The 71,863-nt window shown below is 47.5% G+C and overlaps 4 protein-coding genes and 1 pseudogene across 4 annotated transcripts in view; 1 reads left to right on the top strand and 4 right to left on the bottom strand.

The window, feature by feature from the left end:
- Positions 1-4,256, bottom strand: part of LOC143935114 (tripartite motif-containing protein 75-like) — a 6,394-nt gene extending 2,138 nt beyond the window's left edge. The window contains exons 1-2 of the mRNA XM_077458747.1: positions 3,915-4,256; positions 1-3,689 (exon numbers count right to left, since the gene is read on the bottom strand). The exon at positions 1-3,689 is cut by the window's left edge and continues 2,138 nt beyond it. Of these exons, the coding sequence (XP_077314873.1) occupies positions 2,142-3,683 (1,542 nt within the window). The 5' untranslated portion in view covers positions 3,684-3,689; positions 3,915-4,256 and the 3' untranslated portion in view covers positions 1-2,141. The remainder of the gene's footprint in view (positions 3,690-3,914) is intronic.
- The window catches only part of LOC143935116 (manganese-dependent ADP-ribose/CDP-alcohol diphosphatase-like), a 68,461-nt gene extending 40,565 nt beyond the window's left edge, over positions 1-27,896 (top strand). Inside the window, exons 5-6 of the mRNA XM_077458754.1 lie at positions 23,406-23,467; positions 26,729-27,896. Of these exons, the coding sequence (XP_077314880.1) occupies positions 23,406-23,467; positions 26,729-26,770 (104 nt within the window). The 3' untranslated portion in view covers positions 26,771-27,896. The remainder of the gene's footprint in view (positions 1-23,405; positions 23,468-26,728) is intronic.
- LOC143934948 (nuclear factor 7, ovary-like) lies at positions 15,416-16,883 on the bottom strand (annotated as a pseudogene).
- A 22,342-nt stretch (positions 27,897-50,238) lies between the features above and the next one.
- Positions 50,239-55,306, bottom strand: LOC143935112 (E3 ubiquitin-protein ligase TRIM39-like). Its single transcript, XM_077458746.1, has 2 exons — positions 54,991-55,306; positions 50,239-54,883 (listed from the first exon to the last, which is right to left on the bottom strand). Exon 2 carries the CDS (start codon positions 54,875-54,877, stop codon positions 53,330-53,332), a length of 1,548 nt encoding a protein of 515 aa, XP_077314872.1. The 5' UTR covers positions 54,878-54,883; positions 54,991-55,306; the 3' UTR covers positions 50,239-53,329.
- Positions 55,307-63,612: 8,306 nt separating this feature from the next.
- Positions 63,613-70,708, bottom strand: LOC143935111 (E3 ubiquitin-protein ligase TRIM39-like). Its single transcript, XM_077458745.1, has one exon. The coding sequence runs from the start codon at positions 70,290-70,292 to the stop codon at positions 68,742-68,744; it is 1,551 nt and encodes a 516-aa protein (XP_077314871.1). The 5' UTR covers positions 70,293-70,708; the 3' UTR covers positions 63,613-68,741.
- Positions 70,709-71,863: the final 1,155 nt, after the last annotated feature.

The following is a 71,863-nucleotide window of genomic DNA, read 5'->3' as shown; positions in this document are numbered from 1 at the left end:
AGGACAACGACCCCAAACATGCAGCCATTGTCATTAAGAATTATCTTCAACATAAAGAAGAACAAGGGGTCCTGAGGTCATGGTTTGGCCCCCCGCAGGGCCCTGATATCACCATCATGGGGTCTGTCTGGGATGACATGAAGAGACAGAAGGATCTGAGGTAGCCGGCATCCACAGAAGATCTGTGCTTACTTCTCCAAGACGTTTGGAACAACCTACCTCCCAAGATCCTTCAAAAACTGTGTTTAAAGCCCCATACACACTATCAGATTTTCTGCTGATTTTTGTCTTCAGATTTACCAAAACCATATAATATGAGGTCAAACCTTAGGAGTTTCAATGTGTATGCAATCAGGCAGGCCCTTGCACTACATGGTTTTGGTAAATCTGAAGACAAATATCAGCATAAAATCTGATAGTGTGTATGGGGCTTAAGTGTACCTAGAAGAATTGATGGTGTTTTGAAGGTAAAGGGCGGTCACACCAAATATTACATTTGATTTGGATTTCTTTTCTGTTCATTTACTTTTCAATTTTGTTAATTGATAAAAAAATATATATATATATTTACACTTCTATTTCTCAAAGCATTCCTTATTTAAAGCGTTTTTCACACCTGGATAAAACTTTTTACTGTATCTCTCAAGGACTCCAGTCAGGGCAGCCATCAGAAATTTTGGTGTCCCTTTACACAGCTTTAGGCCTACGCCCCCTCCCGGGTCAGACCACCAACATTCCCAGGGCCCGCTCACTGACTACCCCACCGAATCCACCCACTGACCCCTTGACACCTACCGACCACTATATACAGTACGATCCCACCCCCAATACCCACTGACCTCTATATAAGACCCCCCAACACAAGACCCCTGGACACCTATCAACTTCTATATAAGACCCCCTGACCCCTATCGACTTTTACATAAGACCCCCCCTGACACCCACCTACCTCTATATAAGACTCTAGACACATACTTATCTCTATATAAAATCTCTAAATACCTGCCAAACTTTTAGACCCCCTGACATCTACCTACCTCTATATAAGACCCCTAGCTACCTCTATATAACATCCCTTGACACCTACCTTTCTCTATATAAGACCCCTGACCCCTACCTATCTCCATATAAGACCACTGACACCTACCCCCCTCTATATAAGACTCCAGACACCTACCTACCTCTATATCAGGCCCCCTGACACCCGAATGGTCAGTCCAACCCTGTATAACACTGATAGCTGTACACCGAGTGCTATTCCCTATAGCAGTGGTCATCAACCCTGTCCTCAGGGCCCACCAACAGGCCAGGTTTTATGTATTACCTTGGGGAGATGCAGACTAGAATACTGCAATCACTGAGCAGCAAATGATATCACCTGTGATGCATTTCAGTTATCTTGCAAACCTGCCGTTAGTGGGCCCTGAGGACAGGATTGATGACCACTGCCCTATAGCACCCGGGCCCCCTACATGTGTATGGTCTGCCCCCCCCCGATGGCAGCCCTGACTTCAGTGTTATGTTTTTTCCACCATTTTGGTTCTGTCCCATTTAGACCAGCCATGGGTTGTAGGAAAGAAATTCTTAAATCCCCCATCAACACAGACAGTGTTGATGTGGAAATCCCTCCTGCCAAGCCATTGTCTTCTCCCGGCAGGGGAGGCCGTCCCCGCTGGGAGAAGACAGTGTACTTATTGCTAGTGGCTATTGCTGCCGCTAGCGATAATCGCAGGTAAAACCCGGCAAACTGGTTGTACCCAATTTGATCGCTCAATCAGCTTGGTACATTCAACCTGCCCATACACAGTTTGAATCTCGGGCTGGTTCCTGCTGAACCAGCCGAGATTCAAACCGCGTTTGGCCTGCCTAACTTTAGAGTCTCACTCCTTCTGCAACAAAATGCTTGTCCGGGTCCCACCATAGCATTCCCTGCAATATAGAATACATTAGGAATTTAACAGAAGCAGGGGAGCCCCTTGTAAAAAAAAAAAAGTCACAACTGACATCCCTGAGAAGGATAAGATACCAACATCAACTTAAAAAAACTTTAAAACTATCCACCATTTGCCAAAATATTCGACTTGGGTGGACCGATAAAACTCACTAACTTCAGAGAACGAAACATGTAGGACAATATATTCCTAGTTGGTGATTTTCATTGATCCATTCCAAATACAGATCACAAGATGAAGGGGCTTGATGAAGGTGGTGGTGAAGGTGTGGAGGTGTCTGATGGGGTCGTTCAGCTCATAAAAGGAGATCTGTCCGGCCTCAAAATCCAGACAGATCCTGAATTTATAGCTGGTAGGCTTGGGAATAAATGGTATACATTTGCTTACATGCATAATATTATACTTATATTCCTTTTGCAAACACCAGGAAAACTTGTTATCCCCAATGTACGATTTCTTGTCCATAGTGGCATAACACAACCCGACTCTCCAGCTAGTTGAATTGCTGGTGTCCACCTCCCAGGAATGCCGCCCCGAAGAAAAAACTCTCTTGCTTAGCACCTGATAGTTCTTAAATCTTCTGGGACTTTCTGGACGAAATAACTTTACTGATGACAAAGATGCAGTTTTCAAATCCTTTGATATCTGTATGTAATTGGAAGCGGTTTCCTCATCAAGTAAAACACCCGATTGCTGAGTACCGATGTGAAAATCTTTTATAAAATCCGATAGTTCATGCAATTTGTCTGTGATAGAATTCTCATGGAAATCATCTTCACTTCGAATATTTGTGTCTATATTATCCTCCTTTTCGCTTTGGTAGATGTCCTCCTCTTCCGAGTTCTGACCCTTCAGGACGGTCATTGGGTCGGTGGAGTTACACAATTCCTCAATGTGACTTATCTTCCAGGACAGCTCGTCCTTCTGTATCTCCAGCTTTTGAATCAGCTTGGACAACGATTGTGCGGTTTTCTCCTTTTGCTTGGAAATCTCACTCAGGACTCTCTTCTCAAGTGCTTCCAGCTCTCTCCCGATGTCTCTGAACATGGCAGCGACTTCCTCTGTTACACTGGCTGCTCGATCTTCTAAGCCTGTCCTGCGTTCCTCCAGAATCCGGACTTGCTTCTCAGCCCATGCTTTCTTTGAGGTCAACATCTCAAGATCTTTCCTCAACTTCTCCTTCTTCTTCTCAAGGGCCTCATCCAGCTTCTCCACCCGGTGTCCTTTGTGCATTCCGATAGCCATACAGTAAACACAGATACAAACTTTTTCCTTGGGGCAGTAATACTCCACAATCTTTTTATGGAAGCAGCATTTTCTGTTCCCCGGGTAGTTGGTGGGATCAGATAAGACGTGTTCTGGTGACTCGGCGTGGGCTCTCACATGTTTGCCACATAGAGAACTTTCACAGAGCAGGCAGGACTTTATAGCCGGTAAAGGAGAGTCCACACAGTCAGTACAATAAATTCCCGTATCTTTCTTACTGGGCTGAGGAAATAGGAACTTCTCCGCTATGTTCCGAAGAGCTCTAGCGTTAAACAGTACGGGTCGCTCCTGGAACTCCTCTCTGCACTCCGGACAGATATAAAGTCTGGACTCCTTCTGGGTATCCAGCACTTGGTCAATACATTCCCGGCAGTAGTTGTGTCCACATCTCAGCGTTACCGGATCCGTATAGATGCTCAGGCAGATGGAGCAGCTCAGCTCGTCTATCAGATCAGCGGATGCCATTGCAGCCTGCGGGAGGAGAAATTTGTTAAACAAGACGGAAGGAATAATATATAGCAGTGATGGCGAACCTTGGCACCCCAGATGTTTTGGAACTACATTTCCCATGATGTTCATGCACTCTGCAATGAAGTTTAGCATCATGGGAAATGTAGTTCCAAAACATCTGGGGTGCCAAGGTTCGTCATCACTGATATATAGAAAGGTCAGAAGAGCTTCGCTTGTCCAGCTCACCTTTCAAAGAACCAGTCCAGGTCCACACTCCAAGATCTCCAACGTCTGAAGGTTCTGAAGACGGTTTGCAGATCCGATCTGACTTTTCAGCACACTTCAAAGTCGAGAACGCGCCTGCAGGACCCCCACCGAATGATAATTTTCTTTGTATCAGTTCAAATAACGATCTCACCGCTCTTTGGGGGTCATTCGTGGCCTTCTTCAGATCTCTTTCTTTGTTCAGAGGCAGCACAGAGCTGAAACCATCAGCTGCAGTTGATTTAAACAAAGATCCCGCAGTTAGAAACCGTTGGACTTCCTGGCCATGTGGCTGTTGTCCCCACCCACACAAGGACTTAAAGGTACAGCACAGTCTAGGAATTAAAGGGACAGTGACATTCTATTGAAATCTGGGCTTTTTTTTTCTGAGAATAGATTTGAGTACTAATATCCCCCACCCCCTCCCAGGGAGGAAAGCAAAGAGTGGGCGTGGCCAGGGCGGGGAACTGCAATTCAAACAATGCATGTCAGCACTCTGCCAGCCTGTTGATACTTTCTCCAGCTCTCTAACTGAAAACCCGTACAGAGGTATATGCAGGAGTTTGACATTGCACCCGCCACCCCCTGATCAGGGGTGCAATGCTTTGAAGGCTCTTGTGCAAAAAATAAATAAATGCACATTTTTTTTCCCCTACAAAAATATATGTGTATTTATTTTAAAGCCTAAGTGCAGCTGTAGGTAGGTGCAGTCTACACTCACCGGCCACTTTATTAGGTACACCTGTTCACTTGCTTGGCAACACAAATTGCTAATCAGCCAATCACATGGCAGCATTCAATGCATTGTGCCCTGGTTCACATTGGAGCGATTTGTCATGGCATTTGTTGTATGTAATATGCAAAAACTCAACAAACAGAACTTAAAAAAAAAAAAAAAATGGCATGCCAAATTGGCTGCCAATGCCGGGAATGGCACTGTCCGAATCGGTGTGATTCCACATTTGCGGTGCCGCACCGATTCCCAAAAGTAGTTTCTGTATTACTTTTGCGACTTCCGCACAGCAACCTGAACCCGCGCAGATGTCTCTGAAATCGCCCCCCCCTGAAGTCGGGACTGACATGCAGGAATGAAGTTCAACTGAACTCGCACGATTTCATTCCCGCTGTCAGTGTGAACCTGGACTAAGGCTCGGTTTCTACTATTGCAACCTGAAAGTCGCAGGATTTTGCCACGATTTTTTCTCACGATTTTTGCCACGATTTTGATGCAACTTTAAACAATGCTTGTGTATTCTTGAAGTCTATGAACCTCAAGGTCGCATTAAAGTGGGACCTAAGTAGAGCAGGGACTACTTTGAAGTCGCACAGATGTGAACGGTACTCATTGGAAATCATAGGGTGCCACTCGTCATTGGACTTTGCAGTCCCAAGTCGCATGACAAGTCACACTAGTGGAAACCGAGCCTAAGCCCAGGTTCACACTGACAGCGGGAATGAAATCGGGTGAGTTCAGCTGAATTTCATTCCTGCATGTCAGCCCCGACTTCGGGGGGCGATTTCAGAGACATCTGTGTGGGTTGCTGCACAGGTGTCAATGAAAATCGCATCTGAAATCGCCAAATGTAGTACAGAAACTACTTTTTGGAATTGGTGTGGCGCTGCAAAGCCAGTGTTGCACCAATTCGGACGGTGCCATTGCCATGGCAAATCGCATGCCAAATCGCATCAATGTGAACTTTTCCACCAGTGCAACTTGTCATGCGACTTGGGACTGCAATGTCACATGACAAGTCGTACTCCATGATTTCCAATGAGTACCACTCATAGCTGTGCGACTTCAAGTCACACCGACTTCAACGTAGTCCCTGCACTACTTTGGTCCCACTTTTGATGCGACTTAAGGTCTCTAGACCTCAAGAATACACAGGCACCATATCAAGTCACATCAAAATTGCAGCAAAATCGTGGCAAAAATTGTGGCAAAATCATGCGACTTTCAGGTCACAATAGAAACCTAGGCTTAGGCATCTAGACGTAGTGAAGACAACTTGCTGAAGTTCAAACCAAGCATCACACTGCACGACTTGAAAGACGCCTGATTTTGCTGTGGCCACGATTTTGATGCGATTCCACTCCTGCGACTGTTCCAAGTCGCAGGACAAGTTGCACAAGTGTGAAAGGGGCCTTAGGTGACTTTGAACGTGGCATGGTTGTTGGTGCCAGGCAGCTTGGTCTGAGTATTTCTGGGATTTTCACACACAACCATCTCTCGGGTTTCCAGAGAATGGTCCAAAAAATAGAAAATATCCAGTGAGCGGCAGTTGTGTGGAGAAAAATGCCTTGTTGTTGTCAGAGGAGAATGGGCAGACTGGTTGGAGATGATAGAAAGGCAACAGTAACTCAAATAACCCCCTTGTTACACCCAAAGTGTGCAGCATACCATCTCTGAATGCACAACACGTCCAACCTTGAAGTAGATGGGTTACAGCAGCCGAAGACCACAACGGATGCCACTCCTGTCAGCTAAGAAAAAAACTCCATCTCTGAATGCACAACACATCTAACCTTAAAGCAGATGGGCTACAGCAGCAGAAGACCACACCGGTCAGCAAAAAAAAAAAAACTCAGATGATCCTAAGGCTGGCCATAGACAGTTCAAATCTTGGCCAGTTAAGCAGGAATCAGGCAAGATTCAAACGGTTAATGGGCAGGCTGAATGTACCAAGTTGATCAATTGACCAACTTGGGTACAACCACCCTGCTGGATTCGCTTGCGTTTATCACAAGTGACTTCTATAGCCACTAGCGATAATCATCGTCTTCTCCAGGCGGGGGTGGCTACCCCACCCGCAACCCACTGGGAGAAGACAATGGCTCAGCAGGAGGGACTCCCCTGTCAACATGGTCTGTGTTAGAGCTGGGCGATTTTCTAAAAAAAAATAAAAAAATCTGCAATTTTTAATAAAAAAACTCGATTCACGATTCGAATCAAGTTTTTATTTTTTGATGGACACCGCGCTGGTCCTGAGGATCTGCGGGCAGGAGTTTTTAGGCCGCGGCTTCGGCCTAGTCTGCGGTGTGCCCGGCCTCAAAGGTCTAGGCCGAAGCCGCGGCCTCACCTAAAAACTCCTGCCCGCAGCTCCTCAGGACCGGTGTGGTGTCAGTGCCAGTACTGAGGAGCTGCAGGCAGCAGTTTTTAGGCAAGGCCTCAGCTTCAGTCTAGTCCGTGGCATCCAGCCTCGCGGACTAGGCCGAAGCTGCGGCCTCTCCTAAAAACTCCTGCCCACAGGTCCTCAGGAGCCGGTCCTGGTGAAATAAAAAATTTCCTGAACATTTGAATCGATTTGACCTCTCAACTCGATTCAAGATTCAAATCAATTTTTTCCTCAGCTCAAGTCTGTGTTGATGGTGGAATCGTGCAAATATCTTTATTGTGGTAAGACAGACAAACACCCAAATTTCTGTACTACTACTACGCCCCCCACCCCAATTGTTACCAACAGTTACGGCCCATACACACAAAATCTGAAGTAAAATTTCATCCGATGCACGATCTGCCCATTTCCGGATCGTTATTACGGTATTTTCACCACCAATTCCAAATTTTCGGGCAACAAAAACTGGATGTGCGGGCTATAAAATTGTTGTCGTACACATCGTCCGATTTTCATTCAATTAGTACAGTTTATCGTCCAAAAAAAAAACCCCCGTAAGAGCAAATCTATACATGCCAAGAAACGGAAGAACACATACAAAACTATTCAACACATTACGTCACTTCTGAAGTTGAATTCGGTTGTACGAGAAATTTCGTATGTTGAGTAACCTCTTCACAAGGATAAATAGACAACACCCTTTTTTGGAGTGAAAATTGTCCGTAGCAGCCATTTATTAATGTGGTTGTAAACGCTTTACACCCTCTTTAACCTACAGGTAAGCCTAGATTAGATTAGGCCTCAAAAGCCGTGTAATCCATATGTGTTCAGGTTTAAGGCCCGGTTCACGTTATTGTGATGGCAGACATTGCATGTAATTTACAGCGCACTGGTGTTCACATTACTTGCGATGTCTGTGCGGTGCAATGTCAGTCATACAGATAGTATGCATACATATCGCAGAAACTCTTAAAGTGTGACCTCATGTTATATGGGTTTTGGTAAATCTGAAGACAAAAATCTGCAGAAAATCTAATAGTGTGTATGGGGTCTTAAGCTCGATTCACATCTATGCATGTTGCTTTAGAGTGTTTCTACAGTGCTTTTTGCTGTGCTTTCCCGTCGTTTTTTTACTGCGATTTTGCAGCATTTTGCAGTTTTTTTTTATTTATTTTTTTGGGGGGGGGGGGGGGGATTTGTTGCTGGGTACATTTAAAAACACAAATTGTGGCAAAATTCCGGTAAAAAACGCACTACTTGTTTTTCTGCAGCTTCTTCATTGAAGTCTATTGAACCACAAAAAGCACTATTTTGCATTTTAAAAAAAGTCCCTGACCCTTTCCAACACACAGAAGCACAAAAATACATTGATGTGAACGTGTTCCATAGGAACCCATGTTAACAAAATGTCCAGCGTTTCTGCAAAACGCAAAAAGTTTGAAAAAAAAACGCATTGGTGTGAATAAAGCCTAAATAGGAATGCATAAATAAAATAGAAAAAAAAAACAGTCAGCAGTTACTGGGCACTTCAGTATATTCTGGCCAATAATACACAGTCAGGCCCCTTTCACACCCGTGTGACCTGGAAGTCGCATAATGTTTACCAAAACTTTGCTGCGACTTGAAGCAATGCCTGTGTAATCTTGAGGTCTATGGACTTCAAGTCGCATCAAAGTCAGACCAAAGTAATTCAGGGACTACTTTAAAGTCGCTGCGACTTGACGTCGCACAGATATGAACGGTAATCGTTGGAAATCATGGGGTACGACTTGTCATGCGACTTTGCAGTCGCAGGACAAGTCACACAAGTGTGAAAGGGGCCTCATTGACATCTTTTTTTTATATTAAATTTGACTTTTAGCTTCTTAGCCCAAGTTCACACTGCCTGCGACTTTGGCACAACTTGCATGCAACTTTTTTTTTTTTATCAAATAATTTTTTATTGTTCTTCCATTATACAAACAAAATCAAAAAACATGCAAAGCATTACCATCACATATCCCCGCCCAATAACAACACATACAAGGAAATAAAAACAGAAGTCAATGCAAGTCGTACCAAAGTCAGACCAAAAGTAGTGCAGGAACCTTTTTCTAAATCGGAGCGACTCAAGTCGCACCGATTAGAGCGGTTCCATTGCACTGAATGCAGTTCGACTTCTGATCCAAAGTTGGAGTGATTGTTGCATCAGTGTGAACCGGGCCTTACTGACACAATTTTAAGCCCCCTGTACGACTCCAAATTTCGCCTTTGGAGTGCAAATTTGGATGGGTGCAACTTGGATACGACTTTGACCAGTGATAATGGACAACTGTTGCATTGTATAACATTCCCGTATGACTTTCATGCAACTTTGATGTCCAAAGTGGCATGACAAGTCGGACAAGTGTGAATGGAGCCTAAGAATTAGAGATCACACTTTGAATAACATTTGCAACACTGTACCCAAATGAATTTTTTTTCATCCTTGTCTTTACACAAATAGAGCTTTCTCTTGGTGGTATTTAATCACTGCTGAGATTTACATTTTTTTACTTAAAAAAAAAAAAAAAAAAAAACCAAAAGTTTTTCTTATTTTCTGTCAGCAATTTTTCTCCTTCACTGATTTGCACTGATAGGCGGCACTGATGGGCACTTATGAGGATTCGCTGATGAGGAGGCACTAATATGCTGCACTGATGGGCACTGTTAGGTGGCACTGATATGCGGCACTGGTGAACAGTGGCGTAACTAGAACCTTCAGGGCCCCGATGCAAGAAATCATGAAGGGCCCCCCTGAATCCCAGGCAGGGCCCTTCCCTCCGAGTCCGGCGGTGGAACTCCAGGGTGTGGTCACAGGTATGACCTTTGTGAGCCCTGTAGTTCCACCACTGGTATCAGTCGTTTTTTTTTTATTATTTATTTTTAGGTGCCCCTTTTGGATGACTGTCCCTAGGCAGGATGGGGCCCCCATCCCCAGAAGAGATGAGGTCCTTTTCTCCAGGGCAGATGAAGCTACTGCCCCCAGGTGAGAAGGGGTCCCTGTCCCCACATTAGAAGGGGTCCCTGTCCCCAGGGGGAGATGGAGGGGGTATGTAATGGTGTGTGGGGGATGGGGTCCTCTCACTCACCATCACCAAGCTGTAAGCCGCGCACTCATCCATGTTGGCCTGGGCTCCATCCAGTGTGCTGGACGGGCAATCAGCATATGTATGACATGGGAGGAGGGGGGCTGGCAGACAAGCCTACAGTGTCCTCCGGGGAGCCGGCTCTCATAGGGCTGCACTGCAGCTATGTGCTTAAAGTTTGTTTACCCGGGAGAAGTATGCAGTGCACTGTGGGCCGGACTCAGGGGGGGTCGGACTGAGCGGCAATGCATGGAGCAGGAGAGGGGTACTCTGAGGAGCCGGCTGAGGACACAGGTCATGAGGGGAATGCACAACTAAAGAGCAGCCAGTGCGATAGTCGAGCATGGAGCTCTGCTAGTCACCCTCCACCTCCAGCCACCCGTGTGCATGGTGCACTGGTAGCCCTAGCTGCCTATGCTGCTGCAGGCTATATGTAGAGGGAGCTGCATGGGCCCCCTGCATCACAGGGCCCGGTTGCGGTCGCGACTGCTGCACCCCCTATAGTTACGCCCCTGCTGGTGAACACTGATAGGCGGCACTGATGGACAGCACCGATGAGCAGGCACTGATGGGAGGCACTGACTGGCATCACTCATGGGCACTGATTAGGTGGCACATATATGGACTCCAGCTCCATATTCTTTGTAGGAATGGGCTCGGGTGTGTTCGGTATCCTTGTTCCAACCCACCTGCCCCAATTCCGCCAGGAAGCCGACACTGCACGCCGCTAATCACAAACAGTGAGACATTTCCCGATCTGTGCAGGATTGGGAAATGTCTCCCTGCCTGTGATTAGTGGTGTGCAGTGTCAGCTTTCTGGCGGGATCGGGCAGGTGGGTTGGGACTAGGATCCCGAACACGCCCGAGCCTATTCCTACTAAGAATATGAAGTTCATGTTAATTAGCATACATCCTCTTAACCGCTATCAGTGTTCACCAGTGCCGAATATCAGTGCCCATCAGTGCGGCATATTAGTGCCTCCTCATCAGTGCCATCTCTTAAGTGCCCATCAGTGCAGCCTATCAGTGCCCACCAGCACCACCTATCAGTGTTCCCCAGTGCGGCATATCAGTGCCACCTATCAGAGTCCATCAGTGCGGCATATTAGTGCTTCCTCATCAGTGCCCCCTAATCAGTGCCCATAAGTGATGCCAGTCAGTGCCTGCTCATCGGTGCTGCCTATCAGTGCCCACCAGTGCCACCTATCAGTGTTCACCAGTGCCTCATATCAGTGCCACCTATCAGTGCCCATCAGTGCGGCATATTAGTGCCTCCTCATCAGTGCCATCTCATAAGTGCCCATCAGTGCGGCATATCAGTGCCACCTATCAGTGTTCACCAGTGCGGCATATCAGTGCCACCTATCAGAGTCCATCAGTGCAGCATATTAGTGCTTCCTCATCAGTGCCACCTAATCAGTGCCCATAAGTGATGCCAGTCAGTGCCTCTCATCAGTGCCTGCTCATTGGTGCTGCCCATCAGTGCCGCCTATCAGTGTCCATCGGTGCAGCCTATAAGTGCCCACCAGCGCCACCTATCAGTGTTCACCAGTGCGGCATATCAGTGCCACCTATCAGAGTCCATCAGTGTGGCATAATAGTGCTTCCTCATCAGTGCAACTAATCAGTGCCCATAAGTGATGCCAGTCAGTGCCTGCCATCAGTGTCTGCCCATCAGTGCCGCCTATCAGTGCCCACCAGTGCCACCTATCAGTGTTCACCAGTGCTGCATATCAGTGCCCATCAGTGCGGCATATTAGTGCTTCCTCATCAGTGCCACCTAATCAGTGCTCATAAGTGATGCCAGTCAGTGCCTCCCATCAGTGCCTGCTCATCGGTGCTTCCCATCAGTGGTGCCCACCAGTGGCACCTATCAGTGTTCACCAGTGCTGCATATCAGTACCACTTATCAGTGCCCATCAGTGCGGCATATTAGTGCCTCCTCATCAGTGCCACCTTATAAGTGCCCATCAGTGCAGCCTCATCAGCGCACATCAGTGAAGGAGAAAAATTACTGACAGAAAATAAGAAAAACTTTTGGAATTTTTTATTTTTTTTTGTAAAAAAATTAAATCTCAGCAGTGATTAAATATCACCAAAAGAAAGCTCTATTTGTGTAAAGAAAAGGATGAAAAACATTTATTTGGGTACAGTTTGCATGACCACGCAATTGTCATTCAAAGTGTGACAGCACTGAAAGCTAAAAAATGGCCTGGGCAGGAGGGGGGTAAAAGTGCCCGGTAGTGAGGTGGTTAAATAGCTGGGAAGGTGTACTGATTGCATCGATTGTCTTGCTATGTCCTGCTGACTGCTTTGGCCACGCTGGATCACCCGTCTATATTGCCGCGTACACACGGCGGGACTTTGCATCGGGCAAATTTAGAACATGCTCTCAATCTAAAGTCCGTTGGAAATGCCAACAGAAAAAGTCCGATGGGGCATATACACGGTCGGAAAATCCGATGAAATGCTCCCTTCAGACTTTTTCCATCGGAGATTCCGGCCATGTGTACGTGGCATAAGTCTGACCTCACTGCGTGTACGTGACAGGTACTCATTACATACAAAAAGATGAAAAAAAATGAGTAAACACAGAGAATTGAAATTTTATTTTTATTTTTTACCCATCACCTTTGATAAAACACAACAGAAACACACTTATAACCATTTCCTTAGGATTAATACAATCGTCTAATAAATGGAAACTTGAGTTAATAAAAAAGTAAGCTCTCACCATATTAAGACACATGACCAACATGCAAACATGCAAAATCTGGTGCAGCTGTGCATGGCAGCCAATCAGCTTCTAACTTCAGCTTGTTCAGTTAAGCTTTGACAATAAAACCTGGAAGTTGATTGGTTTCTATGCAGAGCTGCACCAGATTTTGCTCTCTCCAGTTTTAGTAAATCAACGCCAACTGTGTGTACATAACAGGTACTCATTGCATACAAGAACATTAGCAAATCACAGAGAATTCCATTGTATTTTTTACCCATCACCCTTGTTAAAACACACCATAAACACATTAGTTGTATTAATGGAAACTTTGGTTATTGGCGCCTGACGGCCTTTTAAGGGGTTTAGTGAGGCGGAGCTTGCGGTCATGTGACCACCGTGATCAGTGGCGGGGGACAGATGCAGTATCTACCTAGTTAAGCATGATTCTTAACCAATTCGTATTCCTGCGACATACCCTTGTGCCGCTGGACTTTTTTAGAGCCGGCGGTCAGCTGGTGGTTAGCTCTCTTGTAATAGCAATCGGAGCTGCTAACCATCTGCTCGATTGCTATTATAAACAGTGGAAAGGGATGTCCGTCCCCCCCCATCGCCTTACGCAGTTCTCTCTGGCTCTCCCACCCCACCGGGAGACCCAAGCAACTGGCCGGCGCGTCTGCTGGCTAGCTGGGCAGCCAAGCATAGCCAGGATCGACTTTGGTCGGCAGTTCGTGATAGTAACCTGGAAGCGATGACATGACATCCCTTCCGGTTTACTCAGAAACAATCGTTGCCATTTAAAAAAATCAAAAGCATTGAGAAACACCAATCTTGGTGTTTTGAATGCTTTTAAGTGCAAAGGAGGGATTTTGTGTCTTGTAGCCCCCGATCTCTCCATAAAGAGGACCTGTCACAAGGATGTCCACGTTCCTCGTGACAGCAATAAAAGAGAAAAAAATAATTTAAGCAACAGTTAAAACATTTTTTTTTATTAATAATTAAAAAATAAAGTGCCCCCTTCCTCCTGTGCTCACGCCCATAGGCAAATGCATGCTTTGGTCCTGCACACACGCAAACAGCGATTGCCCCACGCATGTGAGATATCACCGCTAACGCCAGATCACGGGCAGTAATTCTAGCTACAGACCTCCTGTGTAAATTTAAAGTGGTAACCTGTAAAGGCGTTTTAAAGTGTTGCCTATGGATAGTGAAATTTACAACATTTGTTGCTGCTGCACGGGCGTGTGCGTGTCGTGTTTGGTATGTTTTTACTCAGTATAACTTCCTCCTTTATATTTTACAAAAAAATTGGGTTATGTACTGTGTTTTTGTCTTTATTATTTATTTATTTATTATGTATTTTGTGCATTAAAATAATTAAAAAAAAAAGTGTATGTGTTCCCCAAAAAAACTGCACTTGAAAAAATGCTGCGCAAATACCGTGCGACATAACAAACTGCAAAACCCTCCAATGTATTCTCTAGGGCCTCTGCTTTAAAAAAAAAAAAAAAAAAAAATATATATATATATATATATATATATATAATGTTTGGTGGTTCTAAGTCATTTTGCAGCAAAAAATACTGATTGTTTACATGTGAACAAAAAGTGCCAGAAAATGCCCAGACTGTGAGTAGTTAAAACAAAAATTTAATTTATGAATGCAGAAAAATTCTGCATTATGGCCACTAGATGGTGCTGACTATCGTAGAAAGTAAACTTGCTCCTTACCGCACTCTAATGGCCATTAAATGAACTTGCGGTACCTTCTGGTTTTATAGATCTCAGGTTTTTAGTGCTGTAATATTTCCAGCCATACTTCATTAAACACATTACAAATTTAGCAGAAGATTGGGAGCCTCTTGTAACGTTTTCAGCACTGAAATCCCTGAGAAAGATAAAAAACCAACATGGGCTTTAACTTGATTTGCCACCTCATCCATTTAAACCCAAGCACATATTAATTACAAGGGTTCTGTGGCTAATTGAATCCAGGTAAGGCACTAAGTGAGTTTAATTACCACCTTAATCAGCTACAGAACCAGTGTAATTAATGTGTTCGGATTTAAAGGGATGAGGAGGCAACCCTAGCTTTAACCGTCTATAGATGGTTCAAATTTCAGCCAGTTCAGCAGGGACTGGCCGAGGTTCGAATCATTTATGGGCAGGCTGAGTGTACCTAAGTTGATCCATCAATCAACTTGTGTACAACCAGCATGTTGAATATTTCATTTGATTATTGCCAGTGGCTATAGCCACTGGCAATAATCATTGTGTAGTCTCCCGGCAGAGATGCCCCCCCCGCATCCCCCCTGCTGGTCAAACACAATCGCTCAATGAGAGGGATTCCACCACCAACATTGACTGTGTTGATGGGGGAATCAAGTGATTTTCTTTCCTGCAAACCCGCGGTTACAGGAAAAAAAAAATCACACCATCTATGGCTAGCTTTGGGGTTCAAGCACGTGCCAAACAATGAACTATGAGATTTGTGATAAAGCTGCTGCTGATTGCACAGAATGAAACATACAGGAAATTATAGTCCTAGTAGGTAATTGTCATGGATCCATGCCAAACACAGATCACAAGATGGAGGGGTGGTGAAAGTGTGGATGTGTCTGATTCATAAAAAGAGATCTGCCCGGACTCATAATCCCGACAGATTCTGAATTTATGGCTGGTAGGCTTGTGAAGAAATTGTATATGTTTACTATTTATGTATATTATTATATCCCCAATAAACGATTTGTTGCACTTACTGGGGTAACATAACTGCACCTACTGGTATAACAAAACCCAACTCTCCATCCAGTGGAATGACTTGTGCGTCCATCCCAGGAGCGCCACCCTGCAGAAAATTTTCAATTTCTCTGAGATTGATTTTAAATCTTTTGGAAGTTTCTGGACAATATAATTTTTCTGCTGCTGAATTATTAGCAGCTGTTTCTCCGTCACGCAAAACTCCTTCTGGTCGCCAAATACAGGCGTCAATATCCTTCATGCAGTCAAATAATTTGTGTATCTTGTCTGTTATCAGATCCTCACGAAAATCACCTTCACTCAGAATTATGGCGCCCATGGTTTCCTCCTGCTCAGTGTCACAGATGTCCTCTCCATCCGAGTTCTGATCCTCCAGGATGGCCATTGGGTCGGTGGTGTTACACAATTCCTCAATGTCACTCATCTTCCTGGACATCCTGTGCTTCTGCATCTTCCGCTTGTGGATCAGCTCGGACACAGACAGTGAAATATTCTCCTGTTGCCTGGAGATCCCACTTGGGGCTCTTTGCGCGAGTTCTGCTAATTTTCTCATGGCATCGTTTAACAGGGCGCCGACTCTCTCTGTTACCCCAACGGCTTTTTCCTCTGAGTCTTTTTTATGTTTCTCCAGACTCCGGACTTGTTTCTCAGCCCATGCTTTATTTGAGGTCAGCATCTCCAGATCTTTCCTCAACTTCTCTTTCTTCTTCTCAATGGCCTCATTCAGCTTCTCCACCTGATGACCTCTGTGCACGCCAAAAGTCTTACATTGAACACAGATGCAAACCCTTTCCCTGGGGCAGTAATACTCCACAATCTTTTTATGGATGAGGCATTTTCTGCCCCCCAAGGAGCTGGTGAGATCGGATAAGACGTGTAGTGGTGACTTGGTGTGGACTTTCAAATGTTTGTCACACAGAGAACTTTCACAGAGCTGGCAGGATTTTATAGCCGGTACATGAGAGTCCACACAGTAAGTACAATAGACCCCAGTATCTTCCTGAACAGGTTGAGAGATTAGGAACTTCTCCACGATGTTACGTAGAAATCTAGCACTAGATGGTACAGGTCGTTCCTGGAACTTCACTCGGCACTCCGGACAGATATAAAGTCCAAATGCCTCCTGAGTGATCAGCACGCGGTCAATACACACCCGGCAGAAGTGGTGCCCACATCCCAACGAGACCGGATCCGTATAAATGTCCAGACAGATAGGGCAGCTCAGATCCTCTCTCAGATCAGCAGATGCCATTGTAGACAGCGGGAAGAGAGAAGAGACTGGAAGTTTGTAATATTTCTGTTAAACGAGATGCGTAGAACAATATACGAGAAGAGTCCCCGGCACGTCACTCGTCCAGCTCAGCTTTCAATGAACCAGTCCATGCACACACTCCAGGGTCTCAAATGTTTGAAGATTTTGGAAGAAGTTTGCAGATCTGATCTGATTTTGTAGCAGCTCTGGATGGATTTAACACTCCAAGGTTGTCAACACGTCTGCAAGTCCCCAGTTGATAATTTCCTTTGTGTCAGTACAATGGTCTCACCACTCTGGGTCATTCATTGTCTTATTCAGGTCTGTCTCTTTGCTCAGAGGCTCCGCAGGGTTGAGTCTTCAGCTGCTTCCAATAATGATCCAGCTTTCCACTCTGCAGTCATAAATAGTTGGGGTTCCTGGTCATGTGCAGTCCCACCCACAGAGAGAGAATGCAATTACAACCAGGGCTTTTTTTTTTCCTCAGAGAATAGGTCCAGGTATTAACATATTCATTGCCAGTGCCCAACCCCCAGGTGTGGCCAGGGCTCAGATCTGCAGTTGCAAGCAGGGGTGGACTGACAACTGATGGGGCCCCCGGGCAATAGAAGATCATGGGGCCCCTGCGTCCCAAGCCACACCTGCACAGGGTGACATTGGGGGGGGGGAGCACAGCACACAGGGGGACACTGTGGGGGGAGTGCACACAATTGGACACTGGGGAAGGGGGAAGCACACAGGGGGACACTGAAGGGAGCAAACAGGAAGATGCAGTGGGGGGTGGGGAGCACTCAGGAAGACACTGTGGGAGGTAGGGAGCACACAGGAAGACACTGTGGGGGGTGGGGATCCCACAGGAAGACACTGTGGGGGGTAGGGAGCACACAGGAAGGCACTGTGGCGGGTGGGGAGCACACAGGGGGACACTGTGGCGGGTGGGGAGAACACAGGGGGAAACTGTGGGGGGTGTGGAGCACACAGGGGGACACTGGGGACGAGGAGAGGGCACATGGGGACACTGGGGCGGGGGGAAGCACACAGGGGGACACTGTGGGGGGGTGGAGCACACAGGGGGACTCTGTGGGGGGTGTGGAGCACACATGGGGACCCTTGGGAGGAGGAGAGGGCACATGGGGACACTGGGGCGGGGGGAAGCACACAGGGGGACATTGGGGGGAGCACACAGGAAGACACTGTGGGGGGTGGGGAGCACACAGGGGGACACTGTGGGGGTGGGGAGCACACAGGGGGACACTGTGGGGGGTGGAGAGCACACAGGGTGGACACTTCGGGGGTTGGGGAGCACACAAGGAAACCCTTGGAGGGGGGAGGGCACAGGGGGACACTGGGGAAGTGAGAAACAAACAGGGGGACACTGGGGGGGGAACACACAGGGGAACACTGTGGGGGGGACACAGGGGAACACTGGGGAAGGGAGAAACACACAGGGGGACACTGGGGGGGAACACACAGGGGAACACTGTGGGGGGGACACAGGGGAACACTGGGGCAGGACACACATGGGTACACTGGGGGGGAGCACACAGAGGGACACTGTGGGGGGGGGGAGAGCACACAGGGGAACACTGGGGGACACTGTGGGGGGGAGCACACAGGGGGACGGAGCGCACAGGGGAACACTGGAGGGGGACACTGGGGGGAGAGCACACAGGGGAACACTGGGGGGGCACACAGGGGAAAAGACAGGGGAACACTGGGGGGGGAGGGGGAACACACAGGGGAACACTTGGGGGGGGAGAACACAGTGGGACACACGGGGGGGAAGAGCACACAGGGGGACTCTGGGAGGGACACATAGGGGAACACTGGGGGGACACCCACAGGGGAATGCTGAGGAGGTGACACACGGGGGGCACACAGGGGGACACTGGGGAGGGGACACACAGGGGAACACTGGGGGGGAAACACACTGGGGGGGACACACAGGGGAACCCTGGGGGGGGGACACGGGGGACACACACTGGGGGGGGGGACACACAGGGGAACCCTGGGGGGGACACACAAGAGAACACTGGGGGGGACACACACTGGGGGGGCACACAGGGGAACACTGGGGGGAGAGGCATACAGGGGGGTAGTGTGGGGAGGGGGGAGAGCACACTGAAGTCTGGCCCGGGCCCCATACAGTTGTATTGCAGAGCCACCTCCCTCCGATGGCGGCCCTCCAGTAAAAAAATTAAGTTTCACTAACCCTGGTCACCCGATGCCTATAAGAATACCGCTAACGGCGCACTGCTCCCCGCGGCCCCTCCTCTCTTCTCGTCCGTCCCAGGTGATGTACAGTGCATGCACCTGCGACGGAGGGAGGGAAGGAAGGGTCGGCGGGGAGCAGTGCGCTGTTAGCGGTATTATTACAGCCACTTTAAGGGGCCTCTTGTTGGGCCGGCCACGGGCCCCTAATGGGTCCGGGCCCTCGGACGGCGACCGAATGACCGATGGGTCAGTCCGCCCCTGGTTGCAAGGTTCAAGAAGGCCTATGGTGTGGGGCTCAAGGTAGGGTAACCAGACATCCCCGGTTTCTGGGGACAGGCCCCAGATTGAGGACACTGTCCCCGGTTTTGTCCCTGGATTGGATTTGAACAGGGGCTGGGGCAATTTCAAAGACAGTCAGTGCAGAATAAAAAAAAAACTGAATTACAACCCCCCCCCCGCTCTGCCGCTCCTACTAGCTTAGGGAGTGTATTTTTTTCAATTATCTGTGCCCCTTTCTGATGATCATGTGCTAGTCGAGCGGAGGGAATATTTCTTCAGTTTGGCGTGCATGCCCATCCAGCTCTGCTCGCATGTTCTTCTGCCTTGGCTCAAGTCCCGACCAGCTGCCTACCAGCTTATCTCCTTGCCTTACCTGGCGGAATGATTTTCCTTCGCTGCCCACCCAGTAGTAGCCGGGGCCTGGAGAGTTATGCCGTGTACACACGAGCGGACTTTTCAATGGACTAGGTCCAACGGTCTTTCCGATGGACTTTCAGCAGAGTTCCGACGGACTTTCCGAATGAAGGGACTTGGCCACACACAATCACACCAAAGTCTGACGGATTCGAACGTGATGACGTACGACCGGACTAGAATAAGGAAGTTCATAGCCAGTAGCCAATAGCTGCCCTAGTGTCGGTTTTCATCCGTCAGACTAGCATACAGACGAGCGGATTTCTCCATAGGAACTGGGTCCGGCGGAGTTCCGGTGAAAAAATTTGAAACATGTTCTATTTCTAAAGTCCGTCAGATTTTTGGACAGCAAAGGTCCGATGGAGCCCAAACAAGATCGAACTGTCCAACGGATTCGCTCTGTCGGACCTTTGCTGTTGAAAAGTCCGGTCGTGTGTACGTGGCATAAGACTTGACAGGCTGTGAGGCAGACGGCAGTGGCAATGGGCAGAGAGCACTCATTGCCGCCATTACTAATATAAAAAAAATAATAATATGTCCCCGGATTTCATTTAAAAAATCTGGTCACCCAAGGCTCTTCCCCCAAACCATTACCCCCCAGTACAGGGCTCTTCCCTCAATCCTGCCGCTACAGAGCTACATGTCTAAAAGAAGAGCTTCAGGCTCCTTCAGAAAAAAAATTAATTCAGCAGCTACACATACTGTAGCTGCTGACTTTTAATATTAGGGCACTTTCCTGTCCAGGGATCCAATAATGTCGGCACCCAAGCCGATTTTCAATTGGCTAGCGGGTGCTGTCGCCGCCATCTCCACTAAGGGAAACTGGCAGTGAAGCCTTGAGGCTTCACAGTTGGTTCCTTACTGCCCGCTGTGCTCTGTGGATGGGCCGGCTGCGGGGGAAGGTGGAGGGGGCAAAACTCCTGACTCAGTTCGCTGTGGCAAACCGAGCCGGAGGTGGGACTGGGTACCTGTCAAAACCAGGTACCCACTCCTCCCAAAAGGTGCCAAATGTGGCAGCGGAGGTGGGGGAGGAGGCAGACAAGCAGAGCTTCCCTTTTGCTTTAAATCAAGCAATATTCTGACAGTTCACACTCTTTCCTGTACTGTACTGGGAGCCCAGGCCAGAGTGGAATGATTGATACTGACTATTTTACCCTGAAGAAGAGGGGGTGGTGGGAGGGGCTTAGGGCAGCGCTATAGAAAAGGAGAGCGTTGCAGCAAAATCTATTTTTTTTACTTTTATACCTACTGATTAATCTATTGTTAATTGTTTTTTTTTACTTTTTGGGACTAGAGTAATTTTTTTTTTTTTCACTGCACGGCATTCTTGGCCATAAAATTGCTTAAAACCCCCCAGAACATTATATATTTTTTGAAAACAGAGGTATTGTTGAATAAAAATATAGTGGTTGCAATTTTTATGTTGCACAATATATGTGCAACTGCTTATCAAGCACAACGTAATACTCAATTTTTTGGTAAAATATAAAAGATGGGGGTTCCTTGAGTAAAAGGATTACAAACATATCAAATCTTAAAAGAGAAGTATGGGAATATTTTTTTGTATATGTTCCCCGGCGGCTCTAAGACTGAGAACTGATCAATCAAACACAGCCGATCACTCGGTTCTCGGTGCTCCATGAGCAGTTACCACTGTCTACTCTGCCCCCACCCGCATGCACACTGGAGTGCTGAGCTGTGGAGGGGGCAGGAGCGGCATGTCCATATATGGATGGAATTTTGGACAGTCCCTGCTGCACCAACCGAGATTTGATCTGTCTGTGGCTGGCTTAAGAGTTGTAGGGTATTAAGCCAACGTAAAAGTCATATGTATAAAGATATAAAGTCTCCAGCCCAAAAGTAAAGTGGTTCTAAAGGCTCAAGGTTTTTGACTTTAGTGCATTCCAAGCATTAAGGTCAAAAACCTTTTTGGTGCAGCCTCCCAGCCCCCCTTATACTTACCTGAGCCCCATCTTGATACAGTGATGTGCATGAGAGCAGGGTCTCTCTGGGGTCTCTCTCTCCTCATTGGCTGACACAGCAGCGGGAGCCATTGGCTCCCGCTGCTGTCAATCACAGACAGTGAACCAATGAGGAAAGATTGGGATCAAGCCGCTATGTGTGTGTGAATGGATACACAGAGCATAGCTCGGGAGCAAGCCTGCTTGAGTGCTCCCATAGACTTGCTAGTTTGTTTTCTCAGCAGAGCGGAGGAGCCTTAATTGCTGCTAGGGGGACCCAAAAAGAAGAGGATTGGGGCTGCTCTGTGCAAATCCATTGCACAGAGCAGGTAAGTATAACATGTTTTTTTTTTTTGTTTTTTTTATATTTCCCTTAGAATAGCTTTAAGTTGAAGAAACTGTTTATTGAATAAAAGTAAAACAAACAATTAAAATCATGGACACATCCCAACTCCACATAGACCGGTTGTCCCAGCACTTGGTGTGATATAATATAGAGGTTATACGGTCACATACCCATCCTTCTGGCCAGGCACGGCGGTGCGAAGGATAAAAATCCAGCAAGGCAAGGGGAGGAGTGCTGCTCTAGACCACCACTTTTCGGAGAAAAAAAAAAAAACCGACAAGATGGCCGTCCCATGTATCCAAGAAGGATCGGAGGTGACATCACTGGCAGAGGCGCAGACAGGAAGTGATGGTAGCGCTGGCCTGATGGAACACCCGTAAAAGGGGCTGGCTGCTTCAAAATGCGTTTTCCCTATGGGAGAGAATGATTTTGGTCCTTTCCCCCTCCTCTAACATCTTCCAGGCCAGAACTACCACCACTTCTGGTCCAAGCCTCTGCCGGTGACGCCTTCTCCGGTCCTCCTTGGATACAGGGGGTGGCCATTTTGTTGGTTGTTTTTTTCTTTCCCCTAAAGCTGGCCATAGACAGTTCAAATATTGGCTGGTTCAGCAGGGACTCAAACCCAGTATGGACAGGCTGATTGTACACAAGTTGATTGATTGATAGCCAATAGCAATAATTACTCCCCATGCTCCCCCCCCCCACCAGGAGAACACAATAGCTTGTCATGAGGGATTTCCCCATCAACGCTGACTGTGTTGATGGGGAGATCGAGCGATTTTCTTTCCTGCAACCCGTGGTTGCAGGACAGGATATTGCGCCAATTCGGGCTAGCTTAAGAGTGGTAGTCCGGGGAGTGGCATTCCCCCCTTGCCTTGCTGCTGTTTATCCTTCGCCGTGCCTGGCTACAAGCACAGGTATGTGAAGGTATAACCTATATTTCACATCACACATGTACTGGGACCCGGTCTATGTGGAGTTGGGATGTGACCATGACATTAATTGTTTATTTTACGTTTATTCACTAAATGGTTTCTTCAATTTAACTAGACTTTTGAAGGCTTTATATAATTACACAAATGCCTTTTATGTTGGATTAATACCCCATAAGCCTTAGAGAGTTGCATAGAGCTTTTATTATAGAAATGCGAATGCTGGGGACCCCGGGCTAACCAAGTGTCCTCATGAGACTTGTCACCCCCAACAACCAACCCCTCCATTCCCTTCCTGTATTGTCTTCATTGTTAACACCTTTAATTGAATGAGTACAATAAAAGGTACAGAATCTTTCTCTGATTGTCTTCTCAGGTCCTGCGGCTCCGACCCACCACCTCACATCCTGGTCACTGATAAGAATTCACAGAAAACAGGTACTACCAATAGGTCCTCACCGCTTTGATCCTGGGCAGCTAAGAAATGCATAGAATCTGAAATTTGAATGTGAATTGAGCACCAAATGGGGGGGGTGAAGTATTTTCCATTAGGCTACATTTACAGTTGCAAATGGGTCCAACATTGTTTATATGCAAGAAGCTCAGAGGGGGGTTCCCGGAGATTACATCCCCCATTGAAAGCAAGAGAAGGCTGCCGGTGTTTCATCAGATTAGGCGACCCATCAGAATTTGTAATGGAAGGGACGTTTCATCTCCGCCATCTTGCTACACCCCGCACTCGTCCACAGTAAGCCCTTGTACACACGCTCGGAGATTCCGACAACCAAATCCGTCGGATTTTGTCCGAAACTGTTGTATACACACGGTCGGACGAAGTTGTCGGAAAATCCAACGTGATAATGTTATTTCGTTACGACGGGACTATGTTCAGGCTAGTAGCCAATAGCTTTGATGTAGGAATTTGATCTGAGCATGCGTGGCACTTTGTCCGATCTGAATTCTCTACACATGATCGGAGTATGTCCGATCGGAGCATTTTGTCAGAAAATATTTCCGGCAAGTTGGAAAATTTGGTCCGACAGATATTCCGACGGAAACAGTCCGATGCATACCACACACAGTCGGAATATCCGACAAAACGGTCCGATCGGACACATTCCGTTGGAATCTCCAATCGTGTGTACAAGGGCTAAGGATAAAGTGAGAAGGTGGCAAGCGGACATCTTGTTACACCCACCGGAGTCTTGCATTTGACACTTATTTTTAACAGTAAACGGAGCTTATATATTAGTGAAATTTTGTATTTTGTAATCCCTCAAGCTGTTTTGATGTTGAATTTTCAAAGCAGCAGTGTTCTGTCATATTAGCAAACTAGTGAGATCAGCAGGCTTGCCGCTGCTTTTAAAATGCAACATCTAAACAGTCAGACGGATCTTTAAATACTGCATTTCACTATATAAGCTGAGTTTACTGTTAAAAATAAGTGTGAAGTGCAAAACTCTGATGGGTGTAACAAGATGTCCACTTGCCGCCTTGTCTCTGTATCCTTACTGTAGACGAGTGCAGGTGTACCAAGATGGCAGCAACAGAACGTCACTCCCGTTACAAAATTCTGACGGGTCACCTAATCTGACAAAACACTGTCATCCACAGCTAATCACGGCCATTTATATGCAATTGCTATGCATGAGTGATTGGCTCTGGATGCAGACTGTTGGCTTCACAGGTGATCGCTGTATAGTGGGGTGCAGATTATGGGCCCTCTCACACTGATCAGTTTTTGAAGATGTTTTTGGTGTTTAAAGAATAAGTTCACCTTTCGTGACATCTTACCCCCATATTCATGTTAGCCTTTGTACACACGGTCGGACATTTCGACAACCAAATCCGTCGGATTTTGTCCGACGGATTTTGCTTGAAACTGTTGCATACACACAGTCGGACAAAGTTGTCAGAAAATCCGATCGTACTTAATGTGATGACGTTATTTCGTTAGGACAGGACTACGTTCAGGATAGTAGCCAATAGCTTTGGTCTAGGAATTTGATCTGAGCATGCGTGGCACTTTGTCCGATCGGAATTCTCTACACATGATCGGACAAAGTCCGATCGGATCATGTTGTCAGAAAATTTTATAGACAAGTTGGAAAACTTGGTCCGTCGGATACTCTGATGGAAACAGTCCGATGGAGCCCACACACTGTCGGATTATCCGACAACACGGTCCTATCGGACATTGTCCATTGGAATATCCAACCGTGTGTACAAGGGCTTACAGTTGTAGCAGAAAATCCTCCCCCCGTTCCTTCCCACATTGTGACAACGAGCTGGGGATCTTCTCCTTCCACTCGTTGTCACTATTTTTTAAAATGCGGCCATATGAGGCACAAGCAGACAACTTACACAGACAGCCCTGCATTGCAGATAGCGGTTGCAATGCTTTGCAGGCACCTTGGAAAAATAAACAAATAAATGCACATTTTTTTACCCGCAAAAAGATGTGCATTTATTATTCTTTTTTACATTGGTAAACTTATCCTGAAAAAATGCATAGAAAAATGTATCCCTTTATATCCTACTGAACTCTTCCCACCAATGTGCTGCAGGTCCGGTGTGTTTTTTAAAGCCTTTTGCATTTTTGGTCCATTTGTGAGGTCAGACACTGGTGTCGGACGAGAAGGCCTGGCTTGCAGTCTCCACTCTAATTCATCCAAAGGGTGTTCTATCGGGTTGAGGTCAGGACTCTGTGCAGGCCAGTCAAGTTCCTCCACCCCAAACTCGCTCATCCATGTTTTTATGGACCTTGCTTTGTGCACTGGTCCAAATCATTTGGAGGGGGGATTATGGTGTGGGGTTGTTTTTCAGGGGTTGGGCTTGGGCCTCTTAGTTCCAGTGAAAGGAACTCTCAAGGCCTTCAGCATACCAAGACATTTTAGACAATTTCATGCTCCCAACTTTGTGGGAACAGTTTGGGGATGGTGGTCCCTTCCTGTTCCAACATGACTGCACACCAGTGCACAAACCAAGGTCCATAAATTCATGGATGAGTGAATTTGGGGTGGAGGAACTTGACGGGCCTGCACAGAGCCCTGACCTCAACCCGATAGAACACCTTTGGGATGAATTCGAGTGGAGACTGTGAGCCAGGCCTTCTATTCCAACATCAGTGCCTGACCTCACAATTGTGCCTTTGGAAGAATGGTCAAACATTCCCATAGACACACTCCTAAACTTTGTGGACGGCCTTCCCAGAAGAGTTGAAGCTGTTATAGCTGCAAAGTGTGGGCCAACTCAAGCCTGCGGACTAAGACTGGGATGCCATTAAAGTTTATATGCGTGTAAAGGCAGGCGTCCCAATACTATTGGTAATATAGTGTACATTTCACATCACACAAGTGCTGGGACACCGGTCTCTGTGGAGTTGGGATGTGACCATGACATTAATTGTTTATTTTCCTTTTATTCAATAAACAGTTTCTTTGAGTTGAAGGCTTTATATAATTACACAAATGCCTTTTATGTTGGATTAATACCCCAGAAGCCTTAGAGAGTTGCATAGAGCTTTTATTATAGAAATGCGAATGCTGGGGACCCCGGGCTAACCAAGTGTCCTCATGAGACTTGTCACCCCCAACAACCAACCCCTCCATTCCATTCCTGTATTGTCTTCATTGTTAACACCTTTAATTGAATGAGTACAGTAAAAGGCACAGAATCTTTCTCTGTTTGTCTTCTCAGGTCCTGCGGCTCCGACCCACCACCTCACATCCTGGTCACTGATAAGAATTCACAGAAAACAGGTACTGCCAGAAGGTCCTCACCGCTTTGATCCTGGGCAGCTAAGAAATGCATAGAATCTGAAATTTGAATGTGAATTGAGCACCAAATGGGGGGTGAAGTATTTTCCATTAGGCTACGTTTACACTTGCAAATGGGTCCAGCATCGTTTATATGCAAGAAACTCAGAGGGGGGTTCCCGGAGATTACATCCCCCATTGAAAGCAAGCTAATCATGGCAATTTATATGCAATTGCTATGCAGTGACCAGCTATGAGGGATCGGCCCTGGATGGAGACAGTCCAGGGCCCATGACTTGAAGGTGATCGCTGTATAGTGGGGCGCAGATTATGGGCCCTTTTACACTGACCAGTTTTTGAAGAGGGTTTGGTGTTTAACCAGTTGCCTACTGGGCACTATTACCCCCTCTTTGCCCAGGTCAATTTTCAGCTTTCTGCGCTGTCACATTTTCAATGACAGTCATGCAATGAATCCATATGACTTTTTTTTTTTTTTCACACAAATACAGCTTTCTTTTGGTGGTATTTAATCACCACTGGGTTTTTTTGTTTTGTTTTTTGCTAAATAAACAAAAAAAAAAAGACCAAAAATTTGGAAAATTTGTCTTATTGAATTTTGCTGCCAGCAGATGGAGTTTGCGTTTTGGGGAGGATATTAGTATCAGTCCAAAAATTTGTTAACTTCCTATTATAACAGGGTTGTGATTACAGGGTTATTGTTCCTACCTCGCTTTTGGCACACAGACACCTCACTGGAGATCTTGATGGGCTCTGAGGATTCCTTGGCATTGTGATCTTTTAATAGAAAAAAGAAGAAGAAAATGCGCTATTCAAAGAAAACTACCTGCTAAGCGGCAACTCAAATAGTTATACTAACGACAATCAAACTTTGTATACAATGGGGAGCTGCGCTAAATATGTACAAAGCTCCCCATTGTATACAAAATTGTGATCTTTTAAAGGGTGGTGATGTACTGAGGTCCTACAGAAGCTCCAGAAGAAGCCACGATTGTGGTGAAACATGTAGAGGCAACCATTATTTTGTATTGTGACCACTGAGTTTTTTGTGTTCCTTTTTTAATACATTAAATTGTGTTTTTTTTTCTTTCTTTTTAATTATGCTTATGTAGCACTTACCCCCGAAGGAGCGGCTGAAATTTTCTTGGGCTTACCGATTACCTCCTCCAGCTCTTACTCGTTGTCCTTGTCTAGGGGTTCCCAGGGTTGATAACCCAGTAATTGTAGAGACCGGCACTTGAATTCCTTGATAGGATTTTTATTTTGCATAAAACGGTTGAACAAACTCTCTAAGTTGGGAATAGAGGATATCAGGGTAGAGTTTAGCTCAGGTGCTTGGAACTGCCGACTTCAATAAAAGTCTCTCTCTCTGTACACAATCCAGGGAACAGCCGCTCGCAACTGGATTCTTTAACTGTTGGATAAATCCTTGAGTTTTGGGTTTAGCACCCAACAGGTAATTCTAGCATTCAAAGTCTCTCACAGAGACTTGGTTGAAAACTTGGTTACAACTGGAAGGATAGAGGTAGGAACTTTCCTTACTGTACCAGAATCTTTCAGCCAGTCCGGCGATACTGTGGATTCAATCAATGTCCATGGCAGCTCAGCTTCCAGGCTCTTACCGAGCAGCCAGCCTTGTGCGTGGCTCTCTCACCGAAGAGTCCTCCCCTGGTCGCGTGTAGAGTTGCTGGGCCTCTCCAAAACCCGAGACGGCACCGGAACACCTTAGAATCCTCCTTCCAGTTACTGCGCCTCGAACTGGCCAGTTTCAAGGTAGGAAACGGACGGATCCACACCAAAGGCCATGAGGGCCCCCGGGGGCTGTTCAAGAGGACCAGGACCACAGAGTCAGCAACAACTTCTGGACCGGAACCCAGAACCACATGATTTTGGCACCTTAAAGCGGAGGTCCACCCTAAAGTGGACCTTCCGCTTATTGGAATTCTTCCCCCCTCCGGCGCCACAATTGGCACCTTTCAGGGGGAAGGGGGGTTTCAGGTACCTGTACAGTACAGGTATCTGCACCCACTTCCGGGATAGCTCTCTGCGGAAAGGGGTGTAGATTACGCCCCTTTCCGAAAGTCCCCCGCTGCCTGCTGGGAAACACACAGATCCCAGAGGCAGCGGGTCCATCCTTATTGTGCAGCGCGACTCGCGCATGCGCAGTAGGGAACTGGGAAATGAAGCCGAAAGGCTCCACTTCCTGATTCCCATAACCAAGATGGTGGCGGCAGCACCCGAGAGGCAATCGAGAGATCGGCTTCGGGTGCCGACATCGCGGGCGTGCTGGACAGGTAAGTGTCACTATTTTAAAAGTCAACAGCTGCAGTATTTGTAGCTGCTGGCTTTTAAAAAAAAAAAAAAAAAACGCGCACTCCCGGCGGACTCCCGCTTTAAGTACCCCTTCCCGGATTACGCAGTGAGACAAACTCCCACTGATTGGTTTCCGAGACAGAGATTGGTACCCAGTGCATCCAACCAGACTGCGTTCTATAGCCTCCCACAGGTGTACAACCCCACCTATGACCAGGCAGAACTTCTATACAGCCCAACCAAACTCATGCCAAAGTACAATTTAGCACAATTAGTCCCAAAACTTATTACAGTTTTGGGCAAAAACTAAATTTAACAAATCAATCAACTGTGTTTACTCTTTTTTAGGGCTGTTACTGATTAAAATTTTCGTGTTCGATTAATCGATTTTTTTAAAATCAATTAATCGACTAATTTTGATTAATTATAACGCACATACAGATCCAACAACTTTTAGCTGATCTCCTTGCATTGCAACACTGCATTAGTCAGTGGTAAATGTGGTATACACTACATACAATCACCCGACACTAGTTAGTTACCACAATCCATGACTCAACTTCACAGTTCACACAAATACGTTTTAAATTCAAACTGTAGCACTGACGTAAGTCATTTTTTTTTTCACAGTAGCGTGACAATCCCTCCACCTCCGGTCTAACTAATCACTCTCACCTTATGGCATGGACCCCTGTGCAAACAGGTGGTCATGCAAGCGGGTATCAAAAGGGTTAACACGGACCATAAACTTCTCTCACGTCTCTTTAGATCTCAGCAAGGACGCCGGCTCATGGGTAGAAAGAAAATATGTAATTGCTCACCGCTTAAGTATAAGATTTAATTTTTGTGTTCAAACACAAACTACTCACATAAAGATGATAAAAACATAGCATGTAAAGCCGACAAGCGCGTTAGTTCCGTAGGGCAGCAGCGGGTGACGTCATGCGCAGCTCCTCCCCCGTACGCGTTACGTTCAATCAGAACTTCAACGTCACTGGACTCCTCCCCCCTTCCCCTTATTAGCAGATGGAGGCACTTGGGGAAAGGGGGAGGAGTTCAGTGACGTCGATTTCCGTGACGTCACCGGATCTCTGACAGAACTCCCTGAAGACCTGGAAGCCGGCGGAGAGGTGAGTACAAAAGAATTTTGATCGATCAAAAAAATTGAATCGATTATTTAAGGAATTAATCTTTAATTTCCACAGCCCTACTCTTTTTAAATCATAATCACAACAGAAACTACCCAAATGACCCTGATCAAAAGTTTACATACCCCAGTTCTTAATACCGTGTATTGCCCCCCTTTAACATCATTGACTGTGACAGCGTGTATGTCTATGGATGCGCAGAGCACTGGCTGGGAACATGTCATGTATTTTGCTGTAATAGAACTCATTTTGACATTTTACTAGGAATTAATATTTGTGAAATTAAGTCTCCATCTTGTCCTTTGGTATAAAAATTGAGACAAGGGCATTGCTCTAAAGTGTCTCTAACCCATGATGAAGATATGTACTCTAGTCTGGAAAACAAGGCCAGGCTTCTAGCAATGTTTGCTCCAATGTTTTCTCCAACATAATGGAACAATCGCTAAGAGGTTTTCTTCTAGGGAATAATTACAAGTACATAAACACATAGGTACTACTATGCAATTGTCCCATTGTCTTCACATGGTCTCTTGCAAACACTTCTTGATAAAACAAATCTCATTTGTTTAAGAGATGATCTAATCAAGACTGAATGTTATTTACCAGACAATTCCGAGATACTTTGCTGTCCTTCCTATCTGTTATTGACTAATGGGTGATCTATTTCTAAAGCTGGCCATACATCTATAGATTATCTGCAGATTTTCGTTAGATGGAAAAAGTGCAACAGATTTCTTCATATTCCCAAACTGTGTGGATGGAGGAATCTCCCACTTTTTCCATCTAACCAGAGAAAATCTGCAGATAATCTATAGGTGTATGGCCAGCTTAAAGAGGAAGAAGTAAACCCTGATGGGTTTACTTGCTCTTTGATTCCCTGCAAAGGTAAAGCATAGTGGACTACTATGCATTGCATAGTAGTCCATTATGTGTCACTTACCTGACACAGGAGCCAGCGAAGTCACCGCTGTCCCCTGTAGTTCCGAGCGTCCATCTTCTTGGTGGGTCTCGCTGCTCTGGCGCTGTGATTTGCCGGAGCAGCGATGACGTCACTCCCGCGCATGCGCACGGGGGCCAACACTCGCGGCATATCGCCGCTATCTGCGGCCTGCCCAGTGCGCCTGCGCTCCGCTGTCTGCGCCGCATTCACCGTAGACAGCGGTGCCTGTCTTCGGGTAAATATCTCCTAAACCGTATAGGTTTAGGAGATATTTCTTGGACCTACAGGCAAGCCTTAATCTAGGCTTACCTGTAGGTCAAAGTGGTTTGTAAGGGTTTACAACCACTTTAAGGGATGTACAATTTACCAGCTACACTTGTAATAAACCAAAGAAATATTCTATTCACTGATGTTTTATGTTGGTGTGAACATTTCTCAGGCAATTGCATTCCCGGGAGTCTTTCCCTGAGAACAACAGAACTTTACCATTTCTACAACACAGTTTAAAACCACTTGAAGAGTAGGCCTTTTCTGCCACTTTTTCTTTACGTTTTATCCCTGGTTCACATTGGTGCGATTTTACATGCAATTTGACATGTGAAATCGCATGTCAAATCAGCAACAATTTCTGGCAATGCCACCGTCCTAAAACTTTTTGCCATTTCGGGGTGCGATTTCCATTGACTTCTGTGCAGAAACCAGCAAAGATGTCTCTGAAATCGCCACCAAAATCGGGACTGACATGCGGGAATGAAATGGTGTGGGTTCAGCTGAACTCGCACCATTTCATTCCCTCACTCAGTGTGAACCTGGGCTTAGGCTGTGTTCACACCTATGCAAATTGGATGTGCGTTTCTCCGCAGCCAGGGGCGTACTGGGCCCTGTGCTGCAGGGGACCCGTGTGGCACCCAATCTACATATGGCTGGTGGCAGCATAGGGCAGCTAGGAGTACCAGTGCACCGTGCGCACGGGTGGTTGGAGGTGGGAAGTGACTAGCAGAGCTCAATGCTTGACTACCGCAGTGGCTGCTCTTTAGTTGTGCATTCCCCACATGACCTGTGTCCTCAGCCGGCTCCTCAGTGCCCTCCTCTCCTGCTCCATGCAGCGCCGCGCAGTCCGGTGTCTGTCCTCCCCAGCCAGAGTCCCCGCCCCCTGTGTCCGGCTCACATTGCACTGCTTGCTTTTCCCAGGCAAACAAACTTTAAGCGCACAGATGCAGTGAAGCCCTATGAGAGCCGGCTCCCCGCATGCGCCGTAGACAGCGGCGAGCAGGTGCACTGAGCAGGCCGCAGATCGCGGCGATATGCCGCTTGTGTCGGCTCCCGTGCGCATGCGTGGGAGTGACGTCATCGCGGCTCCAGCGAATCACAGTGCCGGAGCAGCGAGACCCGGAAGTCACTCCGGGATACATGGCAGCGGCGAAGATGAAGACGGAGGACCGCTTCGGGGGCTTCGTTCTCAGGTAAGTTATTCATAATGAGCTAGTATGCTATACATACTAGCTCATTATGCCTTTGCCTTGCAGGTTGCATTTATTTTTTTTTTTTTTTTAAAATAGCCTTTACTTCCTCTTTAATAATTTTGTTTTAGTTGGACTCCCTCTTTAATCCTCCAATAAAGCTAAAAGCTCCTAAAATGCTACAGGAAGCTGACACAAAAATGCTATTATCGACATTTAAAAACGCAAAACGACAGTACAAAAACGCACTACATGCTTTTCTGCAGCTTCTTCATTGAAGTCTATTGAACCAAAAAGGCAAAAAAAAAAAAAAAGCAGCGTTTTCGGTTTAAAAAAAAGTCCCTGACCCTTTCCAAAAATGCATTGATGTGAACGTGTTTCATAGGAACCCATGTTAAAAATAATGTCCTGCGTTTCTGCAAAAAATTGATGTGAATGGAGCCTAAAGTACTAGGACCTCTATCAGCCAATCAGATGTCACCTATTGCCAGGTCAGAGTCTGCAGGTTCAATGAAAGATGATTGGTTGATGGCGGCCACAATACTTTACCTACTGCAAAGTCATTAACTGAAAACAAAATTACAAATTGATTTGTAGAATAGGATAACATGTATTTTTTCCCAGACCATAAGAAATAAAGAAATACATAGGATACCTTCTATACAGTAAAAACATTTTCTTGATCATACATCACGGGACACAGGAGCTTCATTACATAGTGGGTTATATAGGCACCTCTGGTGATTGGACACTGGTTGACCCAATTAAAGAGAATTCCTCCCCTATATAACCCCTCCCATCAGGGAGGCACCTCAGTTTTTTCGCCAGTGTCTGGTCGATGGTCACGTAAAACTTAGCTCTATGCGGGTCCCGGCGAGGGCCGAAGGGCTACAACAAACCGGATCCATACCTCGGGCCGATAATTGACTCCCAAGATGGTATGGTACCCGGGCCTCGTCTGCCGAAGACACGAGGTTTTGCCTGTAAGTCCTCTCCATTGGAAGACTGGACTCTGGGACAACCAGACTTGGGGTACTGTTTACTCAGGGCGCCCGTAAGTTTCTGGCAGAGTTTTTTACAAGGCCCAGGTAGGAGAATCTTTTCGTAAGATTCCCAGATACGCCTGAAGGTTGGCTAACAATACCCGCCGTGATGGGTGAAGGCTGGAATTGGTCTGAAATCAGCAATTCCTGCGGCGGGGAACAGGTATGGGAAGTCATCCTATATATTTAATATATGAATGGATTTCTTCATTTTGAGTAGTTGTATGTCTTACCTGGTTTCCACCACTTGAGGGAGTAAGAGCAAGCCTGATGCATACTTACATGCCTTTCAAACAAACACGCTCAGTGAAATGCCTGGTTCTCCCAGCTATTCACGTTTCCTTGCAGTCCCTGCCACAATATAAATAAAAAAGGGGTCCCACGCAGATCGGGGGGTCCCAGGTCACTCCTTTTGGGTTCCCCTTCCCCCCCCCGGATCCCGCGGTCCTCGTGCACGCGCGCGGGCGCGTGCACGCGCGCCGGGCGCGCTCCCGGCCTAATAGGGAGAGGGGGGGGGGTGTGGTTGCCAGCTGTGCACAATCAAGTGCTCCAGACTGCAATGCAGGCGCCAAAACGGCCGTTTTAAAAGCCCAGAGCGTCAGGGGACTGTAAGGTGAGACACAGGAGCTGTGGGCTGTAAGCATCCGTGGAATTGGATCCAGGCGAACCTTAAGACACCTACTCGGCATCATATTGTGCAGTTAAGCTTATATTGATTTATTGTGAGACTTTAAGCACAACAAAGTGATTGCATTTTACACTAGTAACTCTGCTTTGTAGCTCAGTACTATGTCTCCTCGTAAGAGGGTTTCAGGGGCAGGTAACAAAAGCACTGGCAGGTCACCGCCTGGGTCCAGGGGTTCTAAAGGTGCATGCAGATTACCATCCCCCTCTGCAAGAGTGGAGCCTGCATCTCAAGACGAGTCAGTGCCCCTTTCAGGCTTTGCAGCCTCTCCTAATGTCGCAGCCCCGGTCTATGTCACTGAGGACTCCCTTAGGGCTTCATTGGAGAGTTTTGAAGGGAGGATAATGAATTTTATTTCTGCTTCCCTAAAAGATAGCAAGAAAAGGGGTAGATCCCCTCCCTCTGCTGAAATCCCTCTCTCAGACAGCTGCTCTGAAAATGAGGAGAGATCCCTATCTTTGGAAAGGGATCATGAGCAGTCGGATCAGTCAGAGGATGAGGAGTCAGTCCCCTCCTCCCAGGCACTCAGAAAGCAGGTGCAGTATTATACTGAATTGGTGCGTACCACGTTCAGAATGCCAGCTGCTGAAGTCGCTACATCCTCTGTCTCTTCCCTGGGAGTCAGAAAAGCTCCACAGACTGCTTGTTCCTTCCCAATTCATCCTTTAATGGCTGACTTGATGTATAAGGACTGGGGACATCCCGATAAACTGTTTACTCCTCCCAAGAGGTTTTCTATGTATTATCCCGTGGAGGAAAGCTTCACCAAGAAATGGGGGGCCCCATCTGTGGATGCGGCTATCTCTTGTGTGAATAAAAACCTAACTTGTCCTTTGGATAATGCGCAGGTATTTAAGGACCCAGCTGACAAAAGGCTGGAAACCTTGTTAAAAGCCTCCTTTTCCATGGCCGGCGCTGTGGTGCAACCTACAGTCGCAGCCGTGGGGTTGTGTCAGTTCCTTAAGGAACAGGTTAAACAGATGTTTGAACTCCTTCCTAATGAGGAAGTAGAGAAATATGCAGAGATGCCTCACATCTTATGTTTCATAATTGATGCGATTTTGGATTCTGTCCAACAAGCATCACGTTTGTCCCTCATGTTGGTACACATGCGTAGGGCTCTATGGCTAAAAAATTGGGCTGCTGAAATGTCATGCAAAAAGCATTTGACTGGGTTCCCGTTTAAAGGGGAACGGTTGTTTGGAGAGGAATTAGATAAATTCGTCCAAAATATTTCGGGAGGTAAATCTACACTCCTTCCAGTCAAGAAGAGTAAACGTCCTTCATTCAGGCGTACTCTTTCTCCCGAAGCGTCGAGCTCTAAACAGTGGCGATGGCCTTCTCAGCCCTCCTCGGCTGCAAAGCCTCAGGGCCGGGCCCAGGGACAGAAAAGGACTTGGGGGCGGAAGCCTGCCAAGCAGTCCGCCAAGACATCCTTGTGAAGGGGCGCCCCCGCTCGGCCGAGTGGGGGGAAGGCTCCTGCAGTTTGCAGGCGCCTGGCGGGTAGAGATTCAGGACAAATGGGTGATCTCTTCAGTATCTCTAGGCTACAGGCTAGAGTTTCAGGAGATTCCACCTTCCCGTTTTCTAAGGTCAAGGATCCCCAGGGATCCGATAAAGCAGAAACCGCTATTCCTGGCCTTAGATCAATTACTATCCCAAGGTGTGATAGTAGAGGTGAGCCCGAAAGATCAGGGTTCAGGTTTCTATTCGAATCTCTTCACCGTTCCAAAACCAAACGGAAGTGTCAGACCTATCTTGGATCTGAGAGACTTAAACCGGTTTCTACACATCCAGACCTTCCGGATGCAGTCAATACGCACTGTGGTCTCCTCCCTGCAAGGAGGAGAATTCATGGCATCAATAGATATCAAAGACGCATATCTCCATGTGCCAATATTTCCCGCACACCAGAAGTTTCTGAGGTTCGCGGTAGAGCAGCGCCATTTTCAATTTGTGGCCCTGCCGTTCGGCCTAGCCACGGCCCCTCGAGTCTTCACGAAGATTCTAGACCCTCTCTTAGCAATCTTAAGAGTTCAGGGCATAGCCGTCATGGCTTACCTAGACGACTTGCTTCTCGTAGAGAGAACTGCAACATGCCTAAGTCGCAGCGTCACCAAAACGCTAGAACATCTGGGCCGCCTAGGTTGGATTATAAACCTAGAAAAGTCGTCTTTACAACCGACCACCAGGTTGGATTACCTGGGTCTGATTATCGACACCGCTCAGGGCAGGGTGTTCCTTCCAAAGCCAAAGGCCTTGGCCATTGGAGATCTAGTGCGCCTGATTCTGGGCAGAAGATTCTCCTCCATTCGGTTGTACATGAGACTGTTGGGAAAGATGGTCGCCTCTTTCGAGGCCGTTCCATTTGCCCAGTTCCACTCAAGGCCCCTGCAAAGATGCATCCTTGCGATTTGGAACAGGAAGCCCCAATCCCTGGATCTTCCTATGCGTTTATCCCCTCGGGCACGCAAAAGTCTTGTCTGGTGGTTACAGACCAAAAATTTGCTGAAAGGCAAAACCTTTCTTCCCCTCTCATGGAAGATTGTCACCACGGATGCCAGCCTGACAGGTTGGGGAGCCGTGTTGCAGGAAACATGCTCGCAGGGAAAATGGTCTGCGACCGAAAGTCTGCTGCCCATAAATGTCTTGGAGATTCGGGCAATTTACATGGCACTCAGAGAGTGGTCTCACAGACTGCGAGGTTTCCCAGTTCGGATTCAGTCCGACAATGCCACCGCAGTGGCTTACATCAATGACCAGGGCGGTACCAGAAGTCTGGTGGCCCAAAAGGAGGTGAATCGCATACTTGTCTGGGCAGAAGAGCATGTTCCGTGCCTCTCTGCAGTCTTCATTCCAGGAGTGGAGAATTGGCAGGCAGATTATCTCAGCCGCCAGCAGTTGTGCCCAGGAGAATGGGCTCTGCACCCCGATGTGTTTCAAGACATATGTCACAAGTGGGGCACTCCAGACGTGGATTTGTTTGCGTCCAGATTCAACAGGAAACTGGACAACTTTGTGTCAAGGACAAGAGATGCACTTGCTCAGGGGTCAGATGCTCTGACAGTTCCCTGGGATCAGTACAATCTGATCTATGCCTTCCCCCCGAACCCGCTGTTATCGAGGTTCTTGGGAAGGGTCAAGAGGGAGATGAGGCCGGTCCTTCTAGTGGCCTCGGCTTGGCCCAGGCGACCATGGTTCGCAGAGATCATGAAGTTGGCAGTGGGCAGGTCATGGACCCTCCCTCTCCGGCCAGATCTGCTCTCACAGGGTCCAATTTACCACCCTGCTTTACGCAGTCTGAATTTGACGGTCTGGCTGCTGAGACCCACATTTTGAGAGGCCGTGGTCTTTCGGGGCCAGTCCTCTCCACTCTGGTCAATGCCAGAAAACCGGCCTCCAGGCGTATCTATTACAAGATCTGGAGGGCATATGTTTCCTGGTGTGAACCCAGGAGATGGCATCCTAGAAGGTATGTCATTAGCAGAATCTTGGCCTTTCTCCAATCAGGCCTTGAAATGAATTTGGCCATAAGCACCATCAAGGTGCAGATTTCGGCCCTATCGGTCTTTTTTTCAAAGATCGCTTGCATCACATTCCCTAGTACGGGCTTTTATCCAGGGGGCTATGCGGATGAGACCGCCAGTCAAACCTCCGGTATGCCCTTGGGATCTGAATTTGGTTCTCTCGGCCTTAGAAGCCCAACCATTTGAACCTCTGCATCTGGCTTCTTTAACTCTCCTGACAAAGAAGCTGGTGTTCCTAGTAGCCATATCCACGGCTAGAAGGGTATCAGAATTGGCAGCTCTTTCCTGTAAAGAGCCCTATTTAATTATCCATAAGGACCGAGTGGTCATGCGTCCCAACAGGTCCTTTCTACCTAAGGTAGTTTCAGGTTTTCACCTGAATCAGGATGTAATCCTACCATCCTTTTTTCCAAACCCTCAGTCCACAGAGGAAGAATCCTTACACACTTTAGATGTGGTTAGAGCAATCAGTCTTTATCTTCAGGCAACTGCTCAGATAAGAAAGACTGACTGTTTATTTATTCTGCCAGAAGGCCCTAAAAAGGGTCAGGCAGCGTCAAAGTCCACTCTTTCGAGGTGGATCACACAGGTTATTTCTCAGGCCTATGACTTAAAGGGGAAGATTCCTCCTTTTCAGGTGAAAGCGCACTCTACTAGGGCTGTAAGCGCTTCTTGGGCAGTGCATCACCAGGCCTCCCTGGCTCAGATCTGTAAGGCTGCAACTTGGTCATCAGTCCACACATTCACCAGATTCTATCAGGTGGATGTCAGAGGGCAGGAGGATATCGCCTTTGGGCGCAGTGTACTGCAGGCTGCAGTTTAGGTCCTCAGGTCCCTGGCGGTCTAGATTCATGATCTGTGTCTCCCTCCCCTCAACCTGAGCATTGCTATGGGACATCCCACTATGTAATGAAGCTCCTGTGTCCCGTGATGTATGATCAAGAAAATAGGATTTTTATATACAGCTTACCTGTAAAATCCTTTTCTTGAGAGTACATCACGGGACACAGGGCTCCCGCCCCTCTTGGGTTTTACGTGGTTTCTTATTGCTTTGCTACAAAACTGAGGTGCCTCCCTGATGGGAGGGGTTATATAGGGGAGGAATTCTCTTTAATTGGGTCAACCAGTGTCCAATCACCAGAGGTGCCTATATAACCCACTATGTAATGAAGCTCCTGTGTCCCGTGATGTACTCTCAAGAAAAGGATTTTACAGGTAAGCTGTATATAAAAATCCTATTATAGTGGATTTGTTCTATACGGTTGGTATACAAAAGAATCCTCCCCCCCCCCCCCCTTTAAAAAAATCACATTTTGTTGCTTTGCAGCTGGAAATTAAGACAGACACAATTTTTGTTTCATTCAGCTGTAGTTACTCAGGGCAACCAAGTGAAAAATATAACACGTAAAAAAAAAAACACAATCACTGAGTTGGAAAAAGGTTCACCCTCCTCCTAAAAATGACTTGTAAACTCAATAAGGTATTATTCTCAATGGCACACAAATTCTTTCCTGGAGCATTTCAGTCCCTGACAGTGCATCTGAAGCAAACATTTAACTGGTTGGCAAGGCAATGTCAAAAGATCTCCTAAGCTGCTAGAATTCGCTCTGAAGCTCCAGCCATAAGGTGATATTTTATTTACAGGTGGAATCTGGTGGGCTGAGGCACTTCTTGGCTTGAGATTAAAGTGGTTGTTAAGCCACTCTAACCTGTATACACCAACAGCACTGCTGTAGTGTCCCCCTCTGTGTGTGATTTATAAAAATAAATGCTGCAAATACCTAATTTCACTGCTGAGATTGCGATCACATGACTGGCCAGCTTTCTCCTTTCCTCCTCTGAGAGATGCAGTGGGCGGGGCTGAGATTCCCCTGCTGATGTCAGTTTGGAGGGGAGGAGGAGAGAGCTGGCTGGTCATGTGATCAAAATCTCAGCTCCTAAATGAGGTATTTACAGCATTTATATTTATAAATCATTCACAGAGGGGGGCGCTGCAATAGGGGGCAGTGCTGATGGTGTATACAGGTTAGTGTTATGAGAGCAGCAGGAGGGGGGAGGGGTGGCTCACACACAGACAGAGAGGAGAAGGGGGAGGAGGACACAGGAGCAGAGAGGAGAGCAGATAGTAGGCTGCTGATTAGTGATGGACGAACTTCCGACGGGACGTTTCGCGAACGCGAAACGCGAACGGACACAAACGTTCGCGAAAACGACCGTTCGCCGCGGGCTCCATTGACTTCAATGGGAGGCGAATTTCGCAAACCTTTAGGTCGAATTTGCGGCCACGGGGTAATTATTAGGGGGTAGCACGTAGTCCCACCACCTGGACAATAGCATAATACATGTATGAGGTGAATTTGGGATCGATAACTACAAGCATTTTTTTTTTATTTGGGAAATTGTTCTGACAATTCAGGACTATGGAGCTAATGAAGGCAATGGAGGAGAGGGAAGGTCAGGGACCAGGGTAGGCAAACAAGAGGGTGCAGGAGATACAGAGCACTGACAGCAGCACCGTAATACAGAGCACTGACATCAGCACCGTGACATACAGCGCTGACAGCAGCTCCGTGACATACAGCGCTGACAGCAGCTCCGTGACATACAGCGCTGACAGCAGCTCCGTGACATACAGCGCTGACAGCAGCTCCGTGACATACAGCGCTGACAGCAGCTCCGTGACATACAGCGCTGACAGCAGCACCGTGACATACAGCGCTGACAGCAGCTCCGTGACATACAGCGCTGACAGCAGCTCCGTGACATACAGCGCTGACAGCAGCTCCGTGACATACAGCACTGACAGCAGCTCCGTGACATACAGCGCTGACAGCAGCTCCGTGACATACAGCGCTGACAGCAGCACCGTGACATACAGCGCTGACAGCAGCTCCGTGACATACAGCGCTGACAGCAGCTCCGTGACATACAGCGCTGACAGCAGCTCCGTGACATACAGCGCTGACAGCAGCTCCGTGACATACAGCGCTGACAGCAGCTCCGTGACATACAGCGCTGACAGCAGCACCGTGACATACAGCGCTGACAGCAGCTCCGTGACATACAGCGCTGACAGCAGCTCCGTGACATACAGCGCTGACAGCAGCTCCGTGACATACAGCACTGACAGCAGCTCCGTGACATACAGCGCTGACAGCAGCTCCGTGACATACAGCGCTGACAGCAGCACCGTGACATACAGCGCTGACAGCAGCTCCGTGACATACAGCGCTGACAGCAGCTCCGTGACATACAGCGCTGACAGCAGCTCCGTGACATACAGCGCTGACAGCAGCTCCGTGACATACAGCGCTGACAGCAGCTCCGTGACATACAGCGCTGACAGCAGCTCCGTGACATACAGCGCTGACAGCAGCTCCGTGACATACAGCGCTGACAGCAGCTCCGTGACATACAGCGCTGACAGCAGCTCCGTGACATACAGCGCTGACAGCAGCTCCGTGACATACAGCGCTGACAGCAGCTCCGTGACATACAGCGCTGACAGCAGCTCCGTGACATACAGCGCTGACAGCAGCACCGTAAGCAGCCCCAGGAGGAAGTCAGCACAGCACAGGGATGGTGTGATCCCCTCATAATAAGAACCCCCAGGAGGAAGTCAGCACAGCACAGGGATGGTGGGAGCCCCTCATAATAAGAACACCCAGGAGGAAGTCAGCACAGCACAGGGATGGTGGGAACCCCTCATAATAAGCAGCCCCAGTAGAAATATGACACCGCTCAACCTCTTCAAAGAGGAGGGTAGGGGCATATAGTACGGTGTGCTTTTTTGGGTCAGGGAAGTGAGCCAAATGAATTAAGAAGGTCTGTGTGCTTGATTCCAAAAATTGTTTATAGACATATACATGGTCTACTGATCACATGTGTTGAATTCCTCCGAGATCCATGCCTCATTCATTTTTAGAAATGTGAGGTAGTTAACACTGTGGTGAGCTAGGCGAGTACGCTTATCGGTCACAATCCCCCCTGCTGCGCTGAACGTCCTTTCGGACAGGACACTGGATGAGGGGCAAGCCAACAGTTCGATTGCAAATTGGGCAAGCTCTGGCCAGAGGTCAAGCCTGCCCACCCAGTAGTCTAGGGGTTCATCACTCCTCAGAGCGTCCACATCGGCCGTTAACCCAATGTAGTCGGACACCTGACGGTCTAGGCGTTCCCTGATGCTGGATCCGGATGACACCTGTCGATGGGTCGGCTGAAAGAATGACCTCATATCCGAAGTCACCAACACATCTTCAAACCGGCCTCTTCTTGCAGGCGCTGTTGGATTGGTACCCGCAAATCCTTCTCTGGGAGTGGGAATTGCTCCTCTGCCAGCGCACGCAAAAGCAGAATGCAGCATTTCTCGAAGCAAGGCCTGGAAGTGCTGCATTCTGACAGCCCTCTGCGACGGCGGTAACATTTCCGCCATTTTGTGTTTGTACCGGGGGTCTAAGTACGTTGCCACCCAGTACTGGTCCTTGACCCTCATGCTTTTTATACGGGGGTCCCTATTAAAACACTGGAGCATGAAGGCCCCCATTTGCACTAAAGTGGAAGCGGTGTGGTGGCCTGGCTCCTGCTCATCATCCAGGATAATGTCGTCCTCTTCATTCTCCTCTCCCCATCCTCGCACAACAGGGATCCCAGAAAGGTTTAAAGCATGCTCTTCTTGCTCCTGCTCATCCGCCCCGGCACCATCCTCCTCTGACTCCTCATCAGACTCCTGTTGTTGACTTGTCTCAGATAGAGTAGCCCCCCCTGGGAATTCATCCAGCATTGCGACTTCCTCATCTTCCCGCTCCTGCTCCTCCACAGCCTGATCAATGACACGACGCAATGCACGCTCCAGAAAGAAGGCATAAGGTACCATGTCACTGATGGCGCCATGGCTGCGACTGACCAGTTTGGTGATCTCCTCAAATGGCCGCAGAAGTCTGCATGTGTCGCGCATGAGCAGCCACTGGCGCGGTGAAAAAAAACCCAGCTCCCCAGAACCGTTTCTTTCGCAGAGTTCATACAGGTAGACGTTAACTGCACGTTTCTGCTGGAGCAGCCTATCAAGCATATAGAAGGTTGAGTTCCATCGCGTCGGGCAATCGCAAATAAGACGTCTGACCGGCAGATGGTGTCGCCGCTGAATGTCAGCAAGGCGAGCCATGGCCGTGTAAGATCTTCTGAAATGGGCCGAGATTTTCCTTGCCTGCCGCAAGATGTCCTGGACCCCAGGGTATTTGACAAGGAATCGCTGCACGACCAAGTTTAAGACGTGTGCCATGCACGGCACGTGCGTGATTTTGCCCTGTTTCAATGCGCTAAGCAGATTGGCACCGTTGTCACACACCACTTTACCAACTGTCAAATTGAGCGGTGTTAGCCACTCATCTGCCTGTGAACGCAAAGCTGAAAGGAGTGCCGGGCCAGTGTGGCTCTTTGCTTCCAGGCACAACAGACGCAGCACGGCATGGCAACGTCTCACCTGGCATGTGGAATAGGTTCTGGGGAGCTTGGGCGGTGCAGTGGAAGAGACGCTAGCAGCGGAAAAGGAGGAGGCAGCTGAGGAGGAGAGGGAGGAGGATGGAGTAGGAGGAGGAGAAGAAGAGTCAGGCCTGCATGCAATCCGTGGCGGTAAAACCAAATCTACACGGGTGCCACGGGTTACATGCTTGACGGCCGTCAGAAGGTTCACCCAGTGGGCAGTAAAACTGATATACCTTCCCTGCCCGTGTTTGCTAGACCACGTGTCTGTGGTCAGATGTATCTTGGCACCGACACTGTGTGCCAGAGATACATTCACTTGCCGCTGAACATGGCCATATAGCTCTGGGATGCCCTTCTCTGAGAAATACTTCCTTCCTGGGACCTTCCATTGTGGTGTTCCAATGGCCACAAATTTGCGAAAGGCCTCCGAGTCCACCAGTTTATATGGCAGTAGTTGGCGGGCTATGAGTTCTGACAAGCCAGCCGCCAACCGTTGGGCAAGAGGGTTATCCGGCGTCATCATTTTTTTACGCTCAAACATTAGGCCCACGGAAGCCTGCCTTTTTGCAGAAAAATGTGAGCTTGGCGTGATGGAAGGTGGAGTGGAGGACAATTGTGAGGAGAGAGGAGAAGGAGAAGTAGAAGACGAGGCTGGACGGTGAGAGCCTGCAGTGTGGCTTTGTGTGTTCCGTTGCTCCCACTGGGCTCGGTGATGGCTGCTCATGTGCCTTCTTAAGGCGGTCGTCCCTAGGTGAGTATTGGGCTTACCGCGACTAACGCGTTGACTGCAAAGATTGCAGATGGCAACGCTATTGTCAGCAGCGGACACGTTAAAAAAAGCCCACACTGCGGAGCCATGTGCCGGTGTCCTGGGAGCGCCAGATGTGACCGTACATGGTCGATGACTCGCTCCTGATACATTTGCAGTCTGCTTTGTCCCTGCTGTGCAATGTAAGTCATTGCTGCTTCTCCTCCCTATCTGCTGGTCCATATCTCCCTCTGAACTCCCCTCCTCTTCCTCTCTTGTGGGCACCCACGTGACATCACTAGACACGTCATCATCAACGTCACCTTCCCCACCGCTATAAGTAGAGTAGGCAGCAACACCGGGGACCAACCTCCTCCTTGGGCTGATCTGGGTACTGGCGTCAGACTGCTGAGTAGCGCTTGTTGCTACCTCCTCTTCCTGATCCAATACCAAGAGTGGCTGCGCATCAGAAATGTCCTCTTGATATGGATCGGAAAATAATTCCAGTGACTCAAGCGGAAGGTATGTGGTGGTGGTGGTGGTGGTCGTGTTGTTGGTGGTAGTGTCTTTGGGGGTGCACATAGCAGAGAGTGAAGAAGAGGGTGCAGATCGAGAGGATGAGGAGGGTGCAGAAGAGTAAGGCTGAGCGAGCCACTCAACCAAGTCTGGTGCATCCTTTAAAGTAATTGAACGCACCTTCTGCAACTTCCCACTTTGGCTCAAGCCTGTTGCTCCTGCCCTACCCCTACCACCCCTGCGGAAGGGCCTGCCTCTTCCTCTGCATGTCATTTTTTAAATGACCCTGTGACAAAACTCTTAGTCCCTATACCGCTGAAGGACTGCTGCAGTATAGGTGAGCGGTCAGCAGTGGTGCACGTCAACCCTATCTATTGTGGACCTATAGCGGTCCTTACAGAACAGCAGACTGTACCGCACTCAAGCCTATGTACCGTAGCACCCTATACCAAGTTACCAGTCCTTATAAGAACTTTTGTGGACCAAGCAGGTTGTGTATTAGTGTTTAGCAGACTGTACGTCAGTCCCTATACCGCTGAAGGACTGCTGCAGTATAGGGCAGCGGTCAGCAGTGGTGCACGTCAACCCTATCTATTGTGGACCGATAGCGGTCCTTACAGAACAGCAGACTGTACCGCACTCAAGCCTATGTACCGTAGCACCCTATACCAAGTTACCAGTCCTTATAAGAACTTTTGTGGACCAAGCAGGTTGTGTATTAGTGTTTAGCAGACTGTACGTCAGTCCCTATACCGCTGAAGGACTGCTGCAGTATAGGGCAGCGGTCAGCAGTGGTGCACGTCAACCCTATCTATTGTGGACCGATAGCGGTCCTTACAGAACAGCAGACTGTACCGCACTCAAGCCTATGTACCGTAGCACCCTATACCAAGTTACCAGTCCTTATAAGAACTTTTGTGGAACAAGCAGGTTGTGTGTTAGTGATTAGCAGACTGTACGTCAGTCCCTATACCAATGAAGGACTGCTGCAGTATAGGGCAGCGGTCAGCAGTAGTGCACGGCAACCCTATGTATTGTGGACCGATAGCGGTCCTTACAGAACAGCAGACTGTACCGCACTCAAGCCTATGTACCGTAGCACCCTATACCAAGTTACCAGTCCTTATAAGAACTTTTGTGGACCAAGCAGGTTGTGTATTAGTGTTTAGCAGACTGTACGTCAGTCCCTATACCGCTGAAGGACTGCTGCAGTATAGGGCAGCGGTCAGCAGTGGTGCACGTCAACCCTATGTATTGTGGACCGATAGCGGTCCTTACAGAACAGCAGACTGTAACGCACTCAGGCCTATGTACCGTAGCACCCTATACCAAGTTACCAGTCCTTATAAGAACTTTTGTGGACCAAGCAGGTTGTGTGTTAGTGATTAGCAGACTGTACGTCAGTCCCTATACCAATGAAGGACTGCTGCAGTATAGGGCAGCGGTCAGCAGTAGTGCACGGCAACCCTATGTATTGTGGACCGATAGCGGTCCTTACAGAACAGCAGACTGTAACGCACTCAGGCCTATGTACCGTAGCACCCTATACCAAGTTACCAGTCCTTATAAAAACTTTTGTGGACCAAGCAGGTTGTGTGTTAGTGTTTAGCAGACTGTGCGTCAGTCCCTATACCGCTGAAGGACTGCTGCAGTATAGGGCAGCGGTCAGCAGTGGTGCACGTCAACCCTATCTATTGTGGACCGATAGCGGTCCTTACAGAACAGCAGACTGTACCGCACTCAAGCCTATGTACCGTAGCACCCTATACCAAGTTACCAGTCCTTATAAGAACTTTTGTGGACCAAGCAGGTTGTGTATTAGTGTTTAGCAGACTGTACGTCAGTCCCTATACCGCTGAAGGACTGCTGCAGTATAGGGCAGCGGTCAGCAGTGGTGCACGTCAACCCTATGTATTGTGGACCGATAGCGGTCCTTACAGAACAGCAGACTGTAACGCACTCAGGCCTATGTACCGTAGCACCCTATACCAAGTTACCAGTCCTTATAAGAACTTTTGTGGACCAAGCAGGTTGTGTGTTAGTGATTAGCAGACTGTACGTCAGTCCCTATACCAATGAAGGACTGCTGCAGTATAGGGCAGCGGTCAGCAGTAGTGCACGGCAACCCTATGTATTGTGGACCGATAGCGGTCCTTACAGAACAGCAGACTGTACTGCACTCAGGCCTATGTACCGTAGCACCCTATACCAAGTTACCAGTCCTTATAAAAACTTTTGTGGACCAAGCAGGTTGTGTGTTAGTGTTTAGCAGACTGTGCGTCAGTCCCTATACCGCTGAAGGACTGCTGCAGTATAGGGCAGCGGTCAGCAGTAGTGCACGGCAACCCTATGTATTGTGGACCGATAGCGGTCCTTACAGAACAGCAGACTGTAACGCACTCAGGCCTATGTACCGTAGCACCCTATACCAAGTTACCAGTCCTTATAAGAACTTTTGTGGACCAAGCAGGTTGTGTGTTAGTGATTAGCAGACTGTACGTCAGTCCCTATACCAATGAAGGACTGCTGCAGTATAGGGCAGCGGTCAGCAGTAGTGCACGGCAACCCTATGTATTGTGGACCGATAGCGGTCCTTACAGAACAGCAGACTGTACCGCACCCAAGCCTATGTACCGTAGCACCCTAGACAGACCAAGTTACCAGTCCTGATAAAGAGCTTTGTGGAACAAGTGAGTTGTGAATGATTAGCAGACTGCAGCAGAAGGGCAGCAGTCAAGTATAATATTCTTTCTATATTTGGAAGAAAGAATATTATACGTGTACAAGCCTATTACCGTACCACTGATACCAGTCCTGAAAAGAACCTTTGTGGAACTAATAGTAACAGCAAGTCTTTAAAATTATCCTCACTGCCTGACACACTGCTTCCTGCCTGTCCCTATACAAATTGGCAAAAAAGAGTAGGCTGGAACGATTAGCTGGAACAGCTCTTTTGTGGACCTGATAGTAACAGCTAATGATGATGATGATGATGATGATGAAGAAAGACTAATCTGGCTGAGCTGTCCCTAAAATAGCAGCATACAGCGCTCTGTCCCTTTATCTAAACTGACAAAAGAAACTCAGGCTGCTGACCTAACACCTATACCAGTCCTGAAAAGAACTTTTGTGTACCAAATAGCTAGCGTTTTCTCTGTCCCTACTCCACACAGGATCCTTTCCCTACAGTGACAGAAGAAAGAATGTAAAATGGCCACCGGATCGGGTGTATTTATAGGTTAGGGGGAATGTCCAAGTGTCCATGAGCTGTCATGTCTCAATTGGTTGTCCTGTAACACATGATAAACGTGTCACGAAAGGTTAAAGTTCTTGTATACATTAAACACGTAAGTCCGCCGGGGCGAACGACGGAAAAAGGCGTTCGAACCCGCGGACGGCGAAAGTCGGAAATTCGCCGCGAAACGACCGCCGGGCGAACCGTTCGGCCATCACTACTGCTGATGACCAGAGTTGCCGACCCCCCCAACTAAAATTTACTGGCAGGACACCAACATTTACCAACAGCACCAATTTTTTACTGACATTGCGCAAGTACCTAAAATGACTGTTTTCAGTGCTAAACATTGCAAATATCAATATTTACACTACAAACATGTAGCTAGTGCTATTAGCAATGTGTTTAACCACTTGCTTACTGGGCACTTAAACACCATTCTGCCCAGACCAATTTTCAGCTTTCGGTGCTCTCACAATTTGAATGACAATTACTCAGTCATGCAACACTGTACCCAAATGAATTTTTTGTCCTTTTTTTCCCACAAATAGAGCTTTCTTTTGGTGGTATTTGATCACCTCTGGGGTTTTTATTTTTTGCGCTATAAATGAAAAAAGACCGAAAATTTTGAAAAAAAACGCATATTTCTTTGTTTCTGTGACAGAATTATGCAAATTATTAATTTTTCTTCATAAATTTTGGTCACAATTTATACTGCTACATATCTTTGGTAAAAATAACCCAAATTAGTGGATATTATTTGGTCTTTGTGAAAGTTATAGAGTCTACAAGCTGTGGTGCGAATCGCACAAAATTGATCACACCTGATGTACTGGTGGACTATCTCGCTTCTTGTGACCCGAACAAGTCAGGAAAGTACAAATACCCCCCAAATGACCCCTTTTTGGAAAGTAGACATTCCAAGGTATTTAGTAAGAGGCGTAGTGAGCTTTTTGATGTTGTCATTTTTTTCCCACAATTCTTTGCAAAATTAAGATTTTTCATTTTTTTTTTTCTCCACAAAATTGTCATTGTAATAGGTTATTTCTCTCACGTGGCATGTGTATACCACAAATGACACCCCCCAAAAAATTCTGCTACTCCTCCTGAGTATTACAATACCACATGTGTGTGACTTTTTCACAGCCTGGCCACATAGAGAGGCCCAACATGCAGGTAGCGCCATCATGTGTTCTAGGAACATAAATTACACATCTAACTTGTTGACTATTTATTACACTTTTGAAGCACCAAGACAATGACACGTGACACTGATGACAGATGGCACTGATACGTGGCACTGATGACAGGTGGCACTGATGACAGATGGCACTAATATGTGGCACTGATGACGCGTGCCACTTATACGTGGCACTGATGACACGTGGCACTAATACGTGGCACTGAAGACACGTGGCACTAATATGTGCCACCGATGACAGATGGCACTAATACGTGGCACTTATATGTGCCACCGATGACAGATGGCACTAATACATGACACCGATGACGCGTGACACTGATGACAGATGGCACTGATAAGTGGCATTGATGACACGCGACACTGACAACAGATGGCACGTGACACTGACAGGTGGCACTGATGACAAATGGCACTGATACGTGGCACTGATGACAGATGGCACTATGTGGCACTGACGACACGTGGCACTGACGACACGTGGCACTGGGGGCAGGTGGCACTGGGGGCAGGTTGCACTGGGGTGGATGGCACTGGGGGCAGGTAGCACTGGGGTTGGATGGCACTGGGGGCAGGTAGCACTGGGGTGGATGGCACTGGGGGCAGGTAGCACTGGGGCAGGTAGCACTGGGGTGGATGGCACTGGGGCGGATGGCACTGGGGCGGATGGCACTGCTGGGGGCGGATGGCACTGCTAGGGGCGGATGGCACTGCTAGGGGAGGATGGCACTTTATTTTATTTTTTTACTTTTTTTTTTTTTCACAGGCAGAACGGCTGCCGCTGCAGCCGTTCATCTCTCCCCTCTCGCACTGTCTGTGCGAGGAAGGAGAGCAGCGCTGAGAGATGATCTCATATGTTTACATATGAGATCATCTCCCATTGGACATGCCGATCACGCTGTAAACGGCCGCTGTGATTGGCCGTTTACAGCGATCTGTGTTTGCCTGTCCCCGGGGGACACGGCGAACACAGAACTTCCACGATGCGCGCCCGCGGCGGCGCGCATTGCGGAAGTAAACATCAGGCCGTCCAGGGACGACCGCCCGGACGAACGCGGCTGCTCTACGGCCGTCATTCGGCTATAGGGCGGGCGCGAGGAGGTTAAAGAGGAAGCAAAGGCACTTTAAAAAAAAAAAAATGCAACCTGCAAGGCAAAGGCATAATGAGCTAGTATGCATAGCAAGGGGACTCCGCAGATCATGATCTAAGGGGGAACTGTGATGTAAGGGGGGGGGGGCTCTGGTCACCTTTGGTCTCAGAGTCCACTACATTGCCCTTTACACCAGAGTTCCCACTAACATCAGGGTTTGCAGAATTCCCCCTTGCACTGTCAAAGGTGAGGATATGGTACAGAGGTGGTCGGAGCATGGGGACATGGTACAGAGGTGGTCAGAGCATGCGGACATGGTACAGAGGTGGTCATATGGACATGGTACAGAGGTGGTCATGCGGACATGGTACAGAGGTGGTCAGAGCATGCGGACATGGTACAGAGGCGGTCATATGGACATGGTACAGAGGTGGTCAGAGCATGCGGACATGGTACAGAGCTGGTCAGAGCATGCGGATATGGTACAGAGGTGGTCAGAGCATGCAAACATGGTACAGAGGTGGTCATGTGAACATGGTACAGAGGTGGTCATGTGGACATGGTACAGAGGTGGTCATGCGGACATGGTACAGAGGTGGTCAGAGCATGTGGACATGGTACAGAGGTGGTCAGAGCATGTGGATATGGTACAGAGGTGGTCATGCGGACATGGTACAGAGGTAGTCATGCGGATATGGTACAGAGGTGGTCAGAGCATGCGGACATGGTACAGAGGTGGTTATGCGGACATGGTACAGAGGTGGTCAGAGCTTGCGGACATGGTACAGACAGAGGTGGTCATGCGGACATGGTACAGAGGTGGTTATGTGGACATGGTACAGAGGTGGTCAGAGCATGTGGACATGGTACAGAGGTGGTCAGAGCATGTGGATATGGTACAGAGGTGGTCAGAGCATGCAGACATGGTACAGAGGTGGTCATGCGGACATGGTACAGAGGTAGTCATGTGGATATGGTACAGAGGTGGTCAGAGCATGCGGACATGGTACAGAGGTGGTTATGCGGACATGGTACAGAGGTGGTCAGAGCTTGCGGACATGGTACAGACAGAGGTGGTCATGTGGACATAGTACAGAGGTGGTCAGAGGATGAAAACAGGAGATACCAAGACAGAGATTGCGAACAAACATTTAACCACTGCAATTCTTGCTTGATAACTCCTGCCTGTGGGCATAACAATAGATTGCTTGGCTGGCGGCTGCTATGGATTGATAAATGCAGGTCCGAGGTTCAGTGGTGGGAGTCTCCAGAGTCCAGACGTATAATACAGATGGGCACAGTGCTGTGGTGGTGGGAATCCTGAGCTCCTAACTTCAAACAAGCTCCTTCAGCCACAGTGCACTGCAGCGGCAGGCCTCCTGCCTGCTCCAGTGATGCAGTGCCGAGACACACCATGACGCCGCCCATTCAAAAATGGCGTTCTTACGTCACTTACTCGCTGCGCATGCACCCGCACGACCGAAAAAAGGCAGAGTGTGTATGAGCCCAGCGGCCTTGGGAACAGTGCATGCAATTTTGAATGTAATGTAATTTTTACGGGCAGCCCAAAAATGGGTTAAAATTTATGGGCTGCCCGTAAATTAGCGGGAGGTTGGCAACACTGTTGATGACTGACTACGGTGTCTGGTCTCAGCAGCCATGATACACCGTGGTCAGTTTACAGAGGGGAGGGGAGAAACTGGCAGGATCAGCCAGGTTTTTTAGGTGTTACAGGGGGCCAAATGACACAGGACAAGCACTGTGTCATATAACATGCCTTAAAGGAGCAGGATACTTCTTTTTTTTTATTTGGGGTTAACCATTGTTTTAAGTGCTGTGATATTTTCACCATCATTTTTGGTTCTGTCCTCAATTACTTTGGAGTCTCTCTCTTCCTGCAACAAAATGGTTGTCCTGCCCCCTCCATAGCATTCCCCTTATTATCCACTTAAGCCCCGGACCAATTTGCAGCCAAATGACCAAGCCCCTTTTTGCGATTCGGCACTGCGTCGCTTTAACTGACAATTGCGCGGTCGTGCGACGTGGCTCCGAAACAAAATTGGTGTCCTTTTTTTCCCCACAAATAGAGCTTTCTTTTGGTGGTATTTGATCACCTCTGCGGTTTTTATTTTTTGCGCTATAAACAAAAATAAAGCGTCAATTTTGAAAAAAAGCAATATTTTTTACTTTTTTGCTATAATAAATATCCCCAAAAAATATATAAATTTTTTTTTTCCCTCAGTTTAGGCCAATACGTATTCTTCTACATGTTTTTGGTAAAAAAAAAAAACGCAATTAACGATTATTGATTGGTTTGCGCAAAAGTTATAGCGTTTACCAATTAGGGGATAGTTTTATAGCATTTTTATTAATATTTATTTTTTTACTAGTAATGGCGGCGATCAGCGATTTTTATTGTGACTGCGACATTATGGCGGACACATTGGACATTTTTTACACATTTTTGGGACCATCGTCTTTTATACAGCAATCACTGCTATACAAATGCAGTGATTCCTGTGTAAATGACACTGGCAGTGAAGCAGTTAACCACTAGGGGGCAGTGTAGGTGTTATGTATGACGTTATCTGTTTTTTTTTTATTGTAGGGGGCGTGGCCTTCCATGTGACGTCACTGATCGTCCTTCCCTATAAAAGGGAAGAGACGATCGTGACAGACACACAGGGAAGCACGGGGAGAGGTTTGTTTACACAGACCTCTCCTCGTTCTTCAGCCCTTGACCCGATCGTGGGACACCAGCGGCGATCGGGTCCGCTGGTCCCGCGGCCACGGTCACAAAGCACAGGACCGGGTCGGAAGCGCACCGCCAGCGGCGCGCTCCCGACCCACGGCTGGGCACTTAAAAAGCAACGTACAGGTACGTGCTTGTGCCCAGCCGTGCCATTCTGCCGACATACATCGACGTGAGGCGGACCTTAAGTGGTTATAGAACACATTATGAATTTACCACAATGGGAGCTCCTTGTAAAGAGTTCACCACTGAAATCACTGAGAAGGATAAGAAACCAACATGAGCTTATAGCTACCCAGCATTTGCCAAATACAGATCAGATTTGGGTGAATTGCTAAAACCGTCACTGACTGCCGAGAATGAAGCATACAGCACGATAGATTCCTAGTTGGCGATTGTCATTGATCCATTCCAAAGAGCGATCGCAAGATGGAGGGGCTCGGTGAAGGTGGTGGTGAAGGTGTGGAGGTGTCTGATGGGGTCGCTCAGCTCATAAAAGGAGATCCGCCCGGCCTCATAATCCAGACAGATCCTGAGTTTATGACTGGTAGGCTTGTACAGACATGATATATATACAAAATTATGCACCACATTATAACCATTACTACACCTCCGCAAACACCAGGAATACTTATTATCCCCAATGTTTGTTTTCCTGTCCATACTGGGATAACACAACCCGACTCTCCAGCTAGTTGAATTACTGGTGTCCACCTCCCAGGAATGCCGTCCCGAAGAAAAACTTCTTCTGCATTGAACCTGATAGTTCTTAAATCTTTTGGGAGTTTCTAGACGATTTATTGTTGCTGCTGACAAAGATGCAGTTTTCAAATCTCCTGAAATCTTTATATTATTAGCGGCCGTTTCCTCATCAAGTGTAACTCCTTCCGGTTTCTGAATACTAAGGGGAATATCTTTTATAAAGTCAGATAATTTGTGTAATCTGTCTGTGATGGAATTCTCGTAAAAATCACCTTCACTCGGGATCTGTGTGTCCGTATTGTCTTCCTGCTCGGTTTGGTAGATGTCCTCTCCATCTGAGTTCTGGTCCTTCAGGATGGTCATTGGGTCGGTGGTGTTACACAATTCCTCAATATGATTTATTTTCCTGGACAACTTGTCCTTCTGTATCTCCAGCTGTTGGATAATTCTGGACACAGATTGTGAGATCTTCTCCGCCTGCCTGGAAATCTCACTCAGGACTCTCTTCTCACGTTCTTCCAACTCTCTCCGGACATCTCTGAAGAGGGCCGTGACTCTCTCTATTACACCGGCTGACGTTTTTTGTACATCTGTTTTACGTTCCTCCAGACTCCGGACTTGTTTCTCAGCCCATGCTTTCTTTGAGGTCATCATCTCCAGATCTTTCCTCAACTTCTCCTTCTTCTTCTCAGAGGCCTCATCCAGCTTCTCCACCGGGTGTCCTTTGTGTTGTCCCTCGGCAATACAGTATACACAGATACAAACCCTTTCTTTAAGGCAGTAATACTCCACAATCTTTTTATGGATGGAGCATTTTCTGTTCCCCGGGGAGTTGGTGGGATCGGATAAAACGTGTTCTGGTGACTTGGCGTGGATTCCCAAATGCCTGCCACATAGGGAACTTTCACAGTGCAGGCAGGATTTTATAGCCGGTGCAGGAGAGTCTAAACAGTAAGTACAATAGATTCCCGTATCTTCCGGAACGGGCTGAGAAATAAGGAACTTCTCCGCTATGTTCCGTAGAGCTCTAGCTCTAGACAGTACGGGTCGCTCCTGGAACTCCTCTCTGCACTCCGGACAGGTATAAAGTCCAGATGCCTTCCGAGTGTCCAGCACACGGTCAATACATTCCCGGCAGAAGTTGTGTCCACATCTCATCGTTACCGGATCCGTATAAATGTTCAGACAGATGGAGCAGCTCAGCTCGTCTATCAGATCGGGAGATGCCATTGCAGCCTGCAGGAGGAGAAATGAAAGTGAAAGTTTGGTCAATTTCTGCTAAACAAGAATATGGAATAATATAAAGGAAGAAGAGTCACCGGAGCTCCACTTGTCCAACTCACCTTTCAAAGCCCCGTCCAGGCACACCATCCAGGACCTCAAATATTTGAAGATTTTAAACACAGTTTGGGGGGATCTCAAATTTTTGCTAGCTTGTAGCAGCTCTGGATGGATTTATCACATTTCAGTGTTGTAAGTCCCCCAAATAATAACTTCCTTTGTTCAAAAATTGACCTCGCCGATCTTTGGGGGTCATTCGTTGCCTTCATCAGACCACTCTCTTTGCTCGGAGATTCTGTTCCGGCTTTCCCCTCCGCAGTCAGAAACACTTGGACTTCCTCGTCGTGTGATCACTGCCCCACCCCCGCTATTAAAGGTACAGAGCAATGTCTAGGAAATAAAGTGACACGGGAAGGAAGGAGGATGTAAATAACTGCTGTATAGAAGGCATGCGGGTCCGCCAGGCAAAGATTTGCACACTTATAATATGATGGAGATCAGTTACCAATGCAAAACAATTTTTTACTGACAGTACGTGGAAAATTTACTGACTGAGCTATTTATTAGAAACAAAACTCGCCTAAGTAGTGATAGCAGGCAGTAGCAGGAGATGTATCCCCATTGTGGAAGAGGCTATCGCGTGGTCTGCATTCAGAGCAACAGAAATCTGAACTGTTTATGGGCTGGTTCACACCACAAAAGAACTCCGCAATTTTTCGGGTGCGTTTCTGCATGCATGTTTTTGGAGTGTTCCGGTGCATTTTTGATGCGGTTCAGGATGCATTCTAGATGCTTTTTTTCTTATTTGTTCCCGTTTTTTTTTCACTGTACTGAGGTCCAGTGTGTTTTTGATGCGTTCCAGTGCATTCCAGTGTGTTTTTGATGCGTTTTACTACGTTCCAGTGCAGGAAAAATGCAGAATGTTCTACTTGTTTTTCTGGAACGGGAAAGTCCTGGAACTGACCGCACTGGTGTGAACGATGCCATCGTAAACCATATATCCTACTTTTCATGCGTTTTTGATACAGAAAAAGAAACGCACCGGCCTGCATGTGGTGTGAACTGGCCCTAAGGCTGAAGGAATGTATAGAACAGAACATTACACCGATGGAGCTCTTTATGGAAAATAAACTGAAGTTGTGTGTTTTATATGCGATGTGCAATAAGGCTCGATTCACATCTATGCATGTTGCTTTTGAGCGTTTTTGCGGTGCTTGTCGCGTTTTTGGACACTCATTTTTAACGCAATTTTGCCGTGTTTTGCGGTTTTTTTTTTCTTCTTTTTTTTTTACACTGTGGTTGCTTACAGTGAAAAAAAAAGAAAAAAAAACACATAACGCAAATTGCGGTAAAAACACGGTACTTGCGTTTTTGATGCGGGTCCATTGACTTCTATTACATACAAAACGCTGCATTTTGCATGAAAAAAGTCCCTGACCCTTTCCAAAAACGCAGAGGCACAAAAATGCATTGATGTGAACATGTTCCATAGGAACCCATGTTAAAACATTTCCCTGCATTTCTGCAAAATGCATCAACAAACGCGTTAGTGTGAATCAAGCCTAAAACAAGCCCATTCATTGACGGTCCACCTTCATTGCCCTCACTGCCAGTCATCCAGTGCCTGGTGCGAAGATGAATAAAGGCACCCCCCCTTCCCCAGTGGTGCATGAGGCAAGGTTAATAGTAACACTCTGTGCTGAAATAGTGCCAACCTTGTAAAGCTAGCCCCATCATGCGACAACTTCATGCATTGCACATGGTTGCACGGTGGTTTGATGTGACCGGAGGGGGGCAGGCAGCGTGACAGGAGGGGGCAGGGTGACAGGAGGGAGCAGGGTGACAGGAGGGAGCAGGGTGATAGGAGGGAGCAGGGTGACAGGAGGGGGCAGGGTGACAGGAGGGGGCAGTGTGACAAGATGGGACAGGATGACAAGAGGGGGCAGGGTGACAGGAGGGGACAGTGTGAAAGGAGGGGGAAGTGTGACAAGAGGGGGCAGAGTGACAAGATGGGACAGGATGACAAGAGGGGGCAGGGTGACAGGAGGGGACAGTGTGACAGGAGGGAGCAGGGTTTTAGGAGGGAGCAGGGTTTTAGGAGGGGGCAGGGTGACAGGAGGGGGCAGAGTGACAGGAGGGGGCAGGATGACAAGAGGGGGCAGGGTGACAGGAGGGGACAGTTTGACAGGAGGGGGCAGGGTGACAGGAGGGAGCAGGGTGACAGTAGGGAGCAGGGTGACAGGAGGGGGCAGGGTGACAGGAGGGGGCAGGGTGACAGGAGGGGGCAGGGTGAAAGGAGGGAGCAGGGTGAAAGGAGGGGGCAGCGTGACAGGAGGGGGCAGGGTGACAGGAGGGGGCAGGGTGACAGGAGGGAGCAGGCTGACAAGAGGGAGCAGGGTGACAGGAGGGGGCAGCGTGACAGGAGGGGGCAGCGTGACAGGAGGGGGCAACAGAAGGGGGCAGGGTGACAGTAGGGAGCAGGGTGACAGGAGGACCCATGGAGTGGACTATTCTATGCAGGACAATGTATTATGCTGCCACTGGGTCTGACTCCCAATCATCACATACATGTAGCATTGACCCCCGAAAGAGCGGCTGGTTTTGGTGGGATTACCATTTACCTTCTGCACCTCATTCTTGTTTAGGGGTTCCCGAGGTTGATGGCCCAATAACTGCAGAGACCGACACTTGAATCCCTTTTTAGGAATTTTTATTTGCATAAAACGTTGAACAGAACACAGTCTCTCAGTTGGGAATAGAGGGTATGGGTAGTAAGGCTCAGGTACTTTTTTGGAAACTGCTGACTAGGGATGAGCCGAACACCCCCCGGTTCGGTTCGCACCAGAACTTGCGAACGACCCCCGTGTTCGGTACGAACGTTAGAACCCCATTAAAGTCTATGGGACTCGAACGTTCGAATTGGAAAGTGCTAATTTTAACGGCTAATATGCAAGATAGTGTCCTAAAAAGGGTTTGGGGACCTGCCTCCTGCCTCAGGGGACATGGGTCACTGCAAAAAAAAGTTTTAAAAACTGCCGTTTTGGCGGGAGCACTGATTTTAATGACGATTAAAGTGAAAAAAAGTGAAATATTCCTTTAAATATGGTGCCTGGGGGGTGTCTGTAGTATGCCTGTGAAGTGCCATGTGTTTCCCGTGTTTAGAACAGTCCCTGCACAAAATGACATTAAACGGAAATAACACCATTTAAAACTGCTTGCGGTTTTAATGTTATATCTGGTTCCTGCAATATGGTTGAAAATCATTGAGAAACATGGCATGGGTAGCCCTCCCTGCCCATTACCAGCCTATTTGGGTCTTGTACGCATATTAAGGGGAACCCCGTACCCATATTAAAAAAAGGAAATGCGTGTGGCCCCCAGGCCCTATATACTCAGAACAGCAGTATACAGGCGGTGCAAACAAGACAGGGACTGTGTAGGTTTGTTGTGTTAAGTTTAATCTGTTTGTCATTTTCAACTGGTACATTTTTAAAGTGTAGCTCCAGTCAAAAAAACTATCTTTAAAGCGGAGGTCCACCCTAAAATGGACCTCCGCTCATCGGAATCCCCCCCCCCCTCCGGCGCCACAATCGGCACCTTTCAGGGGGGAGGGGGGTGCAGTTACCTGGATAATCCAGGTAACTGCACCCACTTCCGGGCTAGCTCTCTGCGGAACGGGCGTAGGTTACGCCCCCGTTCCGCAAGCGCCCGCCCCCTTCAGCAAGTGCCCCGCTGCCTGCTGGGAAACACACAGCTCCCAGAGGCAGCGGGGACCGTCCGGATTGCGCCGCGCGGCTCGCGCATGCGCAGTAGGGAACCGGGAAATGAAGCCGAAAGGCTCCATTTCCTGATTCCCATACCCAAGATGGCGGCGGGACCCGGCAGCCGAGCGAGCGATCGGCTTCGGGTGCCGACATCGCGGGCGCGCTGGACAGGTAAGTGTCACTATTTAAAAGTCAGCAGCTGCAGTATTTGTAGCTGCTGGCTTTTAAAAAAAATAAAAAAAACGCGGAGTCCCGGTGGACTCCCGCTTTAAGCTTTTTGGAAAACATAGGGAAGGGTTATCACCCCTGTATAATTTGTTTTGTCGTCCATCTTTTTTCATCTCACTTGCTGTTGTCTCCTTGCGTTTGCAAGTAGGAGATGTTTGTAAGTTGGATGTTTGAAAGTAGGGGCCTGCCCTATATTATAGCGGTATGTACTGGGTACAGAGCACGCAGACAGCACGCACTATCTCCTAACACTACTGACTGCAAGCTCTATTATTAACCACTTGTTAGCCCAATGTTTGCATAAAGTGAAAGATGAAGTTATGCTGAGTAAATAGATATCAAACATGTCACTCTTCAAAATTGCACATGCCCGTGGAATGGCGCCAAACGTCGCTACTTAAAAAATCCCCATAGGCGACGCTTTAATTTTTTTTTTACTGGTTACATGTTTTGAGTTGCAGAGGAGGTCTAGGACTAGAATTATTGCTCTCGCTCTAACATTCTCGGCGATACCTCACATGTGTGGCACATGCGAGCACATGGGGACATGGGCGCTTTAATTTTTATTTTATTTTTTTATTGTTCATTTTACTTTATTTATTTTAGTTTGACATTTTTTTCCCCAAAAATATATTTTTGATCACTTTTATTCCTATTACAAGAAATGTAAACATCCCTTGTAATAGGAATATGGGGTGACAGGTCCTCTTTACAGTGAAATCTGGGGGGTCAATATGACCCCACATCTCACCTCTAGGCTGGGAAGCCTGAAATAAAAAAAAAAAAAAAGATTCTGGCTTTGATCGTACTGGCGAGTTGGTAGAAGCACCGGAGGGCGGTGAGGGGTGGGGGGCGTCTATGGCTGGGTATTTCAGGGTATCACCGAGTATGGCTGGGTATCTCTGAGTATGGCTGGGTATGGCAATTTATGGCAGGGTATTACAGAGTATTGGCGGGGTATTGGCGGGGTACTACAGAGTAATAGCAGGGTACTGCAGAGTATTGGGGGGTACTACAGAGTAATGGCAGGGTACTGCAGAGTATTGGGGGTACTGCAGAGTAATGGCGGGTACTGCAGAGTAATGGCGGGTACTGCAGAGTATTGGGGGGTACTGCAGAGTATTGGGGGGTACTGCAGAGTAATGGGGGTTACTGCAGAGTAATGGCAGGGTACTGCACTGCAGAGTAATGGCAGGGTACTGCACTGCAGAGTAATGGCAGGGTACTGCACTGCAGAGTAATGGTGGGGTACTGCAGAGTAATGGCAGGGTACTGCAGAGTATGCACTGGTATTGCAGAGTATTGGCAGGGAATTGAGAGGTTAAATTCGGTGAGCAGCGATGTGGGCACTGCAGATGCAGCCCACATCGCTGCTGACACCGATCTCTTTCCCCTCCGCTGTACCGATCGGTACAGAGAGGGGAGGGAGGAACAGGCGTCATAACATGACGCCGGTTTGCTTCCAAGTGATCACTCCGTCATTTGACGGAGCAATCACGTGGTAAACGGCCGCGACGAGCGGCCGTTTACCGTGATCCGTGATGCGACCCGGCGGTCACGGATGCTCTCGAGTGCGCACACCTCGGGGCACACGAGAGCAGAATTCTGGGAGGCCATTAATTAACGGCCTCTCAGAGTTAAACAACCCCCCTGAAGCCGTTAATCGGCAATGGGCAGTTGTTAAGTGGTTAAAGCTAGATCACTAGCTATATAGGTGAGGTGAATATAGTGGTGTATACTGCAGTCAGGGCACAGACAACAACCACTACACAGCAGCAAGATAGGAAATCAGCCAAAAACGATTGGTGTGTACTGTGTTGAAGGTACACAGAACACCCACTGCTTCAGATGCTAAGTAACACACTACACGAAGCCGCTTCAAAGGCGGCCTTATATAGTGTGGGGCGTGCACTACACAGCCTGAGCTATGATTGGCCACAGGCAGGATGCCTGTGGCCAATCATGGCTCTCCTCGCTGCCGGCACTGCGATTGGCCAAGCATGCGGGGTCACAGTGCATGCTTGGCCAATCATGGGGCAGCAATGCACTGCGCCACCGCAGTGCATTGTGGTCCGCGCGCGCGTCACTCGAATTTTGACGCGAACGGCCCAAACGTTCGGAATTCGCCGAACGGCCGAACAGCCAATGTTCGAGTCGAACGTACGTTCGACTCGAACACGAAGCTTATCCCTACTGCTGACACTTGGAATGTCTCTCTCTTGATGATCCAGGGAATAGCCACTCGCAACTGGATATTTCAACTACCGGATAAATCCCTGTTTGTGGATTTAGCAACCGACAGGTGATTTAAGCTTAGCAAAGTCTCTGCCACAGTCTAGAACTTTATGTTAGCACAGAAATTTAGGTGTAACCAAAGGATGAAATTAGGAACTTTCTTACAGTACCAGTATCTTGCAGCCGGTCCGGTGATACCTTAAGAATGCGGATTCGCTTGGTGTCCTTTCAGCTCAGCTTCTAGGCTCTTACCGCGCAGCCAGCCACGTGCGCGGCCCTCTTCTGAAGAGTCCTCCCCTGGTTGCGTTTTGAGTTGCCGGGCCTCTCCAAACCCGAGGCGGCACCGGACCACCTTGAAATCCTCCTTCCAGTTACTGTGCCTCGGACTAGCCAGTCTTGAGACTCAGAAACGGATGGATTCGCACCTCAGGCCATGAGGGTCTCTGGGGCTGGTTAGGAGGACCAGGACCACGGAGTCTGAACATACTTCTGGACCGGAACCCAGAACCTCGAGACCTCAGCACCTTAAGTACCCTCTCCCGGAATACACAGTGAGTCAACGGACCCACTGATTGGCTCAGAGAGAGAGATTGGTCCCCAATGCGTCCAACCAGACTGCGTTCCAATGCCTGTCAAATGTGATACATGCGCATATGACCAGGCAGAACACAATACACTCCAGCCAAACTGATGCCAAAATCACAATTTACATAATTTAAACCTAAGACCCAACTATGGTCTTAGAAAAAACTAAATTTACAAAACATAGCGCGTGCTCTTCAGGAGTACCGGCGCTACATACAACCCTCCCTCCTCAGTCTCCTGCATGGTCTGTTCCCAGTCAGCTCAGCTATCTGTGTGATAAATAAATTGCCGATTGTCCGATCATGGAGCTTTGACTGGGCAGATTCATTCTTCTATAGCGGTCTCCTCCTCCTCAGTTTTCCAGAGTTCTAGTGCCCTCACCCCCATTGTCTGCCGGGTATCTCTTCTCCTCCTGTAGGCTCTGACCTGTGCATTGCCCGAGAAAAGTTCTGCCGGAAAAAAGCCATGGGAGCACGGGGCAAAAAAAATCAAATAGTCCCGGTAGTAATCTTTAAGCTGCGGTTCCCGGCCGTTACATTCCACCTGCAGATACTATAGAAGCGGTGTCAGGATAGATTGGATTGTCCAAACTGCTGTATTAGCATAAGAATAGTAATGTTCCAGCTGAACAGTTAGAGCCCTGAGCCACAGTGCGGTCTGGATCATTTCTCCGGGTTCCAGGAGGCAGGAGACCCGGACACGTGATTCAAAATCACTCTAAACCCGTACTGTCTGGGTGAATCCCGGACAGGTGGCAACCCTATTAAATCACACCAGTGCAGTCAGTTCCAGTGTGTTCTGGTTACAGAAAAAAAAAAAAAAATAGAACATGCTGCATTTTTTCTGCACTGAACTGTACTGGAACTTGGTAAAACACACACCTCCCCATTTAGGCCCGATTCACACCTATGCGCTTTTAGTGCTTTTTGCAGATTGCAGATTTGCACTACAGAACGTGTTCCATAGGAAACCATGTTAAATGGACTGTAGTGCAAATCTGAAGAATACAAAAAGCACTAAAAGTGTGAATCAGGCCTTAAGGTGAAGAGAAAAAGGGGGGGTGCACTGGAACGCACGGGAAACGCATCAAGAACGCACATGCAGAAATGGACTTTGTTTCTATTTTCTTGAACTGTAACTGGGCGCTGCCATTTAAAACCATATAACCTACTTTCCATGCGTTTTTAATGCAGAAAAAAAAAACACTGGACTGCGTGTGGTGTGAACTGGCCCTAAAGCCGGGTTCAGACATGTCGATTTGAAAAGGGTCCGGTGCGTCCCTGTTCTCCGATACAGGTGCGAATCAGGTCCAAATTTTTCTGCCTGAATTCGCACCCGATTTGGAGCCAAAAACGCACAGGACTCTTTTCAAATCCAGACCACGGCCGCCTTGGAGCTGTGTGAACCGGCTCCATCGAGAGCCGGTAACAATCTCTTGTCATGCGAATTGGATGCGGAGAAAGCCACATCCAATTTGCCTAAGTGTGAACCCAGCTTTAAGGTTAAGAAAAATAAAATAAAAAAGGGAAAAAACAATTAAAAATGCACTGGACCGCACCAAAAATGCTTCAAAACCACGCATGCAGAAAAGCATCCGGAATGCATACAGACTGGGTTTCCATGGTGTGATCTGGCCTTTGATGTTTCCTTTCAAAACTATTGTCTGGGGTTTTCTACGTGGATCTGAAGGTGCCCATAAACACTTCTGTCATTGGCAGATCCTATGGAAACCAATCGTATTGAGGGGGATCACCTATTGTCTGTGGGTTCCCTGACCTCTAAAGTCTTCTCTCCACTCAATGTTCATTTTCTGGGAATGCACTTTATATTTTCTACTATGCAACATAATGGAATAAAAAGAAACACACATCGTTATTAACATAAACATTGTTTATTAGAAAATTAGTTCTTTGTGTCTTTACTGATACACTTACAGCCCATTCATAAAATGTAGGCCACAGCATGGAACCCTCTCTGCTTGCTGCAGCAGAGAGGAACGCCATGATTGGACAGAAGGCTTTGACAAATCATGTGACCGGGCTGCCTTCTTTCTTTTCTTCTCCAATTAGTTTATTGTATCAGTGCTCACTTTCGGCACCGGACCTGGAAGATGGCTGCTAGTAGGGCCACTCACACTGATCTCTGCAAAAACACAGCAAAAAATGCACAAATGCGATTTTACCGCATTTGCGGTGCAGTTTTTAAAGTGACAAAAAAATCTCACTAAAAATGTGATTTTGGACACGCTTTTAACTGAATTTTCCATTTCTTTCAATGGGAAGGTGCGTTTTTGGTGCAGTTTTTTTTTTTAGCTGCCCCAAACATGCTACAAAGATGCTGCAAGCAAGATTTTTTTTTCACCGCAATGGAAGCACGCCACCCCAGCGTGATGAACACGTTCAGACTGCACTCGCACCTCATCGCTTTGAATTGGCGGGCAGATTTGCTTCGATTTCAAAAGCGCCCGAGGTGTGAATGACAAATCGTAGAGCGCACTCCTGATATTCCATTCCTTTGAATGGCACCTAAAGTCGCAGTACGGTTCTGCCGCGATAAATCGCGCTGCAAATCGCGGCAACCCGCATCGCATGAAGCTTGTCTCCCAAAATAAAGAGTTAAGGAGCCACTTTTGGGCGAAATGCTTCACGCCATGCGGGTTGCTGCGATTTATCTGCACCTTATCTGGTTTTAGGTGGCATTCAAATGAATGTGCGTTCTGCAATTTGAAATTGCGATCAGAATCGCGGCAAATCTGCTCCCCCCCACCATTCAAAACGCCAAGGTGTGAATGCAGTCTCATTGATTTTAAAGGGAAGCATTTTTCTTGAGCTTTTCAGACTTTTTATTTTTTATTTTTTTAATATGCAAAAGCGCTTGAAAAACTCCTCTGTGAAAGCAGCCGTACTGTAAGTGATTGTCAGCTTCCTCAGTGGTCCATCAGGTATAGAATATGCATACTTATAATAATATACCAATCTGGACCACTGGAAGTATACAATAAATAAACTTGGATTAACTCTATAAGAAAAAAAAAAAAAAAAAAAATCGATAAAAAAAAATATAATTTTGATCATATGCTGAACATAGAACACATGGGTTGGTACAGTGTAAGCAACAAAGGCAGCATGTATTAGTGATCACTCACACCTAATTGTGATCGTGTGGGATTGATCCATAGGTGTGTGTGTGTGTATGTATATATATATATTATATTATATATATATATATATATATATATATATATATCCCCGGAACATTGATCTCCCCACAGTGAAAGAAGAACATAAGCAGAGCCAGTAAGAGTGAGAAATTTCCCATCTTCCTGCCTGCACACAGAGCGATAATACTAATGCACATGGGGTGATTAGGGAGTGCCTGGCTACAACCGGCACACACTGTGCACCCACCTATGGATTGACCACTACTACTGTATATATTTTTTTCTGCAGTTTACACAATAGGAAGACATTTGCTCTGTTTGATTTATAAGTGCAACTGAGAAACCAGAAATTGACCGTGCAGCATTAGCGAAAATGTTTTTCAAATACCTAGACAGTGTGGTGGGCTAAGGCAGCTCCTGGCATTCTAGATCTCTCAAGAGACTCCAGGGCTGAGATATTTTTGGTTCACTTCTATCTGCCTTGGTCTCCTCAAAACCAAAAAATGGCGCCCTGCTGCTCCTGTTGCAAGCCCCATAAAATAAGAGTACATTGGACACTAAGCCCCCATTCACACCGGTGCAACTTTTCATGTGATTTGACAGATCAAAGTCGCACCCCATTTATGGCTACGGAACCGTTCATATTGGTGCGACTCTGACTGGCACTATTTTGAAAAAGGTTCCTGCCCTATTTTTGGCGATTTCATGTGCGACTTGCATTGACAGCTCTGCGTGAAGTCCCACAGATGTCGGCAAGCCGCACATCAAATTGCGCTGACCAGCGGCTTTGAAATCATGCTGAAGTAGCGAGATTTACAAAAATTTACTGTACAAAAACCCTGTACAAGGTAGCAGACCTGGGAAACGCAGTGCAAAGGTTTCACCACCAGAGTTTGTAAGAAAAAGAATACTAAAAGGGGTAATTTTACTAAAGGCAAATAGATTGTGAGCTTTGCAAAGTGCAAGTTGCTCCAGAGCTTAGAAAATGAGGTGAAGCTTCACTTTGCAAAGAATATCCAATCACATGCAAGGAAAGGGAAAAAAAAAAAGAAGAAACAGCATTTTTGCTTGTACATGATTGGATGATGGACATGATTGTACACGATTGGATGATGGAAGTCAGCAGAGCCTCAGCTCATTTACTAAGCTCTGGAGCAGCGGTCTCTGAATTGCCGCCATTTGCGTGCTTTTATCCGGCCCTTGAGGCTAAAATTCCCCCAATGGATAACAATGATGGGGCACAATTTCTCCCAATGACACCAACAATGAACCCCAATGACACCAATGATGGGGCGCAATTCCTCCCACAAATACCAATAATGGGGCACTATTCCTCCCACTGATGGGGTACAATTTCTCCCACGGATACCAATGATGGGGCACTATTCCTCCCACTGATGGGGCACCATTCCTCCCACTGATACCAATGATGGGGCATTATTCCTCCCACTGATGGGGTACAATTTCTCCCAATGACATCAACAATAAGCCCAATGACGGGGCACCATGTCTCCCAACGAGACCAAAAATCGGACACTAGTCCTCCAAAGAGACCAACAAGGGGTCCAATGACACCAATGATGGGGCACTATTCCTCCCAATGAGACCAACAAGGGGTCCAATGAAACCAATGATGGGGCACATTTTCTCTCAATGACACCAACAATGGAGCACAATTCCTCCCACTGGCACCAACGATGAGGCACAATTACTACCAGTGAAACAAATAATGGGGCATTATTTTTTCTCCACTGATGTTGGGACCTTTTCTACTCCCAATGGCCACAGTCCGGCCCCCTAAAGTCTTAAGGACAGTAAACTTGACCTTTGTTTAGAAAATTTGGGCCCCTGCTCTGGAGCAACTGCACGTGCAGAGTGTGCAGTCTATTTGCCTTTAGTAAATCAACGTCTACAGTATATTACTATCATGGGCTTTAAAGCTAAAGTCTAGCTATGGCTTTCCTAGTAGCATTACATTGGTCCAGCTTAAGCTGTAAGTAGGCATGTACTATGCTCAGCAGATCCCTGTGGAAGTGCACAATCACTGTAGTAGCCACTGCTACTACAGTGATCCCTGCTAGCGTCCGTCTCCAGTGGCTGCGTAGTAAACACAGGGGGTTGCTCGCTTGAAGAAGCTATTAAGAGAAGCTTTTGCATTCTTTCAATGGATTCAAAGCGTTCTCCGATTGGACAAGCTGGAGAAGTGGGGTTGGAAGCCGACGTTGTGATCTCCACCTTCACCTCAAATCAGAAAACATTTGCATTTAATGAAGACATTTCAAAACATTCTGTGAAGGCTACAGAAACCAGAAGATGGTGGTGACCACTGTAGTAGTGACAGCTACTACAGTGATTATTAGTTTAAAACAGGGATCGGCCAGGTTTGGCGCATACATGCTTACATTAGTCCATGTTGGACCAATGCAACTATCCAAAAAAAAAAAAGCTATACCTAAACTTCAGCTTGCTCACACCAGATGCTTTTCAGTGCATTTTTAAACTGCATCCAGATTGCATGCACAGTGTTCGCCATATATTGCAATGGCCCTAGTTGACACCAGTGCAGTCAGTTCCAGTGCAGTCAGTTCCAGTGCTTTCAAGCAAAAAGTATAACCTGCTCCATTTTTCCCCCCATCTGGAATATATCAAAATTAGCGTAAATGCACATTTTTCTAATGCAAAGTGTCAAAATAAAAAATAATAAAAAAAGAAAGAGGAGGAAATAGGTAAAAAAAAAAAAAGGAAATGAATTGCACTGAAAAACACTTAAAAAAAATGCTTCAATAACACATATATGTCTATACAAAAATGCATTAGAAAAAAAAAATGTATTTTGTGGTGTGAATAAGCCCTAAAGCTGAACTCCAGGTATAATCTTTATTACATACTTATATCGGTCCAGTTTGCCACAACAGAAGTATGCAGAACTCAAACCTGAGGGGCGGCTGAGGAAGCAGACATCCACTGTAGTAGCCAGCGCTACTACAGTGATAGCCATGATTTTCTGGGTCCTGTGCTGAGCAGCTTCCCTACTGCTTGCTCAGCACTGTCGCCATTCACAGAATGCCTTGTTATCTTTTTCAATGAGTGCAAGATGCACTCTGATTGGACAAGGTGTAAAGGAGAAGCGGGTCAGTGGCTTCACAATCTCCATCTTGTCCAATCAGAGAATGGCTTGCATTTATTGAAAAAAATAAATAAATACAAGGCGATCAGTGAATGGTGGCAGCACCGAGTGAGCAGCCCCTCTGGTATGAGATGGACCAAAGTAAGTATGCAATAAAGACCATATCTGGAGTCCAACTTAAATATCCACCAGAAATTAAAGAGGGATTTCACTGTAAAAAAAAATATTAAAAGCCAGCAGCTATAAATACTGCAGCTGTTGACTTTTAATAAATGGATACTCACCTGTCCCAGGGTCCAGTGATGTCGTCAGCCGAGGCCGATCGATCGCTCAGCTCTCGGCTGCTGCTGCCACCATTCTAGGTGAGGGAACCAGGAAGTGAAGCATTGTGGCTTCACTTCCCGGTTCCCTACTGCGCACTATGCCTCACTATGCCTCTTTCTGTCCTGGCGCGCTGTCTGCTGGGACACACACGGGTCCCAGAGACAGCGCGCCGGGACAGAAAGAGGCATAGACTCCCGTGGGAGTCTATGCCCGGAAGTGGGTGTAAACACCTGTCTTAGACAGGTATCTGCACCCCCCTCCCCCCTGAAAGGTGCCAACTGTGGCACCGGAGGTGGGGGGGGGGGTTCCGATGAGCGGAAGTTCCACTTTAGGGTGGAACCCAGCTTTAAGTCAAACTGAACAGAATGAAACATGCAGAAAAACGCATTCCTAGTTTATAATGGTTATTGATCCTTTCCAAACAGAAACAGCAGCATGGAGGTGCTCGGTGAAGGTGGTGGTGAAGGTGTGGAGGTGTCTGATGGGGTCGCTCAGCTCATAAAAGGAGATCCGCCCGGCCTCATAGTCCAGATAGATCCTGAATTTATGGCTGGTAGGCTTGTGTCGAAATGGAATACGTTGACAGTCATGCACCGTATTATACTCATCATGGTTACACCTCTGCAAACACCAGGAATCATTATTGTCCCCAATATAGGATTTTCTGCCCATACTGGGATAACACAATCCGACTCTCCAGCTGTTCGAATAACTGGTGTCCACCTCCCAGGAATGCCGTCCGGAGGAAAAACTTCTCCTGCTTAGAACCTGAAAGTTCCTAAATCTTTTGGGCGTTTCTTGACGATATAATTTTACGTTCGTCCAAGAGGCGGTTTTCAAATCCATTGAAATCAGTAGATCATTAGCAGCGGTTTCCTCATCAAGTAAAACTGCTTCTGGTTGCTGTATAGAGATGTGAATATTTTTTATTATGTCAGATAATTTGAGTAATCGGTCTTTGATGAGATCCTCATAGAAATTTCCTTCACTCGGAATCACTGTGTCCATAATCTCCTCCTGCTCGGTATGACCGATGTCCTCTCCATCCGAGTTCTGACCCTTCAGGACAGTCATTGGGTCGGTGGCGTTACACAATTCCTCAACGTGACTTATCTTCCTGGACAGCTCGTCCTTCTGCATCTCCAGCTTTTTAATCACAATGGACACCGACTCCGATATCTTCTCCACCTGTTCGGAAATCTGGTTTAGGAATCTCTGCTCAACTTCGTCCAGTTCTCTCCTCACATCTTGAAACAGGACAGAGACTCTCTGTGTCACACGAGCTGCTTTTATTTGTACATCTGTTCTGCGTTCCTCCAGACTCCGGACTTGGTTCTCAGCCCATGCTTTCTTTGAGGTCAACATCTCCAGATCTTTCCTCAGCTTCTCCTTCTCCTTCTTAGGGGCCTCATCCAGCTTCTCCACTGGGTGTCCTTTGTGTTCTCCAACGGCAATACAGTGCACACAGATACACACCCTTTCCGTGGGGCAGTAATACTCCATGATCCTGCTATGGATGGAGCATTTTCTGTTCCATGGGGTGTTGGTGGGATCAGATAAGACGTGTTCTGGTGACTTGGCGTGGACTCTCAGATGTTTGCCACACAAAGAACTTTCACAGAGCAGGCAGGACTTTATAGCCGGTAAAGGAGAGTCCACACAGTAAGTACAATAGATTCCCGTATCGTCCGGAACGGGCTGAGAAATGAGGAACTTCTCCGCTATGTTCCGTAGAACTCTAGCACTGGACAGTACAGGTCGTTCTTTGAACTCCTCTCTGCACTCCGGACAGGTATAAAGTCCAGACGCCTGCTGAGAATCCAACACACTGTCAATACATTCCCGGCAGAAGTTGTGTCCACATTTCAGCGTTACCGGGTCCGTATAGATGCTCAGGCAGATGGAGCAGCTCAGCTCGTCTATCAGATCAGCGGATGCCATTGTAGCCAAACTGAAAGTCTGTTCAATTTCCGTTAAACAGGATGCACAGAATAATATACTGTAGGAGTTACCGGAGCTCTACGTGGCGCTCACCTACCCACGCATGCACTCCAAGGTCTCAAATGCTTACAGTTTGCAGATCTCGGATCCTTGTGATCTTGGTAGCAGCTCTGGGTTGGATTTCACACATTCCAAGGGTGGGAACACGTCTGCAATTTCCCCAAAGGATGATTTCCTTTGTATCGGTTCAAACTATGGCCTCACCGCTCTGGGTCAATCGCTGACTCCTTCAGATCGTTCTCCTATGTTTACAGGCTTTGCAGGGCATCAGTTGCTTCCAGTTACCTTCCCGCACACTACACTGGATTTTTTTTTTTTTTTTTTTGTATACCTTCCAGCTAGGACCTTCCAGTCATGTGACCTCTGTCCCTCCCACAGGAGGGAATTAAAGGCACAGAGCTGTAGCTAGGAATTAAAGTGACAGTGACATGGTTTAACACTGCAGAAGGGAGACTGTTATGGCTTTTTCAGTTGATTTCAATAACCGCTGAGCAACCGGGAATCGCAGATACAATCACAAATATTTCCCTAGCCACTTGCTTACCGGGCACTTTAGCCCCCCTCCTGCCCAGACCAATTTTCAGATTTCAGCGCTGATGCACTTTGAATGACAATTGCGCGGGCATACAACACTGTACCCAAATGAAATTTTTATAATTTTTTTCCCACAAATAGAGCTTTCTTTTGGTGATATTTAATTACAGCTGGGAGTTTTATTTTTTGCTAAACAAACAAAAAAAGATGAAAAAAAAAAAATGTTCTTAGTTTGTTATAAAATTTTGCAAACAGGTCATTTTTCTCCTTCATTGAAATGCACTGATGAGGCGGCGCTGGTGGGCACTGATAGGTACAGTTAAGGCGGCACTAATAGGCACAGATAAGGTGGCACCGATAGGCACAGATAAGGCAGTACTGATGGGCAAAGATGGGCACAGATAAGATGGCACTGATGAGTGGCACGGATGGGTGGCACGGATGGGTGGCACTAAGGGGCACTGATAGGTACCACTGATAGATGGGACTGATGGGCACTGATAGGTGGCTCTGATAGGTGGCACTGCTGGGCACTGATAGGCGGCACTGATGGGCACAGGTAGATGACACTGATGGGCACGGATATGTGGCACTGGGGTGCAGCACTGTTGTTGAGGCAAATTTTGGGCACTGATAGGTGGCACTGTGGGCACTGATGGGTGGCACTGTGGGCACTGATGGGTGGTACTATGGGCACTGATGGGTGGCACTGATGGGGGGCACTTTTTTATTAGTTAGGTGGCACTGGCAGGGGGCACTGATAAGCTGGCCGTGATCGGGACTGATGTCCCTCTCACGGCCGCCGGTGATCGGCTTTTTCTTTTTCTCCTCGCGCTGTCAGCGTGAGGAGGAAAAATAGCCGATTACCGGCTCTGTTGTGTCACATGATCAGCTGTCATTGGCTGACAGCTGATCACGTGGTAAGGGGTCGGGATCGACCCCTTGCTCCGATCCGTGATCAGGCGAGTCTCATAGAC

Source organism: Lithobates pipiens, unplaced genomic scaffold (genome assembly GCF_037356315.1).
Source record: "Lithobates pipiens isolate NorthernLeopardFrog02 unplaced genomic scaffold, aLitPip1_a1.2 Scaffold_28, whole genome shotgun sequence".
Classification (NCBI taxonomy): domain Eukaryota; kingdom Metazoa; phylum Chordata; class Amphibia; order Anura; family Ranidae; genus Lithobates; species Lithobates pipiens.
This window is presented reverse-complemented; position numbering and strand designations above follow the sequence as displayed.

Bases quoted from the DNA above. Each gene is read 5' to 3' on its own strand.
- LOC143935111 (XM_077458745.1), bottom strand. From the start codon at position 70,292: ATGGCATCCGCTGATCTGATAGACGAGCTGAGCTGCTCCATCTGCCTG.
- LOC143935112 (XM_077458746.1), bottom strand. From the start codon at position 54,877: ATGGCATCTCCCGATCTGATAGACGAGCTGAGCTGCTCCATCTGTCTG.